The following is a 69425-nucleotide window of genomic DNA, read 5'->3' on the forward strand; positions in this document are numbered from 1 at the left end:
AGGGAGGGGTGTAGGGGCTGGAGGAGATTACAGAGATAGGGAGGGGTGTCGAGGCTGGAGGAGATTACAGAGATAGGGAGGGGTGTAGGGGCTGGAGGAGATTACAGAGATAGGGAGGGGTGTAGGGGCTGGAGGAGATTACAGAGATAGGGAGGGGTGTAGGGGCTGGAGGAGATTACAGAGATAGGGAGGGGTGTAGGGGCTGGAGGAGATTACAGAGATAGGGAGGGGTGTCGAGGCTGGAGGAGATTACAGAGATAGGGAGGGGTGTAGGGGCTGGAGGAGATTACAGAGATAGGGAGGGGTGTAGGGGCTGGAGGAGATTACAGAGATAGGGAGGGGTGTAGGGGCTGGAGGAGATTACAGAGATAGGGAGGGGTGTAGGGGCTGGAGGAGATTACAGAGATAGGGAGGGGTGTAGGGGCTGGAGGAGATTACAGAGATAGGGAGGGGTGTAGGGGCTGGAGGAGATTACAGAGATAGGGAGGGGTGTAGGGACTGGAGGAGATTACAGGGATAGGGAGGGGTGTAGGGGCTGGAGGAGATTACAGAGATAGGGAGGGGTGTAGGGGCTGGAGGAGATTACAGAGATAGGGAGGGGTGTAGGTGCTGGAGGGCATTACAGAGATAGGGAGGGGTGTAGGGGGTGGAGGAGATTACAGAGATAGGGAGGGGTGTAGGGGGTGGAGGAGATTACAGGGATAGGGAGGGGTGTAGGGGCTGGAGGAGATTACAGAGATAGGGAGGGGTGTAGGGGCTGGAGGAGATTACAGAGATAGGGAGGGGTGTAGGGACTGGAGGAGATTACAGAGATAGGGAGGGGTGTAGGGGCTGGAGGAGATTACACAGATAGGGAGGGGTGTAGGGACTGGAGGAGATTACAGAGATAGGGAGGGGTGTAGGGGGTGGAGGAGATTACAGAGATAGGGAGGGGTGTAGGGGGTGGAGGAGATTCCAGAGATAGGGAGGGGTGTAGGGACTGGAGGAGATTACAGAGATAGGGAGGGGTGTAGTGGGTGGAGGAGATTCCAGAGATAGGGAGGGGTGTAGGGGCTGGAGGAGATTACAGAGATAGGGAGGGGTGTAGGGACTGCAGGAGATTACAGAGATAGGGAGGGGTGTAGGGGCTGGAGGAGATTACAGAGATAGGGAGGGGTGTAGGGACTGGAGGAGATTACAGAGATAGGGAGGAGTGTAGGGGCTGGAGGAGATTACAGAGATAGGGAGGAGTGTAGGGACTGGAGGAGATTACAGAGATAGGGAGGAGTGTAGGGACTGGAGGAGATTACAGAGATAGGGAGGAGTGTAGGGACTGGAGGAGATTACAGAGATAGGGAGGAGTGTAGGGACTGGAGGAGATTACAGAGATAGGGAGGGGTGTAGGGGCTGGAGGAGATTACAGAGATAGGGAGGGGTGTAGGGACTGGAGGAGATTACAGAGATAGGGAGGGGTGTAGGGGCTGGAGGATATTACAGAGATAGGGAGGGGTGTAGGGACTGGAGGAGATTACAGAGATAGGGAGGGGTGTAGGGACTGGAGGAGATTACAGAGATAGGGAGGGGTGTAGGGACTGGAGGAGATTACAGAGATAGGGAGGAGTGTAGGGACTGGAGGAGATTACAGAGATAGGGAGGGGTGTAGGGGCTGCAGGAGATTACAGAGATAGGGAGGGGTGTAGGGGCTGGAGGAGATTACAGAGATAGGGAGGGGTGTAGGGGCTGGATGAGATTACAGAGATAGGGAGGAGTGTAGGGACTGGAGGAGATTACAGAGATAGGGAGTGGTGCAGGGACTGGAGGAGATTACAGAGATAGGGAGTGGTGTAGGGGCTGGAGGAGATTAGAGAGATAGGGAGGGGTGTAGGGACTGGAGGAGATTACAGAGATAGGGAGGGGTGTAGGGGCTGGATGAGATTACAGAGATAGGGAGGAGTGTAGGGACTGGAGGAGATTACAGAGATAGGGAGGGGTGTAGGGGGTGGAGGAGATTACTGTGATAGGGAGGGGTGTAGGCCTGGAGGAGATTACAGAGATAGGGAGGAGTGTAGGGACTGGAGGAGATTACAGAGATAGGGAGGAGTGTAGGGACTGGAGGAGATTATAGAGATAGGGAGGGGTGTTGGGCCTGGAGGAGATTACAGAGATAGGGAGGGGTGTAGGGGCTGGAGGAGATTACAGAGATAGGGAGGGGTGTAGGGGCTGGAGGAGATTACTGTGATAGGGAGGGGTGTAGGCCTGGAGGAGATTACAGAGATAGGGAGGAGTGTAGGGACTGGAGGAGATTACAGAGATAGGGAGGAGTGTAGGGACTGGAGGAGATTACAGAGATAGGGAGGAGTGTAGGGACTGGAGGAGATTACAGAGATAGGGAGCGGTGTTGGGGCTGGGGGAGATTACAGAGATAGGGAGGAGTGTAGGGACTGGAGGAGATTACTGTGATAGGGAGGGGTGTAGGGGCTGGAGGAGATTACTGTGATAGGGAGGGGTGTAGGGGCTGGAGGAGATTACTGTGATAGGGAGGGGTGTAGGGGCTGGAGGAGATTACAGAGATAGGGAGGGGTGTAGGGACTGGAGGAGACTACAGAGATAGGGACGGGTGTAGGGACTGGTGGAGATTACAGAGATAGGGTGGGGTGTAAGGGCTGGAGGAGATTACAGAGATAGGGAGGAGTGTAGCGGCTGGAGGAGATTACAGAGATAGGGAGGGGTGTAGGGGCTGGAGGAGATGACAGAGATAGGGAGGGGTGTCGGGGCTGGAGGAGATTACAGAGATAGGGTGGGGTATAAGGGCTGGAGGAGATTACAGAGATAGGGAGGAGTGTCGGGGCTGGAGGAGATTACAGAGATAGGGAGGGGTGTAGGGGCTGGAGGAGGTGACAGAGATAGGGAGGGGTGTAGGGACTGGAGGAGATTACAGAGATAGGCAGGAGTGTAGTGCCTGGAGGAGATTACAGAAATAGGGAGGAGTGTAGGGACTGGAGGAGATTCCAGAGATAGGGAGGGGTGTAGGGACTGGAGGAGATTACAGAGATAGGGAGGGGTGTAGGGGCTGGAGGAGATTAGAGAGATAGGGAGGGGTGTAGGGACTGGTGGAGATTACACAGATAGGGTGGGGTGTAAGGGCTGGAGGAGATTACAGAGATAGGGAGGAGTGTAGGGGCTGTAGGAGATTACAGAGATAGGGAGGGGTTTAGGGGCTGGAGGAGGTGACAGAGATAGGGAGGGGTGTAGGGGCTGGAGGAGATTACAGAGATAGGGAGGGGTGTAGGGACTGGCGGAGATTACAGAGATAGGCAGGAGTGTAGTGGCTGGAGGAGATTACAGAAATAGGGAGGAGTGTGGGGACTGGAGGAGATTACAGAGATAGGGAGGAGTGTAGGGGGTGGAGGAGATTACAGAGATAGGGAGGGGTGTAGGGACTGGAGGAGATTACAGAGATAGGGAGGAGTGTAGGGACTGGAGGAGATTACAGAGATAGGGAGGAGTGTAGGGACTGGAGGAGATTACAGAGATAGGGAGATGTGTAGGGACTGGAGGAGATTACAGAGATAGGGAGGGGTGTTGGGGCTGGAGGAGATTACAGAGATAGGGAGGGGTGTAGGGACTGGAGGAGATTACAGAGATAGGGAGGGTTGTAGGGACTGGAGGAGGTTACAGAGATAGGGAGGAGTGTAGGGACTGGAGGAGATTACAGAGATAGGGAGGAGTGTAGGGACTGGAGGAGATTACAGAGATAGGGAGGAGTGTAGGGACTGGAGGAGATTACAGAGATAGGGAGGGGTGCAGGCCTGGAGGAGATTACAGAGATAGGGAGGGGTGTAGGGACTGGAGGAGATTACAGAGATAGGGAGGAGTGTAGGGACTGGAGGAGATTACAGAGGTAGGGAGGAGTGTAGGGACTGGAGGAGATTACAGAGATAGCGAGGGGTGTAGGCCTGGAGGAGATTGCAGAGATAGGGAGGAGTGTAGGGACTGGAGGAGATTACAGAGATAGGGAGGGGTGTAGGGGCTGGAGGAGGTGACAGAGATAGGGAGGGGTGTAGGGACTGGAGGAGATTACAGAGATAGGCAGGAGTGTAGTGGCTGGAGGAGATTACAGAAATAGGGAGGGGTGTAGGGACTGGAGGAGATTACAGAGATAGGGAGGGGTGTAGGGACTGGAGGAGATTACAGAGATAGGCAGGAGTGTAGTGGCTGGAGGAGATTACAGAAATAGGGAGGATTGTGGGGACTGGAGGAGATTAGAGAGATAGGGTGGGGTGTAGGGACTGGAGGAGATTACAGAGATAGGGAGGGGTGTAGGGGGTGGAGGAGATTCCAGAGATAGGGAGGGGTGTAGTGACTGGAGGAGATTACAGAGATAGGGAGGGGTGTAGGGGCTGGAGGAGATTACAGAGATAGGGAGGGGTGTAGGGACTGGAGGAGATTACAGAGATAGGGAGGGGTGTAGGGGCTGGAGGAGATTACAGAGATAGGGAGGGGTGTAGGGGCTGGAGGAGATTACAGAGATAGGGAGGGGTGTAGGGACTGGAGGAGATTACAGAGATAGGGAGGAGTGTAGGGACTGGAGGAGATTGCTGTGATAGGGAGGGGTGTAGGGACTGGAGGAGATTACAGAGATAGGGAGGAGTGTAGGGACTGGAGGAGATTACAGAGATAGGGAGGAGTGTAGGGACTGGAGGAGATTACAGAGATAGGGAGGTGTGTAGGGACTGGAGGAGATTACAGAGATAGGGAGGGGTGTAGGGGCTGGAGGAGATTACAGAGATAGGGAGGGGTGTAGGGACTGGAGGAGATTACAGAGATAGGGAGGGTTGTAGGGACTGGAGGAGGTTACAGAGATAGGGAGGAGTGTAGGGGCTGGAGGAGATTACAGAGATAGGGAGGAGTGTAGGGACTGGAGGAGATTACAGAGATAGGGAGGAGTGTAGGGGCTGGAGGAGATTACAGAGATAGGGAGGGGTGTAGGGGCTGGAGGAGATTACAGAGATAGGGAGGAGTGTAGGGACTGGAGGAGATTACAGAGGTAGGGAGGAGTGTAGGGACTGGAGGAGATTACAGAGATAGCGAGGGGTGTAGGCCTGGAGGAGATTGCAGAGATAGGGAGGAGTGTAGGGACTGGAGGAGATTACAGAGATAGCGAGGGGTGTAGGGGCTGGAGGAGATTACAGAGATAGGGAGGGGTGTAGGGACTGGGGGAGATTACAGAGATAGGGAGGGGTGTAGGGGCTGGAGGAGATTACAGAGATAGGGAGGAGTGTCGGGACTGGAGGAGATTACAGAGATAGGGAGCTGTGTAGGGACTGGGGGAGATTACAGAGATAGGGAGGGGTGTAGGCCTGGAGGAGATTACAGAGATAGGGAGGAGTGTAGGGGCTGGAGGAGATTACAGAGATAGGGAGGGGTGTAGGGGCTGGAGGAGATTACAGAGATAGGGAGCGGTGTAGGGACTGGGGGAGATTACAGAGATAGGGAGCGGTGTAGGGACTGGGGGAGATTACAGAGATAGGGAGGGGTGTAGAGACTGGAGGAGTTTACTGTGATAGGGAGGGGTGTAGGGACTGGAGGAGGTTACAGAGATACGGAGGGGTGTAGGGACTGGAGGAGATTACTGTGATAGGGAGGGGTGTAGGGACTGGAGGAGATTACTGTGATAGGGAGGGGTGTAGGGACTGGAGGAGATTACTGTGATAGGGAGGGGTGTAGGGACTGGAGGAGATTACAGAGGTAGGGAGGGGTGTAGGTACTGGAGGAGATTACTGTGATAGGGAGGGATGAGGCCATGGAAGGATTTTATAACAAGGATGGGAATTAATTTAAATTTAAAATTTAAAATTTAAAATTAATTTAAATTTCAATTGTTTCCGGACTTGCTGGGGATTGTTAGGCCGTGTGGGGAGGAGAGTGAGTGGGCACGGGAAGGGGTCAGAGGGAAGGGGGGGCATTGGGGGAGGGGAGGGGGGAAATGGTGGGTGCTGTCAGTAGAGGGGGTGAGCGAGTTGGAGGGGGTCGGTTAAGGGGTGGGGTAGGGAGTCGGGGAGAGGTTGGGGAGGGGAGGGGGTGTCAGAGAGGTGAGCAGGGAGGATGGGGGTGAAGGTGTGGAGGAGGGGGAGGGGTGTGGGCGGGGAGAGCAGGTTAGGGAGGGGGTGAAGGAGGGAGGGTGTGGGCGTGGGGGTGGGGGAGGGGGTGAGGTGGCGGGGGTGTGGGTGGGGGGAGCAGGGTGGATGTGGGTGACGGGGTGGGGGATGGGGTGTGGGTGGGGGGTGGTTGTGGGTGACGGGGAGGGGGACGGCGTGTGGGTGGGGGGTGTAGGGTGGGGGTGGGTGACCGGGTGGGGTACGGGGTGTGGGTGACGGGTTGGGGGATGGAGTGTGGGTGGGGGGTGGGTGTGGGTGATGGGGAGGGGGACGGAGTGTGGGTGGGGGGTGTAGGGTGGGTGTGGGTGACGGGGAGGGGGGACGGGGTGTGGGTGGGGGGTGTAGGGTGGGTGGGTGGGGGGGTGTAGGGTGGGTGTGGGTGATGGGGTGGGGTTATGGGTGGGGGTTGTAGTGTGGGTGACGGGGTGGGGTTGTGGGTGGGGGGTGTAGGGTGGGTGTGGGTGATGGGGTGGGGTTGTGGGTGGGGGATTAGGGTGTGTGTGGGTGACGAGGTGGGGTTGTGGGTGGGGGGTGTAGGGTGGGTGAAGGTGACGGGGTGGGTTGTGGGTGTGGGTGACGGGGTGGGGTTGTGGGTGGGGGGTGTAGGGTGGGTGTGGGTGACGGGGTGGGGTTGTGGGTGGGGGGTATAGGGTGTGTGTGGGTGACGTGGTGGGGTTGTGGGTGGGGGGTGTAGGGTGGGTGTGGGTGACAGGGTGGGGTTGTGGGTGGGGGGTGTAGGGTGGGTGTGGGTGACGTGGTGGGGTTGTGGGTGGGGGGTGTAGGGTGGGTGTGGGTGACGTGGTGGGGTTGTGGGTGGGGGGTGTAGGGTGGGTGTGGGTGACGGGGTGGGGTTGTGGGTGGGGGGTATAGGGTGTGTGTGGGTGACGTGGTGGGGTTGTGGGTGGGGGGTGTAGGGTGGGTGTGGGTGACGGGGTGGGGTTGTGGGTGGGGGGTGTAGGGTGGGTGTGGGTGACGGGGTGAGGTTGTGGGTGGGGGGTATAGGGTGTGTGTGGGTGACGTGGTGGGGTTGTGGGTGGGGGGTGTAGGGTGGGTGTGGGTGACGGGGTGGGGTTGTGGGTGGGGGGTGTAGGGTGGGTGTGGGTGACGGGGTGGGGTTGTGGGTGGGGGGTGTAGGGTGGGTGTGGGTGACGGGGTGGGGTTGTGGGTGGGGGGTATAGGGTGTGTGTGGGTGACGTGGTGGGGTTGTGGGTGGGGGGTGTAGGGTGGGTGTGGGTGACGGGGTGGGGGTGTAGGGTGGGTGTGGGTGACGGGGTGGGGTTGTGGGTGGGGGTGTAGGGTGGGTGTGGGTGACGTGGTGGGGTTGTGGGTGGGGGGTGTAGGGTGGGTGAAGATGACGGGGTGGGGTTGTGGGTGGGGGTGTAGGGTGGGTGTGGGTGACGTGGTGGGGTTGTGGGTGGGGGGTGTAGGGTTGGTGTGGGTGACGGGGTGGGGTTGTGGGTGGGGGGTGTAGGGTGGGTGTGGGTGACGGGGTGGGGTTGTGGGTGGGGGGTGTAGGGTGGGTGTGGGTGACGGGGTGGGGTTGTGGGTGGGGGGTGTAGGGTGGGTGTGGGTGACGGGGTGGGGTTGTGGGTGGGGGGTGCAGGGTGGGTGTGGGTGACGGGGTGGGGTTGTGGGTGGGGGGTGTAGGGTGGGTGTGGGTGACGGGGTGGGGTTGTGGGTGGGGGGTGTAGGGTGGGTGTGGGTGACGGGGTGGGGGTGTAGAGTGGGTGTGGGTGACAGGGTGGGGTTGTGGGTGGAGGGTGTAGGGAGGGTGTGGGTGACGTGGTGGGGTTGTGGGTGGGGGTGTAGGGAGGGTGTGGGTGACGTGGTGGGGTTGTGGGTGGGGGGTGTAGGGTGGGTGTGGGTGACGGGGTGGGGTTGTGGGTGACGGGGTGGGGTTGTGGGTGGGGGGTGTAGGGTGGGTGTGGGTGACGGGGTGGGGTTGTGGCTGGGGGGTGTAGGGTGGGGGTGGGGTTGTGGGTGGTGGGTGCAGGGTGGGTGTGGGTGACGGGGTGGGGTTGTGGGTGGGGGGTGTAGGGTGGGTGTGGGTGACGGGGTGGGGTTGTGGGTGACGGGGTGGGGTTGTGGGTGGGGGGTGTAGGGTGGGTGTGGGTGACGGGGTGGGGTTGTGGGTGTGGGTGACGGGGTGGGGTTGTGGGTGGGGGGTGTAGGGTGGGTGTGGGTGACGGGGTGGGGTTGTGGGTGACGGGGTGGGGTTGTGGGTGGGGGGTGTAGGGTGGGTGTGGGTGACGGGGTGGGGTTGTGGGTGGGGGGTGTAGGGTGGGTGTAGGGTGGGTGTGGGTGACGGGGTGGGGTTGTGGGTGTGGGTGACGGGGTGGGGTTGTGGGTGTGGGTGACGGGGTGGGGTTGTGGGTGGGGGGTGTAGGGTGGGTGTAGGGTGGGTGTGGGTGACGGGGTGGGGTTGTGGGTGGGGGGTGTAGGGTGGGTGTAGGGTGGGTGTGGGTGACGGGGTGGGGTTGTGGGTGTGGGTGACGGGGTGGGGTTGTGGGTGGGGGGGGCTGATGTGGCGGGGGGCGGAGTTTGTTGCGTCATATTGCGGTTCGAACTGTGACGGGCCGGGCTGGTGAAGGGGGCGGGGTTTGTCCCTGTCTCCGCCTCCCTGTGAAGCCCCGCCCCTTCACTGGCTCTCGCGAGCTTCCGCTCTCTTGTGTGTTGCTCAGACGTGCCCGCGCCCGCTTGTTACGTTTCGCCGTCTGGTCTCGGGATCGCGCACGTCAAGGTGCGGAGGGAAGATGGCGGCTGGAACGACGCTGAACTCGGTCGCGACCTGGAGCCGGCGGCTGGTAACCGGGGGCAAATGAGGGAAGGGAGGGTAACCAGGGCTGAATTGCTTCCTCCTGTTCCCAATGATCCTACTAGGCTCGAGGGGCTGAATGGCTTCCTCCTGTTCCCAATGATCCTACTATACCCGAGGGGCTGAATGGCCTCCTGTTCCCAATGATCCTACTAGGCTCGAGGGGCTGAATGGCCTCCTGTTCCTGATGATCCAACTGGACTCGGGCTGAATGGCCTCCTGTTCCTGATGATCCTACTGGACTCGAGGGGCTGAATGGCCTCCTCCTGTTTCCAGTGATCCTACTAGACTCGAGGGGTTGAATGGTCACCTCCTGCTCCCAATGATCCTACTATACCCGAGGGGCTGAATGGCCTCCTGTTCCTAATGATCCTACTGGACTCGAGGGGCTGAATGGCCTCCTCCTGTTCCTATTGTTCCTACTAGACTCAAGGGGCTGAATGGCCTCCTGTTTCTATTGTTCTACTAGACTCAAGGGGCTGAATGGCCTCCTGTTTCTATTGTTCCTACTAGACTCGAGGGGCTGAATGGCCTCCTGTTCCTAATGATCTGACTAGACTCAGGCTGAATGGCCTCCTCCTGTGTGTTCTCTCGTGATCAGGAGCTGTTTAAATGCTCATTGTCACTCTCGGGACAATGGTGCAATTTTACAGCTGGCGCAGAGACTGAGGGATCTGGGGGCTGCATGCACACGTATCTTTGAAAGTAGCAGGACAGGTTGAGAAATCTGTTTCTTTTTTCAAAAAAAGCACATGGATTCATTAGTTTTATTAACTTTTTGTTTTATTTCCAAAATATACTTTATTCATAAAAATCTGTAAAAATTACATTCCCAACAGTTTAAAACAGCATCAAGTCAAAAAATACAAACAGTGCAAAGATGATCAGTTTCCTTCTATACAATCATGAGTTGCCTCACAACCCTTCCATTTCATTGTCAGGCCATATACATTTCGACATTTACAGCACACAACATTTTCTGGATACAGTTCGAGGGGTTTCCCATGGATCCAGCCCCTCAGTTCAGGTTGGTGGGGGGACCTTACACAGTGGTCTTTCCCCATTGAGCCTTTGCTGCGGCTGCCCCAAGCTTTAGTGCGTCCCTCAGCACGTAGTCCTGGACCTTGGAATGTGCCAGTCTGCAACATTCGGTGGTGGATAACTCTGAGCTGGAAGACCAGCAAGTTTCGGGCAGACCAAAGGGCGTCTTTCACTGAATTGATAGCCCTCCAGCAGCAGTTGGTGTTTGTCTCAGTGTGCGTCCCTGGGAACAGCCCGTACAGCACAGACTCCTGTGTTACAGAGCTGCTTGGGATGAACCTCGACAAAAACCACTGCATCTCTTTCCACACCTGCTTTGCAAAGACACATTCCAGGAGGAGGTGGGCAACCGTCTCTTCCCCACCACAGCCACCGCGGGGGCATTGTGCAGAGGGGGCGAGACTTCGGGTGTGCATGAAGGATCTGACGGGGTGGGCCCTTCTCACCACCAGCCAAGCTACATTTTGGTGCTTGTTTGAAAGTTCTGGTGATGAGGCATTCCGCCAAATGACTTTGACGGTCTGCTCGGGGAACCATCCAACAGGATCCACCATCTCCTTTTCCCGTCGGGCCTTGAGGACATTCCGTGCAGACCACTGCCTGATGGATCGGTGGTCAAAGGTGTTTTCCCGCAGGAACTGCTCCACGAAGGATAGGTGGTACAGCACAGTCCAACTGCATGGAGCGTTCCACGGCAATGTGACCAGGCCCATCCTTCGCAACACCGGGGACAGATAGAACCTCAGCACGTAGTGACACTTGGAGTTTGCGTACTGGGGATCTACACACAGCTTGATGCAGCCGCACACGAAGGTGGTCATCAGGATGAGGGCCACGTTGGGTACATTTTTCCCACCCTTGTCCAGAGATTTGAACATCGTGTCCCTCCGGACCCGGTCCATTTTAGATCCCCAGATGAAGAGGAAAATGGCTCGGGTGACTGCCACAGTGCAGGAGTGGGGTATGGGCCAGACCTGCACCACGTAGAGCAACAACGTGAGCGCCTCGCCCCTGATGACCAGGTTCTTACCCACAATGGAGAGAGATCGCTGCCCCCACATGCTCAACTTTTGTCGTACCTTGGCTACTCGCTCCTCCCAGGTTTTGGTGCATACCCCGGCCCTTCCGAACCATATCCCCAGCACCTTCAGGTAGTCTGACCTGACGGTGAAGGGGACAAAGGATCGGTCAGCCCAGTTCCCAAAGAACATGGCCTCACTCTTGCCGTGGTTAACTTTGGCTCCCGAGGCCAGTTCGAACTGGTCGCAGATGCTCATCAGTCTGCGCACGGACTGCGGATCCGAACAGAAGACAGCGACGTCATCCATGTACAGGGAGGTTTTAACCTGAGTGCCTGCACTGCCTGGGATTGTCACCCCTCTTATGCTAGCATCCTTCCTAATAGACTCAGCAAAGGGTTCAATGCAGCAAACAAACAAGACCGGGGACAGAGGACAGCCCTGTCTGACTCCAGATTGGATGGGGAAACTTTCCGATTCCCACCTGTTGATTGAGACTGCGCGACTGATGTTTGTGTAGAGCAGTTTGATCCAATTGCAGATTCCCTCCCCAAACCCCACTTTGGAAAGCACGTCCATCATGTAGGTGTGTGATATCCTGTCAAAAGCCTTCTCCTGGTCCAGGCTGATGAGGCAGGTGTCCACTCTCCTGTCCCGTACAGAGGCGATCGTATCCCTGAGTAGCGCGAGACTATCAGAGATCTTCCTGCCGGGTACAGTACAGATCTGATCGGGGTGAATCACCAACTCCAGAGCAGACTTGACTCGACTGGCTATGACTTTGGACATTAGTTTTATTTTTTTTTTCCAAAATATACTTTATTCATAAAAATCTGTAAAAATTACATTGCCAAACAGTTTCCAAACAGCACGAAAAAATACAAACATTGCAAAAGAGATCAGTTTCTTTCAATACTGTCATGACTTTCTTCCCAACCCTTCCGTTTCACAATTGTCATGTCAATTACAGTTTTACATTTACAGCAATTCAGAATATTAACGATACAGTTCGAGGGGTTTCCCATGGATCCAGCCCCTCAGTCCAGCTTGGTGGGGGAACCTTACACTGTGGTCTTTCCCCATTGAGCCTTTGCTGCGGCTGCCCCAAGCTTTAGTGCGTCCCTCAGCACGTAGTCCTGGACCTTGGAATGTGCCAGTCTGCAACATTCGGTGGTGGACAACTCTTTGCGCTGGAAGACCAGCAAGTTTCGGGCAGACCAAAGGGCGTCTTTCACCGAATTGATAGTCCTCCAGCAGCAGTTGATGTTTGTCTCGGTGTGCGTCCCTGGGAACAGCCCGTAGAGCACAGACTCCTGTGTTACAGAGCTGCTTGGGATGAACCTTGACAAAAACCACTGCATCTCTTTCCACACCTGCTTTGCAAAGGCACATTCCAGGAGGAGGTGGGCGACCGTCTCTTCCCCACCACAGCCAACGCGGGGGCACTGTGCGGAGAGGGCGAGACTTCGGGTGTGCATGAAGGATCTGACGGGGAGGGCCCTTCTCACCACCAGCCAAGCTACGTCTTGGTGCTTGTTTGAAAGTTCTGGTGATGAGGCATTCCGCCAAATGACTTTGACGGTCTGCTCGGGGAACCATCCGACAGGATCCACCGTTTCCTTTTCCCGTAGGGCCTTGAGGACATTCCGTGCAGACCACTGCCTGATGGACCGGTGGTCAAAGGTGTTTTTCCGCAGAAACTGCTCCACGAAGGATAGGTGGTACGGCGCCGCCCAACTTCACGGAGCGTTCCGCGGCAATGTGACCAGGCCCATCCTTCGCAACACCGGGGACAGATAGAACCTCAGCATGTAGTGACACTTGGAGTTTGCGTACTGGGGATCTACACATAGCTTGATGCAGCCGCACACGAAGGTGGTCATCAGGATGAGGGCCACGTTGGGTACATTTTTCCCGCCCATGTCCAGAGATTTGAACATCGTGTCCCTCCGGACCCGGTCCATTTTAGATCCCCAGCAACAACGTGAGCGCCTCGCCCCTGATGACCAGGTTCTTACCCACAATGGAGAGAGATCGCTGCCCCCACATGCCCAACTTTTGTCGTACCTTGGCTACTCGCTCCTCCCATGTTTTGGTGCACGCCCCGGCCCTTCCGAACCATATCCCCAGCACCTTCAGGTAATCTGACCTGACGGTGAAGGGGACAAAGGATCGGTCAGCCCAGTTCCCAAAGAACATGGCCTCGCTCTTGCCGTGGTTAACTTTGGCTCCCGAGGCCAGTTCGAACTGGTCGCAGATGCTCATCAGTCTGCGCACGGACAGCGGATCCGAGCAGAAGACGGCGACGTCATCCATGTACAGGGAGGTTTTGACCTGAGTGCCTCCGCTGCCTGGGATTGTCACCCCTCTTATGCTCGCATCCTTCCTAATAGACTCAGCAAAGGATTCCCTCCCCAAACCCCATTTTGGAAAGCACGTCCATCATGTAGGTGTGCGATATCCTGTCAAAAGCCTTCTCCTGGTCCAGGCTGATGAGGCAGGTGTCCACCCTCCTGTCCCGTACGTAGGCGATCGTATCCCTGAGTAGCGCGAGGCTAACAGAGATCTTCCTGCCGGGTACAGTACAGGTCTGATCGGGGTGAATCACCAGCTCCAGAGCAGACTTGACTCGACTGGCTATGACTTTGGACAGAATCTTGTAATCAACATTAAGCAGTGAGATGGGCCGCCAATTTCTGATTTCTACCCTCTCCCCCTTCTGCTTGTAAATGAGGGTGATGATGCCTTTTCTCATGGATTCTGACATGCTACCGGCCAGGAGCATACTCTCGTATACTTCCAGCAGGTCTGGGCCGACCCAGTCCCACAGGGCCGAGTACAACTCGACCGGTAAGCCGTCGCTCCCGGGAGTTTTACTCGCCTCGAAAGACTCGACGGCCTTTATTAACAGAGACATAGAGTAGAAAATCCAGTAAGTTACTGCCTCACCTTCGGGCTCAGCTGGAGTCTGGTGTGCAATTCTAGGTACCACATTTCAGGAATGGCGACAAGGCCTCCTCCATGTGAAAAAACCTTTTCATGCAGTGACTGTTTAGGATTTGGAATGCACTGCCTGAGAGTGTGGTGGAGGCAGATTCACAGAATTGTTATAGTGCAGAGGGAGGTCATTCGGCCCATCGTGTTTGCACCAGCTCTCCGATTGAGCAATTTCTTCAGTCCCATTACTCTGCCTTCTCCCCATAACCCTGCACATTTGTCATTTTCATATAACTGTCTAATTCCCTTTTGAATGCTTCAATTGAACCTGCCTCCATCACGTTCTCAGGCAGCGCATTCCAGACCTTAACCACTCGCTGTGTGAAAAAGTTTTTCCTCATGTCACTTTTGCTTCTCTTACTAAATACTTTCAATCTGTGCCCTCTCGTTCTCGATCCTTTCACGAGTGGGAACAGTTTCTCTCCATCTACTCTGGCCAGACCCCTCATGACTTTGAATACCTCTATTAAATCACCTCTCAGCCTTCTCTTCTCCAAGGAAAACAGTCCAAACTTCTCCAATCTATCTTCGTAACTGAAATTCCTCATCCCTGGAACCATTCTCGTTGAATCTTTTCTGTACTCTCTCCAGTGCCTTCACGTCTTTCCTAAAGTGTGGTGCCCAGAACTGGACACAATACTCCAGCTGAGGTCAAACTAGTGTTCTGTACAAGTTCAACATAACCTCCTTGCTCTTGTACTCTATGCCCCTATTAATAAAGCCCAGGATACTGTGTGCTTTATTAACTGCTCTCTCAACCTGTCCTGCCAGCTTCAATGACTTATGCACATATACACCCAGGTCCCTCTGCTCCTGCACCCCCTTTAGAATTGTACCCTTTATTCTATATTGTGTCTCCATGTTCTTCCTACCAAAATGAATCACCTGACATTTCTCTGCATTGAACTTCATCTGCCACCTGTTTGCCCAATTCACCAACTTGTCTCTGTCCTTTTGAAGTTCTACACTATCCTCCTCACAGTTCACAGTACTTCCAAGTTTCATATCAAACTTTGAAATTGTGCCCTGTACACCAAGGTCTAGATCATTAATATATATCAGGAAAAGCAAGTGTCCTAACACTGATCCCTGGGGAATTCCACTACAAACCTTCCTCCAGCCCGAAACACATCCATTAACCAGACAACCCATGTCTCTTATTCTTTCCCTTGCAGATGCAGAGGTCCTGGAGCTACACAGTTAACACACGGAGGGCCTCCTGCGGCCCATGTGCCCGTGCCCTCCTGGGCAGTGTCCGGCGTGGGCATGGCCAGTTCCTGCTGGCAGCCACTGTGGTACGGCACAGCAGCACAGAGACACCATCTCAGGTATGGGCCTGTGTCTGACTTCTCTTTCTTTAAAAGAGGAACACACGTGGCAGGAGGAGAGTGGGGAAGGCTTGATTCGGAAGTAGCTTGGGGTTTTTTTTTAAAGCTCGTCGACCCGTACGGGAGGGAAAGGAAGGGGCGTCTGAGGGAGGTGAGGTGAGGCTGGGTTTGGTGAGTTAGAACCGGACAGCACCAGTTTGTAATAAAAACAAGAAATACTGGAAATACTCAGCAGGTCTGGCAGCATCTGTGGAGAAAGAAGCAGAGTTAACGTTTCAGGTCAGTGGCCCTTCATCAGAACTGGCAAAGGTTAGAAATGTAATAGGTTTTAAGCAAATAAAGCGGGGGTGGGGCAATCAGTAACAAAAGAGAAGGTGTTGATAGGACAAGGTCACAGAGAATAATTGACCAGAAGGTCACGGAACAAAGGCAAGCGGTATGTTAATGCTGTGCTGAAAGACAAAGCGTTAGTACAGAGAGGGTGTTAATGGACAGCAAAATGAACAGCCCTGACCCAAAGCACAAGTATGAAAAAAACAGTGGGTGGGCACATGTTAAAAATGAATGATGAAACAAACTAAAATAAAATTTAAAAAAAAAATGAAAATAAAGCGGGGGGGCGTCTGTCATGCTCAAATTATTGAACTCAATATTCAGTCCGGTAGGCTGTAGCGTGCTGTAGTGTAAATGAGATGCTGTTCCTCGAGCTTGCGTTGATGTTCACTGGAACACTGCAGCAATCCCAGGACAGAAATGTGAGCATGAGAGCAGGGGGGAGTGTTGAAATGGCAAACAACCGGAAGCTCAGGGTCCTGCTTGCGGACTGAGCGGAGATGTTCCACAAAGCGGTCACCCAGTCTGTGTTTGGTCTCCCCAATGTAGAGGAGACCACACTGTGAGCAGCGAATACAGTATACTACATTGAAAGAAGTACAAGTAAATCGCTGCTTCACCTGAAAGGAGTATTTGGGGCCTTGGGTAGTGAGGAGAGAGGAGGTAAATGGGCAGGTATTACACCACCTGCGATTGCACGGGAAGGGGATGAGCTGGTGGGGGTAATGGAGGAGTGGACCAGGGTGTCGCGGAGGGAACAATCCCTTCAGAATGCTGACAGTGGAGGGGAGAGGAAGAAGCGACTGGTAGTGGCATCACGCTGGAGGTGGCGGAAATGGCAGAGGATGATCCTTTGGATATGGAGGCTAGTGGGGTGGAAAGTGAGGACAAGGGGAACCCTGTCACGGTTCTGGGAGGGAGGGGAAGGGGTGAGGGTGGAGGTGCAGGAAATGGGCCGGACACAGTTGAGGGCCCTGTCAACCACAGTGGAGGGGAATCCTCGGTTGAGGAAAAAGGAAGACATATCAGAAGCGCTGTCATGGAAGGTGGCATCATCAGAGCAGATGCGTCGGAGACGGAGAAATTGGGAGAATGGAATGGAGTCCTTACAAGAGGCAGGGTGTGAAGAAGTGTAGTCGAGGTAGCTGTGGGAGTCGGTGGGCTTATAATGGATATTAGTAGACAGCCTATCCCCAGAGATGGAGACAGAGAAGTCGAGGAGGGGAAGGGATGTTCGGAGATGGACCATGTAAAGGTGAGAGAAGGGTGGAAATTGACAGCAAGGTTGATGCAGTTTTCCAGTTGGGGGCAGTAGCAGGAAACGGCACCGATACAATGTGGAAAAAGAGTTGGGGGTGGGGGCCTGAGTAGGACTGGAACAAGGAATGTTCGACATATCCCACAAAAAGACAGGCGCTAGTTTGTTTTTATGTAAAGGCTTTAACACAGTAAAACCTTCCCCAAGGCATGGCACAGGAGCGTAAATCAGACAGAAAATTGACAATGACCCACGTACGAAGATATTAGGGCACCTGAGCAAAAACTCGGTCAAAGAGGCAAGTTTGAGGGGGCGTCTTGAAGGAACAAAGAGAGGCAGAGAGATTTAGAGCTTAGGATCTCAGCAGCTGATGGAACAGCTGCCAGTGGCAGAGCAGTTAAATGGGGGATACGCACGCAAGAGGTCAGAATTGGAGGAGTTCCAACCTCTCTGATGGTTGTCGACCTGGAGGAAGTTACAGAGAGTAGGAGGGAGTGAGGTCATGGTGGGGTTTGAAAACAGGGATGAGGATTTGAAAATTGAGGAGTTGCCAGACCGGGACCCAGTGTAGGTCAATGAGCACAGACGTGAAGATGGGTGAACAGGACTTGGTATGAGTGAGGGTACAGGGACAACAAGGATAGTGCGATGATTCCCGCAGGGGCAAGGGAATTGCTGGGGAGGGGAATCACAGGGAGGAGGGGAACAGGAAATACAGGAACGGGCTGACAAATCTCTATATTTGAGAGTTCATTTTCTGCCTCTCCAGGTCCATTCATCCCTTGGCCCAGTCCCCTCTCCAGAGATCGTCCAATCAGCCGGGGACCCCGTCCTCTCTGCGGAGATCGTGCAATCGGCCCTGGACCCCTCCCTCTCCACGGAGATCGTCCAATCAGCTGGGGACCCCGCCCTCTCTGCGGACATCGTGCAATCGTCCCTGGACCCCTCCCTCTCCACGGAGATCGTCCAATCAGCTGGGGATCTTCTGCAGGAGGTGGGTCTGGTGGAGTTGGGCCTGGGCGGATACACGCCTGTAGGTTTGATTCAGAACCTTCTGGAGTTCATGCACGTGGATATCGGGCTGCCTTGGTGGGGTGCGATCGTGGCCGGTAAGTGCATTTAATTCACTGGCGAGAATCATCTTCTGACCTGTTTTCCCCTGGTTCCCCGTCTCAGTCACTGAGACTTCTTGTCTATACCTCATCTACATGCTGCCTCTCACTGCCATCATGCAAAGACACACGTCAGTTTTCACATGTACGCTGACAACACCCAGCTCGACCTCACTACCAAGCCTTTCAACCCCCACCCCTCCTCTGCCTCTGATTTGTGATGCTACTTGTCTGACATCCACTCTTCAGTTTTCTCCAATTAAATATTAGGAAGACTGAAGTATTGAAGCCATTGTCTTCAGTCTCTGCAACATGCTCTGTTCCCTAGCTCCCAACTCCAGCCCTCTCCCCAGTTAACTCTCTGAGGCTGCAACAGACTGTTTGCAACCTTGGTGTCATATTTGATCCCGAGATGGACTTTTGAGCACATATCCATCACATCGCTAAGACCGTCTATTTCCTCCTCCGTCTCTCCCTGCTTCAACTCATCTGCTGTTGAAACCCTCATCCGCACCTTTGTTGCAAAAATAACAAGTTTATATAGCACCAGTTACGACCGAGGTGGGAGGACTGTAATGTCTTTTCTCGTTCCACTTCTCCACAGGTTCCAACGTATAGTTAAATATTTTCCTACTTACCGATACGTTCAATCATAGACTCTATTTGTATCCCGGAATAAAATGCACCAACCAGGTCTCTCTACTAGACAAAATTATCAGTTTATCATAAAACAAGACAGAACCAGTATCGAAGCAAAGCATTAACACACAGATTGAAATATGAAAGTTCCCTTTTACCTTTGCCCCTCACACACACACACATGTTATTTGGAAAAAAATAGAGATTTTCTTTTCGGAGCTCTGTTACAAAGAAAGAATACTTTGGCCAAGTATTTGCTAATCCTTGAAGAAAAAAAGAGAAGATATGGCAACATGTCAATTGTCCCTTTTTTTTGGTTTGGCTGTCACGAGGATCCTTCTCTGGAGCAATTCGTTCAGGTGGCTTCGAGTATTTCTCCAGCAGGTTTTTCCAGTGTCTCAGGAGAAATGCAGCAACCGGGGTTTCAGGCAGGCCTCTCGGGAGGAATGCATTGTCAATTTCTTTCTTAAACTCGCTTCTAAGAGCTGCTCAAAGAGATGGAATAGGCTGAGCTGGGGTGACTGCTGTCCTGGCTGTTTTTTTAAAACTCCACCTCTGCCCAAAGCGAAACCAAAAACAATCTCGGGTCAAGCCTCCTGACCCCTATAAATCTTGACCTGTCACTTCTCTGTAAACATCTCCCCCCCCCCCCCCCCCCCCCCCCCGCTGGGTAATTATCTTGAGACAGGTGACTTCCAGTAAGGGCTGTTTACAAACCAAGTCCAAAAAACCTTACGACGACCTCTTTTTAAAAAAAAACAAAGTCCATCATCTTTGGAATCCTTTTTTCAGTTTTAAAACACAAGTCCTCGCAATTTAACAAAATGTGGAAGTACTTTCGTAACACTCCTTTAACGTAATAAAAAGTCCCAAGGCGCTTCACGGTCATTGGACAACAAAATATAACACCGAGCCACATAAGGAGATATTAGGTCAGATGACCAAAAGCTTGGTCCAAGAGGTAGGTTTTTAAGAAGTAAAAACAGAAAGTGCTGGAAATACTCAGCAGGTCTGGCAGCATCTGTGCAGAGAGAAGCAGAGTTAACAGGGTAGCTCTAGACTCAACAATTCCAACTCCTGGCTAGCCTCTCCTGTTCTACCCTCCCTAAACCCGAGCTCATCCCAAACTCTGCTGCCCTTGTCTTAACTTACACCAAGTCCTGCTGTCCCGTCACCCCCGTGCTCCCTGACTTACACTGGCTCCCGGTAAGCAAAATCCGATTTCAAAATTCTCATCCCTGTTTTTAAATTGCTCCACGGCCTCACTCCTCCCTCTCTCTGTCATCTCCCAAGATCTCTCTGCTCCGCTAATTCTGGGCTCTTGCTTCCCTGATGTTCATTGCTGCACCGTTGGCACAAAAATGCAAGAACTAGGAGCAGATGTAGACCATTCGGCCCATCAAGCCTGCTCCACCATTCAATACAATCATGGCTGATCATGGGCTTCAATTCCACTTTCCTGCTGCTCCCCATATCCTTTGATTCCCTGCAAGACCAGAAATCTATCTATCCCAGCCTTAAATGTATTCAATGATGGAGCATCCACAATCCTCTGGGGGAGAGAATTCCAAAGATTCACAACCCTTTGAGTGCAGTAATTTCTCCTCATCTCAGTCCTGAATGATTGACCCCTTATCCTGAGACTGTGTCCCCGTGTTCTAGATTCCCCAAACAGTGGGAACAATCTCTCAGCTTCTACCCTATCAAACCCTTTCACAATCTTGTATGTCTCAATTAGATCACATCTCATTCTTCTAAACTCCAGAGAATATCGGCCCAATTTACTCAGCCTCTCATCATAGGACAACGCTCCTCATCCCAGGGACCAATTTAGTAAATCTTCACTGCACTGCCTCCAGTGCAAGTATATCCTTTCTTAAATGTGGCACAGTGGCGCAGTGGTTAGCACCGCAGCCTCACAGCTCCAGGGACCCGGGTTCGATTCCGGGCACTGCCTGTGTGGAGTTTGCAAGTTCTCCCTGTGTCTGCGTGGGTTTTCTCCAGGTGCTCCGGTTTCCTCCCACAAGCCAAAAGACTTGCAGGTTGGTAGGTAAATTGGCCATTATAAATTGTCACTAGTATAGGTAGGTGGTAGAGAAATATAGGGACAGGTGGGGATGTTTGGTAGGAATATGGGATTAGTGTAGGATTAGTATAAATGGGTGGTTGATGGTCGGCACAGACTCGGTGGGCCGAAGGGCCTGTTTCAGTGCTGTATCTCTAATCTAATCTAATCTAAAACTGCACACAGTATTCCAGGTGCAGTCTCACCAAAGCCCTGTACAATTTTAGTAAGACTGCTTTATTCCTGTACTCCAATCCCCTTGCAATAAAAGGCAACATGCCATTTGCCTTTCTAATAGCCTGCTGCACCTGCATGTTAACTTTGTGCGTTCCTTGTACGAGTTCCCCCAAGTCTCTCTCAACATCAACAATTACCAGTTTCACATCTTGTAAAAAATATTCTGCTGTTCTATTTTTAATGACCTAAGTGAACAACTTCACACTCCCCTACATTATACTCTGTACCTTTCAGAGTGCGGGGCCCCAAGTTCTGGAATTCCCTCTCTAAACCTCCTCTGCCTCGCTCTCCTCCATTAAGATGCTCCTTAATGCAACATACCTCTTTGACCAGGCTTTTGGACATCAGCCCTGGTGTCTCCTTGTGTGGCTCCAGGTCAATTCTTGACTAATACTGCTCGACGGGGGCTGGAGTGAGCAGGAGTGCAGATGATATCTGTGACCCTGGTGTAGAGTCAGCCAGGTTTTCTGACTGTGGATTTATATAGCACCTCTCACGACCTCCTGATGTCTCAAACTGCTTCACGGCCAATGATGTTGTCTTTGAAGTGTGGTTGTTTTTGTAATGTTGGAAACGCAGCAACCAGTTTGCGCACAGCAAGCTCCCACAAGCCGCAATGTGATAATGACCAGATAGTCTGTTCTGGCGTTGGTGACTGAGGGATAAATATTGGCCCTGTTAAAAGGAGCGGGAGTCGACCATTCAGCCCCGTGAGCCTGCTCTGCCTTTCAGTAAGATCGTGGCTGATCATCTGCCTCAGCTCCACTTTCCTGCTTGATTTCCCCATGATCCTTGATTCCGCTCCCAAAATCTATTCGGCCTTGAATCTACTCAATGACTGAGCATCCTCAACCCTCTGGGGTAGAGAATTCCAAAGGGTCACAGCCCTCTGAGTGAAGACATTCCTCCTCATCTCAGTCTTAAATGGCTGATCACTTGTCCTGAGACTGTGCACCCACCCCCCCCCCCCCCCCACCTCCTGCCTCCCCAGTTGAGGCTCTCCAGCGAGGGGGGAAATACCATCCCGGCATCGGCCCTGTTATACCCTCAACAGTGGCTGCAGGATCTTTTACTTCTGACAGTGCAGCAGTCCCTCAGTACTGGCACCAAGGATGGGGCCCAGTTTGTTTGGGGTGGGAGTGGTGGTGGTGGGATAGTGTCAGCCCTGGAGATTGGGAGGTCCTCGTGAGTCTGAGCAGTGTGTTTGTGTCCCATCACATCAGCCAGGGTTCCTGCTCCTAATGGCCATCAGTGACTCCAAGCTTGTGTCTGTGTGTACCTCCCTCCCCCTTTCTGTCCCTCCCTCCCCCTTTCTGTCCCTCCCTCCCCCTTGCTGTCCCTCCCTCCCCCTTGCTGTCCCTCCCTCCCCCTTGCTGTCCCTCCCTCCCCCTTGCTGTCCCTCCCTCCCCCTTGCTGTCCCTCCCTCCCCCTTGCTGTCCCTCCCTCCCCCTTGCTGTCCCTCCCTCCCCCTTGCTGTCCCTCCCTCCCCCTTTCTGTCCCTCCCTCCCCCTTTCTGTCCCTCCCTCCCCCTTTCTGTCCCTCTCTCTCCTTCATTTCTGTTTTCCTCTCTCCCACTTTTTTTAATCTCCCCCCGCCCCTCTTTTTTCCCTCTCTTTCTCTGACTCGCCATTCTTCCTCTCCCTCCCTTCTCTCCCTGTCTTTTATTTTCACTCTTTTTCCTGCACTCTCTCCCTTGCAGGCACCGTACTCGCTCGTACTCTGGTCTTCCCCGTCATTGTTAAGGGACAGCGAGAAGCAGCAAAACTCAACAACCACCTCCCTGCGATGACACAACTGACCAACAAGATGAACGAGGCGAAAACAAGTGGAAATAAATTTGAGTGTAAGTGTTGATCTCTGTTTCTCTGTCTCTGGGTGCAGGGTGATGGGTGTTCCGCCTGTCTCTGGGTGCAGGGTCACTGGATGACGGGTATTTCACCTGTCTCTGGGTGTAGGGTCACTGGGGGACGGGTGTTCCGCCTGTCTCTGTGTGCAGAGTCAGTGGTTGACGAGTGTTCTGCCTGTCTGTGGTGCGGGGACACTAGTGGAGGGAGGGGCAGGGACTGAGGGAGGGAGGAGGGTTGCAGTACAGGACTGAGTGAGAAGGGTCAGAGCACAGGCATGAAGGTAGGATAAAAGCAAAATACTGCGGATGCTGAAGGTAGGATGGTTGGGAATTGAGGGAGGGAGCCTTGGGAACTGGGTTTGTGGGAGTGGTGCAGACTGAGGGATGGTTGGGGATTGAGGGAGGGAGGGAGCCTTGGGAACTGGGACTGTGGGAGTGGTGCGGACTGAGGGATGGTTGGGAATTGAGGGAGGGAGCCTTGGGAACTGGGTTTGTGGGAGTGGTGCAGACTGAGGGATGGTTGGGGATTGAGGGAGGGAGGGAGCCTTGGGAACTGGGACTGTGGGAGTGGTGCGGACTGAGGGATGGTTGGGAATTGAGGGAGGGAGCCTTGGGAACTGGGTTTGTGGGAGTGGTGCAGACTGAGGGATGGTTGGGGATTGAGGGAGGGAGGGAGCCTTGGGAACTGGGACTGTGGGAGTGGTGCGGACTGAAGGATGGTTGGGAATTGAGGGAGGGAGCCTTGGGAACTGGGTTTGTGGGAGTGGTGCAGACTGAGGGATGGTTGGGGATTGAGGGAGGGAGGGAGCCTTGGGAACTGGGACTGTGGGAGTGGTGCGGACTGAGGGATGGTTGGGGATTGAGGGAGGGAGCCTTGGGAACTGGGTTTGTGGGAGTGGTGCAGACTAAGAGATGGTTGGGGATTGAGGGGCAAAGGATCAGGGACCCTGTGTTGAGTGAGTAATGATCACTCTCTGTCTTCCTCCCTCTTTTCCACTCTCTACCCCTCTTGTCATTCCCCTCTCCCCCTTCCCCCCATTCTCAGTTGCGAAAGCGTACTCGGATCTGGTGCTCTTTCAGAAGAAACACGATGTAAATCCACTTCGTGGATTCCTGGTGCCCCTAATTCAGGTCTGTGTTTGTCACGTCTGTTATCTGTTTGTTAGCCATGACTCACGGGTTTCCAGCCTTCGCGGGTTACTCTGGACTCTCCTGGGTAGGGTAGCTCATCTCCAACAAAACCCAGGAGAACATTCAGTCAGGCATTTCATGCTGCTTCCTTTGAACTCTTGTGATGGCTGCTTTTAGAATGAGATCGCCATGGGGACAAGAAGGCTGTTTGATGGGCAGTCCAGAATCATCCTGTCAGCTACTGAAGAGTCTTGTTTGTTTTCCGATTGGCCGAGGGAAGGAGGGGTGCCTCGAGGTTGGGCGTGTCGGGTACCAATGGCTGGAGCACTGGGTGGGTAGCTGGGCAGCGGGGGGTGTTGGGGGTTAAAGGTCACCTGATGAAACCTCCAGGAATACATCCAAGCAGAATTGAATAGAACAGCAGGGAGTGGGGTGGGTGGGGGGGGGGGCTTGGGAGGGGCTGGAGAGCACGGGACAGGGATTTGTTAGAATCCGACGGGAAGGGGAGAGAATCCCAGATCCTGTGGAAAGGAGGAGTAATCGGTTCAATGAGTAGCAAATCCAAGGCGGGTTGGGGAATGGGTAGTGGGGTGGGTGAGCAGAGAGAGTGTCGGACCTGAGATCGATCAAGAGTGGGAATGTTTGGAGGCGCACAGAGCACACAGTCTGGTCCATTTGAACAGCGAGAGAGAGAGCGACAAAGAATGAATGAGTGGAAAGTGAGCAGCTGCTGTGACAGTGAGAGACTCCTCGCTGTGGTGAGTGACTAATAACAATTCCTTGCTGCTGCTCCCCACCCCCCCCCCCCCACCCGCTCCCGGTGTGAAGCTCTCAATAGGTTGAATGCTGTTTACTGAATTCTCTAACTCTCACTGTCTCTCAGGCCCCCATCTTCATCTCATTCTTCGTTGCACTGCGCCAGATGGCCTACCTGCCCGTGCCCAGCTTGCAGACTGGAGGCCTCTGGTGGTTCACAGACCTGACGGCATCCGACCCCTTCTACCTGCTGCCAATTATCGTCACCAGCAGCATGTGGGGCATCCTCGAGGTAACAAAACACTCCCAATCTCTCACACATTCTTCTTCCCTCCCTCACTTTCTCTTTATTTCTCAGTCAGCTCCTCCTCCCTTTTCTGTGTTTTTCTGGACAAGTTGTGCATTATGTTGTGATGTTTTTCCCTGTCTGTGTCTTTGTTTTTCTGAACGAGTTGTAGTGATGTTGTTTCTCTCTCTGTCTCTGTGTTTTTCTGAATGAGTTGTGGATTATGTTGTAGTGATGTTGTTTCTCTCTGTCTCTGTTTTATTGAATGAGTTGTGGATTATGTTGTAGTGATGTTGTTTCTCTCTCTGTGTTTTTCTGAATGAATAGTGGATTATGTTGTAGTGATGTTGTTTCTCTCTGTCTCTGTGTTTCTGAACGAGTTGTGGATTATGTTGTAGTGATATTGTTTCTCTCTGTCTCTGTGTTTTTCTGAATGAATTGTGGATTATGTTGTAGTGATGTTGTTTCTCTCCCTGTCTCTGTTTTTCTGAATGAATTGCGGATTATGTTGTAGTGTTGTTGTTTCTCTCTCTGTCTTTGTGTTTTTCTGAACGAGTTGTGGATTATGTTGTAGTGATGATGTTTCTCTCTGTCTCTGTGTTTTCTCAATGAATTGTGGATTATGTTGCAGTGATGTTGTTTCTCTCTCTGTCTCTGTGTTTTTCTGAATGAATTGTGGATTATGTTGTCGTGATGTTGTTTCACTCTCTCTCTTTTTCTGAATGAATTGTGGATTATGTTGCAGTGATGTTGTTTCTGTCTGTGTCTCTGTGTTTTTCTGAATGAGTTGTGGATTATGTTGTAGTGATGTTGTTTCTCTCTGTCTCTTTTTCTGAATGAGTTGTGGATTATGTTGTAGTGATGTTCTTTCTCTCTGTCTCTTTTTCTGAACGAGTTGTGGATTATGTTGTAGTGATGTTCTTTCTCTCTCTGTCTCTGTGTTTTTCTGAACGAGTTGTGGATTATGTTGTCGTGATGTTGTTTCTCTCTCTGTCTCTGTTTTTCTGAACGAGTTGTGGATTATGTTGTAGTGATGTTGTTTCTCTCTCTGTCTCTCTGTTTTTCTGAATGTATTGCGGATTATGTTGTAGTGATGTTTCTCTCTCTGCTTTTCTGAACGAGTTGTGGATTATGCTGTAGTGATGTTGTTTCTCTCTCAGTGTCTCTGTTTTTCTGAACGAGTTGTGGATTATGTTGTAGTGATGTTTCTCTCTCTGTCTCTGTTTTTCTGAACGGGTTGTGGATTATGTTGTAGTGTTGTTGTTTCTCTCTCTGTCTCTCTGTTTTTCTGAATGAATTGCGGATTATGTTGTAGTGATGTTTCTCTCTCTGTCTCTCTTTTTCTGAACGAGTTGTGGATTATGTTGTAGTGTTGTTGTTTCTCTCTCTGTCTCTCTGTTTTTCTGAACGAGTTGTGGATTATGTTATAGTGATGTTGTTTCTCTCTCTGTCTCTGTTTTTCTGAACGAGTTGTGGATTATGTTGTAGTGTTGTTGTTTCTCTCTCTGTCTCTCTGTTTTTCTGAACGAGTTGTGGATTATGTTGTAGTGATGTTGTTTCTCTCTCTGTCTCTCTGTTTTTCTGAATGAATTGTGGATTATGTTGTAGTGATGTTTCTCTCTCTGTCTCTCTTTTTCTGAACGAGTTGTGGATTATGTTGTAGTGTTGTTGTTTCTCTCTCTGTCTCTCTGTTTTTCTGAACGAGTTGTGGATTATGTTATAGTGATGTTGTTTCTCTCTCTGTCTCTGTTTTTCTGAACGAGTTGTGGATTATGTTGTAGTGTTGTTGTTTCTCTCTCTGTCTCTCTGTTTTTCTGAACGAGTTGTGGATTATGTTGTAGTGTTGTTGTTTCTCTCTCTGTCTCTCTGTTTTTCTGAACGAGTTGTGGATTATGTTGTAGTGATGTTGTTTCTCTCTCTGTCTCTCTGTTTTTCTGAATGAATTGCGGATTATGTTGTCGTGATGTTTCTCTCTCTGTCTCTCTTTTTCTGAACGAGTTGTGGATTATGCTGTTGTGATGTTTCTGTCTCTCTCTCTCTGTCCAGCTGGGCGCAGAGTCAGGTGTCGACAATCCCAATCTTCGCACCATGAAAGTGGTCTTCAGGATAATGCCACTTGTGATTCTCCCCTTCACCATGTCCTTCCCCACGGTGAGTGGTATGCTGTTGGAGCTGCCAATATGTCAGGGCAATTTCCTCTGATTCAGTCTGGTGGTGCTCGCATTATTGGCAAGGCCCTGGCATCTATTGCCCATCTCCTAGATGCTGCTTGAGGTGGTGTTGATTGGCTGTTTTCTTGGGCCATTGCAGTCCTGTATGGAAGATGCTCTGACAGTGCTTTTAAGTGGGGAATTCCACAGGATTTTCAAATCCTCCCTGGCCCTGTCCCTTCCCTATGTCTCGAACCTGCTGCTCCAGTTTTGGCCTATTACGCATCCCCGGTTTTCATCGCTGCACCATTTGCGGCCCTGACCTCAGCCATCTGGGCCCTAAGCTCTGGAATTCTCTCCCGGACCCCCTCTCACCTCCTTTAAGACTCCTTAAAACTGACCTTTCTGACCAAGCTTTTTATCATCTGGCCTAATACCTTATGCGACTTGTTGTCAAATTTTGTTTGTTAATCGCCCCTATTTGCTCCCTGTCCCTGTATACCTTTGCCAAATAGAAATCTGTCAATCTGAGCCTTGTAAGCTCCAAGTGAGGCCCAGATTTCCACTCCCCTTTGTGTGAAGAAGTGTTTCCTGACATCACCCTGAACGGCTTGGCTCTAATTTTTCGGTTACGATGCCTTGTCCTGGGCTCCCGCAACCACCAGAGAAAAGAGTTTCTCTCTTTCTACCCTATCAACTCTTTTAATTGTAAACGCCTCGATTAGATCACACCTTTAATCAGGCGAGACCACCCATCAATATGAGATAGTCACCAATAAACCCACTCGGGTATTCAGGACAATCGTCTTTGCCCAGAGAGTGGTGAGAATGTGGAACTTGCTACCACAGGGAGAGGCTGAGGTAAATATTTCAAGGGAGGCATGTGAGGGAGAAGAGAATTCAGAGATGTTCTGATAGCACTCGCACAGTATCAACAGCATAGAAATAGACCGTTTGGACCAGCCAGTCTATTCCGGTGTTTATCTCCTACATCAGCCTTCCTCCTACCCTTCCTCATCCTACCCCAAAGTATATCTTTCCATACCTTTCTGCCTCATGTGTTTATCTAGCTTCCCCTTCAACACATCTCTGATGTAGAGATGGGAAGAAGCCCGTGTGGACAACGCAAACGTAGTCCAGTTTTCCGAATTTAACCCTTTCAGTTCCAGTACTCTTAAATCTGTACTGCACCCCCTATCCAAGGCGAATCTATCCTTGCTGAGGTACGATGGCCAGACTGATGGCAGTTACTCCAGTTGTGGGGTAAGGGGAAGTGGTGGCTTTAAACAACATGTTACATAAGTGAGGCAATGATTTCATCACCTGAATCTTCTCCCCCTCTCTCTCTCTCGCACTCTCCCGTGACCCAGGCCGTCTTCACGTACTGGTTCACCTCCAACATCATCTCGCTGGTCCAAGTGGGGTTCCTGCGCATCCCTGCCGTCCGCAGGAAGCTGAAGATACCGGAACGAATCAAACATGACCCCTCCCTGCTGCCTCAAAATGAGGGCTTCTTCAAGAGCATGAAGTCAGGTAGGCGTGGGCCACAGTGGGAGGCAGAGTATGGGAGAATGCTGGGTAGGTGGGGTTTGGGAAAATGGTGGGTAGGTGGGGTATGGGGAAATGGTTGGTGGGTGGGGTATGGAGAAATGGTGGGTAGGTGGGGTTTGGGGAAATGGTGGGTAGGTGGGGTATGGGGAAATGGTGGGTAGGTGGGGTATGGGGAAATGGTGGGTAGGTGGGGGTATGGGGAAATGGTGGGTAGGTGGGGAAATGGTGGGTAGGTGGGGGTATGGGGAAATGGTGGGTAGGTGGGGGTATGGGGAAATGGTGGGTAGGTGGGGGTATGGGGAAATGGTGGGTAGGTGGGGGTATGGGGAAATGGTGGGTAGGTGGGGTATGGAGAAATGGTGGGTAGGTAGGGTATGGGGAAATGGTGGGTAGGTGGGGGTATGGGGAAATGGTGGGTAGGTGGGGGTATGGGGAAATGGTGGGTAGGTGGGGGTATGGGGAAATGGTGGGTAGGTGGGGGTATGGGGAAATGGTGGGTAGGTGGGGGTATGGTGAAATGGTGGGTAGGTGGGGGTATGGGGAAATGGTGGGTAGGTGGGGTATGGAGAAATGGTGGGTAGGTAGGGTATGGGGAAATGGTGGGTAGGTGGGGGTATGGGGAAATGGTGGGTAGGTGGGGGTATGGGGAAATGGTGGGTAGGTGGGGGTATGGGGAAATGGTGGGTAGGTGGGGGTATGGGGAAATGGTGGGTAGGTGGGGGTATGGGGAAATGGTGGGTAGGTGGGGGTATGGGGAAATGGTGGGTAGGTGGGGGTATGGGGAAATGGTGGGTAGGTGGGGGTATGGGGAAATGGTGGGTAGGTGGGGGTATGGGAGATGGTGGGTAGGTGGGGTATGGAGAAATGGGTAGGTGGGGTATGGAGAAATGGGTAGGTAGGGGATGGGGAAATGGTGGGTAGGTGGGGGGATGGGGAAATGGTGGGTAGGTGGGGGTATGGGGAAATGGTGGGTAGGCGGGGTATGGGGAAATGGTGGGTAGGCGGGGTATGGGGAAATGGTGGGTATGTGGGGTATGGGGAGATGGTGGGTATGTGGGGTATGGGGAAATGGTGGGTAGGTGGGGGTATGGTGAAATGGTGGGCAGGTGGGGGTATGGGGAAATGGGTAGGTGGGGGTATGGGGAAATGGTCAGGTAGGTGGGGAAATGGTGGGTAGGTGGGGTATGGGGAAATGGTGGGTAGGTGGGGGTATGGGGAAATGGTGGGTAGGTGGGGGTATGGGGAAATGGTGGGTAGGTGGGGGTATGGGGAAATGGTGGGTAGGTGGGGTATGGAGAAATGGTGGGTAGGTAGGGTATGGGGAAATGGTGGGTAGGTGGGGGTATGGGGAAATGGTGGGTAGGTGGGGGTATGGGGAAATGGTGGGTAGGTGGGGGTATGGGGAAATGGTGGGTAGGTGGGGGTATGGGGAAATGGTGGGTAGGTGGGGGTATGGTGAAATGGTGGGTAGGTGGGGGTATGGGGAAATGGTGGGTAGGTGGGGTATGGAGAAATGGTGGGTAGGTAGGGTATGGGGAAATGGTGGGTAGGTGGGGGTATGGGGAAATGGTGGGTAGGTGGGGGTATGGGGAAATGGTGGGTAGGTGGGGGTATGGGGAAATGGTGGGTAGGTGGGGGTATGGGGAAATGGTGGGTAGGTGGGGGTATGGGGAAATGGTGGGTAGGTGGGGGTATGGGGAAATGGTGGGTAGGTGGGGGTATGGGGAAATGGTGGGTAGGTGGGGGTATGGGGAAATGGTGGGTAGGTGGGGGTATGGGGAAATGGTGGGTAGGTGGGGGTATGGGAGATGGTGGGTAGGTGGGGTATGGAGAAATGGGTAGGTGGGGTATGGAGAAATGGGTAGGTAGGGGATGGGGAAATGGTGGGTAGGTGGGGGGATGGGGAAATGGTGGGTAGGTGGGGGTATGGGGAAATGGTGGGTAGGCGGGGTATGGGGAAATGGTGGGTAGGCGGGGTATGGGGAAATGGTGGGTATGTGGGGTATGGGGAGATGGTGGGTATGTGGGGTATGGGGAAATGGTGGGTAGGTGGGGGTATGGTGAAATGGTGGGCAGGTGGGGGTATGGGGAAATGGGTAGGTGGGGGTATGGGGAAATGGTCAGGTAGGTGGGGAAATGGTGGGTAGGTGGGGTATGGGGAAATGGTGGGTCGGTGGGGATATGGAGAAATGGTGGGTAGGTGGGGGTATGGGGAAATGGTGAGTAGGTGGGGTATGGGGAAATGTTGGGTAGGTGGGGTATGGGGAAATGCTTGGTAGGTGGGGCTATGGGGAAATGGTGGGTATGTGGGGGTATGGAGAAATGGTGGGTAGGTAGGGTATGGGGAAATGGTGGGTAGGTGGGGGTATGGGGAAATGGTGGGTAGGTGGGGGTATGGGGAAATGGTGGGTAGGTGGGGGTATGGGGAAATGGTGAGTAGGTGTGGAAATGGTGGGTAGGTGGGGGTATGGGGAAATGGTGAGTAGGTGGGGGTATGGGGAAATGGTGGGGTAGGTGGGGGTATGGGGAAATGGTGGGGTAGGTGGGGGTATGGGGAAATGGTGAGTAGGTGTGGAAATGGTGGGTAGGTGGGGGTATGGGGAAATGGTGGGTAGGTGGGGGCTTGGGGAAATGGTGGGGTAGGTGGGGGTATGGGGAAATGGTGGGTAGGTGGGGGTATGGGGAAATGGTGAGTAGGTGGGGGTATGTGGAAATGGTCGGGTGGGTGGGGGTATGGGGAAATGGTGGGTAGGTGGGGGTATGGGGAAATGGTGAGTAGGTGGGGGTATGTGGAAATGGTGGGTAGGTGGGGTATGGGGAAATGGTGGGTAGGTGGGGAAATGGTGGGTAGGTGGGGGTATGGGGAAATGGTGGGTAGGTGGGGGTATGGGGAAATGGTGGGTAGGTGGGGGTATGGGGAAATGGTGGGTAGGTGGGGGTATGGGGAAATGGTGAGTAGGTGGGGGTATGTGGAAATGGTCGGGTGGGTGGGGGTATGGGGAAATGGTGGGTAGGTGGGGGTATGGGGAAATGGTGGGTAGGTGGGGTATGGAGAAATGGTGGGTAGGTGGGGTATGGGGAAATGGTGGGTAGGTGGGGAAATGGTGGGTAGGTGGGGGTATGGGGAAATGGTGGGTAGGTGGGGGTATGGGGAAATGGTGGGGAGGTGGGGTATGGACAAATGGTGGGTAGGTGGTATATGGACAAATGGTGGGTAGGTGGGGCATGGGGAAATGGTGGATAGGTGGGCTATGGGGAAATGGGTATGTGGGGGTATGGGGAAATGGTGGGTAGGTGGGGTATGGGGAAATGGTGGGTCGGTGGGGATATGGAGAAATGGTGGGTAGGTGGGGTATGGGAAATGGTGGGCAGGTGGGGGAATGGGGAAATGGTGGGTAGGTGGGGGTATGGGGAAATGGTGGGTAGGTGGGGGTATGGGGAAATGGTGGGTAGGTGGGGGTATGGGGAAATGGTGGGTATGTGGGGTATGGGGAAATGGTGGGTAGGTGGGGAAATGGTGGGTAGGTGGGGGTATGGGGAAATGGTGGGTCGGTGGGGGTATGGGGAAATGGTGGGTAGGTGGGGGTATGGGGAAATGGTGGGTATGTGGGGTATGGGGAAATTGTGTGGGTATGGGGAAATGGTGGGTAGGTGGGGTTTGGGGAAATGGTGGGTAGGTGGGGGTATGGGGAAATGGTGGGTAGGTGGGGGTATGGGGAAATGGTGGGTAGGTGGGGGTATGGGGAAATGGTGGGTATGTGGGGTATGGGGAAATGGTGGGTAGGTGGGGAAATGGTGGGTAGGTGGGGGTATGGGGAAATGGTGGGTCGGTGGGGGTATGGGGAAATGGTGGGTAGGTGGGGTATGGAGAAATGGTGGGTAGGTGGGGGTATGGGGAAATGGTGGGTATGTGGGGTATGGGGAAATTGTGTGGGTATGGGGAAATGGTGGGTAGGTGGGGTTTGGGGAAATGGTGGGTAGGTGGGGGTATGGGGAAATGGTGGGTAGGTGGGGGTATGGGGAAATGGTGGGTAGGTGGGGGTATGGGGAAATGGTGGGTATGTGGGGTATGGGGAAATGGTGGGTAGGTGGGGTATGGGGAAATGGTGGGTGGGTGGGGATATGGAGAAATGGTGGGTAGGTGGGGTTTGGGGAAATGGTGGGTAGTAGGGGTATGGGAAAATGGTGGGCAGGTGGGGGTATGGGGAAATGATGGGTAGGTGGGGGTATGGGGAAATGATGGGTAGGTGGGGGTATGGGGAAATGGTGGGTAGGTCGGGTATTTGGAAATGGTGGGTAGGTGGGGGTATGGGGAAATGGTGGGTAGGTGGGGAATGGGGAAATGGTGGGTGGGTGAAGTATGGGGAAATGGTGAATTGATGGGGGTTGGTGAAATGGTGGGTAGGTGGGGTATGGGTAAATGGTGGGTAGGTGGGGGTATGGAGAAATTGTGGGTAGGTGGGGTGTGGGGAAATGGTGGGGAGGTGGTGTAATGATGTAGGGGTAATTTTGGGGTATGGGGAAAGGGTGGGTAGGTGGTGTGATGGGGTAGGTGTAATTGTGGGGTAATAGGGTGTGGGGAAATGGTTAGCCTGTTCTCCCAGTCCTGATGTCAGGTATCAGTTGGCAGGTTACAGTGTGAGGTCTATTGACCCCGTGCTGCTATTGCCGGGTATCAGTCAGAGGGATTTGGTGAGAAGCCTGTTGTCTCAATCCAGCAGTTGCCGTGTAACAATCGGAGGAATACGCTGAGTAGCCTGTTGTCACAGTGCCGTTGTTTTCCGGTATCAGTTGGGGGGATACAGTGAGTAGCCTGTTGTCCCAGTGCCGTTGTTTTCCGGTATCAGTTGGGGGGATACAGTGAGTAGCCTGTTGTCCCAGTACCGTTGTTTTCCGGTATCAGTTGGGGGGATACAGTGAGTAGCCTGTTGTCCCAGTGCCGTTGTTTTCTGGTATCAGTTGCGGGGATACAGTGAGTAGCCTGTTGTCCCAGTGCCGTTGTTTTCTGGTATCAGTTGGGGGGATACAGTGAGTAGCCTGTTGTCCCAGTGCCGTTGTTTTCCGGTATCAGTTGGGGGGATACAGTGAGTAGCCTGTTGTCCCAGTGCCGTTGTTTTCCGGTATCAGTTGGGGGGATACAGTGAGTAGCCTGTTGTCCCAGTGCCGTTGTTTTCCGGTATCAGTTGGGGGGATACAGTGAGTAGCCTGTTGTCCCAGTGCCGTTGTTTTCCGGTATCAGTTGGGGGATACAGTGAGTAGCCTGTTGTCCCAGTGCCGTTGTTTTCCGGTATCAGTTGGGGGGATACAGTGAGTAGCCTGTTGACCCAGTGCCGTTGTTTTCCGGTATCAGTTGGGGGGATACAGTGAGTAGCCTGTTGTCCCAGTGCCGTTGTTTTCAGGTATCAGTTGGGGGGATACAGTGAGTAGCCTGTTGTCCCGGTGCCGTTGTTTTCCGGTATCATTTGGGGGGATACAGTGAGTAGCCTGTTGTCCCAGTGCCGTTGTTTTCTGGTATCAGTTGGGGGGATACAGTGAGTAGCCTGTTGTCCCAGTGCCGTTGTTTTCCGGTATCAGTTGGGGGGATACAGTGAGTAGCCTGTTGTCCCAGTGCCGTTGTTTTCTGGTATCAGTTGCGGGGATACAGTGAGTAGCCTGTTGTCCCGGTGCCATTGTTTTCCGGTATCAGTTGGGGGGATACAGTGAGTAGCCTGTTGTCCCGGTGCCATTGTTTTCTGGTATCAGTTGGGGGGATACAGTGAGTAGCCTGTTGTCCCAGTGCCGTTGTTTTCCGGTATCAGTTGGGGGGATACAGTGAGTAGCCTGTTGTCCCGGTGCCATTGTTTTCCGGTATCAGTTGGGGGGATACAGTGAGTAGCCTGTTGTCCCAGTGCCGTTGTTTTCCGGTATCAGTTGGGGGGATACAGTGAGTAGCCTGTTGTCCCGGTGCCATTGTTTTCCGGTATCAGTTGGGGGATACAGTGAGTAGCCTCTTGTCCCAGTGCCGTTGTTTTCCGGTATCAGTTGGGGGGATACAGTGAGTAGCCTGTTGACCCAGTGCGGTTGTTTTCCGGTATCAGTTGCGGGGATACAGTGAGTAGCCTGTTGTCCCAGTGCCGTTGTTTTCCGATATCAGTTGGGGGGATACAGTGAGTAGCCTGTTGTCCCAGTGCCGTTGTTTTCCGGTATCAGTTGGGGGGATACAGTGAGTAGCCTGTTGTCCCAGTGCCGTTGTTTTCCGGTATCAGTTGGGGGGATACAGTGAGTAGCCCGTTGTCCCAGTGCCATTGTTTTCCGATATCAGTTGGGGGGATACAGTGAGTAGCCTGTTGTCCCAGTGCCGTTGTTTTCCGGTATCAGTTGGGGGGATACAGTGAGTAGTACCCTGTTGTCCCAGTGCCGTTGTTTTCCGGTATCAGTTGGGGGGATACAGTGAGTAGCCCGTTGTCCCAGTGCCATTGTTTTCCGGTATCAGTTGGGGGGATACAGTGAGTAGCCCGTTGTCCCAGTGCCATTGTTTTCCGATATCAGTTGGGGGGATACAGTGAGTAGCCTGTTGTCCCAGTGCCGTTGTTTTCCGGTATCAGTTGGGGGGATACAGTGAGTAGCCCGTTGTCCCAGTGCCGTTGTTTTCCGGTATCAGTTGGGGGGATACAGTGAGTAGCCCGTTGTCCCAGTGCCATTGTTTTCCGATATCAGTTGGGGGGATACAGTGAGTAGCCTGTTGTCCCAGTGCCGTTGTTTTCCGGTATCAGTTGGGGGGATACAGTGAGTAGTACCCTGTTGTCCCAGTGCCGTTGTTTTCCGGTATCAGTTGGGGGGATACAGTGAGTAGCCCGTTGTCCCAGTGCCATTGTTTTCCGATATCAGTTGGGGGGATACAGTGAGTAGCCTGTTGTCCCAGTGCCGTTGTTTTCCGGTATCAGTTGGGGGGATACAGTGAGTAGCCTGTTGTCCCGGTGCCATTGTTTTCCGGTATCAGTTGGGGGATACAGTGAGTAGCCTCTTGTCCCAGTGCCGTTGTTTTCCGGTATCAGTTGGGGGGATACCGTGAGTAGCCTGTTGTCCCAGTGCCGTTGTTTTCTGGTATCAGTTGGGGGGATACAGTGAGTAGCCTGTTGACCCAGTGCGGTTGTTTTCCGGTATCAGTTGCGGGGATACAGTGAGTAGTACCCTGTTGTCCCAGTGCCGTTGTTTTCCGGTATCAGTTGCGGGGATACAGTGAGTAGCCCGTTGTCCCAGTGCCATTGTTTTCCGATATCAGTTGGGGGGATACAGTGAGTAGCCTGTTGTCCCAGTGCCGTTGTTTTCCGGTATCAGTTGCGGGGATACAGTGAGTAGCCTGTTGACCCAGTGCCGTTGTTTTCCGGTATCAGTTGGGGGGATACAGTGAGTAGCCTGTTGTCCCAGTACCGTTGTTTTCCGGTATCAGTTGGGGGGATACAGTGAGTAGCCTGTTGTCCCAGTGCCGTTGTTTTCTGGTATCAGTTGCGGGGATACAGTGAGTAGCCTGTTGTCCCGGTGCCATTGTTTTCTGGTATCAGTTGGGGGGATACAGTGAGTAGCCTGTTGACCCAGTGCCGTTGTTTTCCGGTATCAGTTGGGGGGATACAGTGAGTAGCCTGTTGACCCAGTGCCGTTGTTTTCCGGTATCAGTTGCGGGGATACAGTGAGTAGCCTGTTGACCCAGTGCCGTTGTTTTCCGGTATCAGTTGCGGGGATACAGTGAGTAGCCTGTTGTCCCAGTGCCGTTGTTTTCCGGTATCAGTTGGGGGGATACAGTGAGTAGCCTGTTGACCCAGTGCCGTTGTTTTCCGGTATCAGTTGCGGGGATACAGTGAGTAGCCTGTTGTCCCAGTGCCGTTGTTTTCTGGTATCAGTTGCGGGGATACAGTGAGTAGCCTGTTGTCCCGGTGCCGTTGTTTTCCGGTATCAGTTGGGGGGATACAGTGAGTAGCCTGTTGTCCCAGTGCCGTTGTTTTCCGGTATCAGTAGGGGGGATACAGTGAGTAGCCTGTTGTCCCAGTGCGGTTGTTTTCCGGTATCAGTTGCGGGGATACAGTGAGTAGTACCCTGTTGTCCCAGTGCCGTTGTTTTCCGGTATCAGTTGGGCGGATACAGTGAGTAGCCTGTTGTACCAGTGCCGTTGTTTTCCGGTATCAGTTGGGGGGATACAGTGAGTAGCCTGTTGACCCAGTGCCGTTGTTTTCCGGTATCAGTTGGGGGGATACAGTGAGTAGCCTGTTGTCCCAGTGCCATTGTTTTCTGGTATCAGTTGCGGGGATACAGTGAGTAGCCTGTTGTCCCAGTGCCGTTGTTTTCCGGTATCAGTTGGGCTGATACCGTGAGTAGCCTGTTGTCCCAGTGCCGTTGTTTTCCGGTATCAGTTGGGGGGATACAGTGAGTAGCCTGTTGACCCAGTGCCGTTGTTTTCCGGTATCAGTTGGGGGATACCGTGAGTAGCCCGTTGTCCCAGTGCCGTTGTTTTCCGGTATCAGTTGGGGGGATACAGTGAGTAGCCTCTTGTCCCAGTGCCGTTGTTTTCCGGTATCAGTTGGGGGGATACAGTGAGTAGCCTGTTGACCCAGTGCCGTTGTTTTCCGGTATCAGTTGGGGGGATACCGTGAGTAGCCCGTTGTCCCAGTGCCGTTGTTTTCCGGTATCAGTTGGGCTGATACCGTGAGTAGCCTGTTGTCCCAGTGCCGTTGTTTTCTGGTATCAGTTGGGGGATACCGTGAGTAGCCTGTTGTCCCAGTGCCGTTGTTTTCCGGTATCAGTTGGGGGGATACAGTGAGTAGCCTGTTGTCCCAGTGCCGTTGTTTTCTGGTATCAGTTGGGGGGATACAGTGAGTAGCCTCTTGTCCCAGTGCCGTTGTTTTCCGGTATCAGTTGTGGGGATACAGTGAGTAGCCTGTTGTCCCAGTGCCGTTGTTTTCCGGTATCTGTTGGGGGGGATACAGTGAGTAGCCTGTTGTCCCAGTGCCGTTGTTGTCCGGTATCAGTTGGGGGGATACAGTGAGTAGCCTGTTGTCCCAGTGCCGTTGTTTTCCGGTATCAGTTGCGGGGATACAGTGAGTAGCCTGTTGTCCCAGTGCCGTTGTTTTCCGGTATCAGTTGGGGGGATACAGTGAGTAGCCTGTTGTCCCAGTGCCGTTGTTTTCAGGTATCAGTTGGGGGGATACAGTGAGTAGCCTGTTGTCCCAGTGCCGTTGTTTTCCGGTATCAGTTGGGGGGATACAGTGAGTAGCCTGTTGTCCCGGTGCCATTGTTTTCTGGTATCAGTTGGGGGGAAACAGTGAGTAGCCTGTTGTCCCAGTGCCGTTGTTTTCTGGTATCAGTTGGGGGGATACAGTGAGTAGCCTGTTGTCCCAGTGCCGTTGTTTTCCGGTATCAGTTGGGGGATACAGTGAGTAGCCCGTTGTCCATGTGCCGTTGTTTTCTGGTATCAGTTGGGGGGATACAGTCAGTAGCCTGTTGTCCCAGTGCCATTGTTTTCCGGTCTCAGTTGGGGGGATACAGTGAGTAGCCTCTTGTCCCGGTGCCGTTGTTTTCCGGTATCAGTTGGGGGGATACAGTGAGTAGCCTGTTGGCCCTGTGCCGTGGTTTTCCGGTATCAGTTGGGGGGATACCGTGAGTAGCCTGTTGTCCCAGTGCCGTTGTTTTCTGGTATCAGTTGGGGGGATACAGTGAGTAGCCTGTTGTCCCAGTGCCGTTGTTTTCCGGTATCAGTTGGGGGGATACAGTGAGTAGCCTGTTGTCCCAGTGCCATTGTTTTCTGGTATCGGTTGGGGGGATACAGTGAGTAGCCTGTTGTCCCAGTGCCATTGTTTTCCGGTATCAGTTGTGGGGATACAGTGAGTAGCCTGTTGTCCCAGTGCCGTTGTTTTCTGGTATCAGTTGGGGGGATACAGTGAGTAGCCTGTTGTCCCAGTGCCATTGTTTTCCGGTATCAGTTGGGGGGAGACAGTGAGTAGCCTGTTCTCCCAGTGCCGTTGTTTTCCGGTATCAGTTGGGGGGATACAGTGAGTAGCCTCTTGTCCCGGTGCCGTTGTTTTCCGGTATCAGTTGGGGGGATACAGTGAGTAGCCTGTTGGCCCTGTGCCGTGGTTTTCCGGTATCAGTTGGGGGGATACCGTGAGTAGCCTGTTGTCCCAGTGCCGTTGTTTTCTGGTATCAGTTGGGGGGATACAGTGAGTAGCCTGTTGTCCCAGTGCCGTTGTTTTCCGGTATCAGTTGGGGGGATACAGTGAGTAGCCTGTTGTCCCAGTGCCATTGTTTTCTGGTATCGGTTGGGGGGATACAGTGAGTAGCCTGTTGTCCCAGTGCCATTGTTTTCCGGTATCAGTTGTGGGGATACAGTGAGTAGCCTGTTGTCCCAGTGCCGTTGTTTACTGGTATCAGTTGGGGGGATACAGTGAGTAGCCTGTTGTCCCAGTGCCATTGTTTTCTGGTATCAGTTGGGGGGTACAGTGCGTAGCCTGTTGTCCCAGTGCCATTGTTTTCTGGTATCAGTTGTGGGGATACAGTGAGTAGCCTGTTGTCCCAGTGCCGTTGTTTTCCGGTATCAGTTGTGGGGATACAGTGAGTAGCCTGTTGTCCCAGTGCCGTTGTTTTCTGGTATCAGTTGGGGGGATACAGTGAGTAGCCTGTTGTCCCAGTGCCATTGTTTTCCGGTATCAGTTGTGGGGATCCAGTGAGTAGCCTGTTGTCCCAGTGCCATTGTTTTCTGGTATCGGTTGTGGGGATACAGTGAGTAGCCTGTTGTCCCAGTGCCATTGTTTTCCGGTATCAGTTGTGGGGATACAGTGATTAGCCTCTTGTCCCAGTGCCGTTGTTTTCCGGTATCAGTTACGGGGATAAAGTGAGTAGCCTGTTGTCCCGGTGTTGTTGTTTTCCGGTTTCATTCGGAGGGAGATGGGACATTGAAACATTATGAGCAGGATTTGGCTATTTCACCAGAAAGATGGGAGTGGGTGAACAGAGGCTGCCGTGAATATGCAGAGGCACCACCTTGGTTCAGTCAGTTTAACTCTCATACTGAAGATCTTCATTCCTGTCCCTGGTGGTTTACCACTCCTTTGTGTGCCAGACTGTTTGACCACATGGGGCATCGTGGTGCTCATTGTCAGGATGTCCCCATGCCTCTCCGCCCCCTTTTGCTTTCGAAGTTCAGCTCCCTTCCTTCTGCAGAGCCGAGGCAATGGAAAGGTTTGCGCAGAGCAAGATCCCGAAAGTGGCGAAACTGTGCAGATTCTGATCTTTTATTTTCTTTGGCAGTGTTGAGTTGGGACTGGGAGAAGAATGCCCCACACTTCCTGATGTTGCCTCACAGGGTGGGGGAGCCATGCACATTTCTTGGGTGAGACAAGTGGACCAAGTGTCTGTGGGGGAGCACTTGGGTAAGAGCGATCATCATATCATAAGGTTTAGACTAGTAAAGCAGTAAAGCAAGGAACAAAATAATGTAGAACGTCTAGATTGGAGGAGGGCTAATTTCAATGTAATGAGAAGGGTTCTCGCCAGGGTAGGAAGTTACTAAAGAGTGGCAGGAAGAGCTGTATCGGAACAATGGGTTTGTTTTAAGGAAGAGATGCTTCAGATACAGGCCAGGAACATTACAACAAGGATGAAAGGTAGGGGAACCAAAAACAGGGCTCCTTGGTTGACGAGGGAGATCGAGATGATGGTGAAACAAACAAACAAGAGGGTGTATGATGCATGTCAGGTGAATTCAGTAAGTGAGAACCAGGCCAGGTCCAATCAGCTGAGAGGGGAGGTGAAGAGGAAAATAAGACTGGCAAAGAGAGAATGTGAAAGTAGAACAGCAGTCGGCATAAAAGGGAACCCAAAGATCTTCTACCACATGGAAATAGTAAGCGGGTAGTAAGGGGAGGAGCGGGGCCTGTTAGGGACAGAGAGGGTAATATATGCTTAGAGACACAGAGCAAGGGTGTAGAGGAGATTTAGCAGAATGGTTCCAGGGATGGGGGATTTTAGTTAGCAGGCTCGGTTGGAAAAGCTGTGTTGTTCTCCTTCGAGCAAAGGAGATTGAGGGGAGATTTGATCCAAGTGTTCAAGATTCTGCTAGGCCTTAGATAAGTTAGACGAGGACACACTGTTCCCATTAACTAATGACACAAGGACTGGGGGACACAGATTTAAGATTTTGGGCAAGAGATGCAGGGGAAATGTGAGGAAGAATGTTTACACAGCGAGTGGTAATGACCTTGAACTCGCTGCCCATGAGGGTGTTGGAAGCGGAGACAATCACTGACTTCAGGAGCAAATTGGATGGCCACCTGAGAGAAATAGACTCGCAGGGCTACGGGTGATCGAGCTGGGATGTGGGACTGACTGGAATTCTCCGCGGAGAGCTAGCATAGTCTGGAAGGGCTGAATGACCTCCTTCTGTGCCGTAAATGACGCTATGACTTCTACTGTGTACAGCTTTGCTCTCCTAACCCAAGGAAAGATTTACTTGCCTTAGTTGGAGTGCAACAAAGGTTCACTGGACTGATTCCTGGAGTGAGAGTTCCTATGAGGAGAGAGTGAGTGAAATGGACCAATATTCCCTCGAGTTTAGAAGAATGAGAGGTGATCTGACTGAACTGTAGAAAGAGGGTTTGACAGGGGAGATGCTGAGCGGATGTTTCCACCTGACTGGAGAGTCTAAAACCTGGGGTCACAGTCTCAGGATAAGGGATCGGCCATTTCCGACTGAGATGAGGAGAAATTTCTCATTTCTTCACTCAGATAGTTGTGAATCTTTGGAATCCTCCACCCTCGAGGGCAGGGGATGCTCCGTCATTGAATATATTCAAGACGGAGATTGGTAGACTGTTGAGGACTCAGGGAATTGAGGGGTACGGGGATAGGGAACGATGTAGCTGAGGTAGAAGATCAGCCAGGATCGTATTGAATGGTGGAGAAAGACTCGAGGGGCTGAATGGCCTCCTCCTGTGTACGGCAAGAAATGTAGTCACTGTAATGTAGGAAACACGGCAGGCAATTTGCATGCAGCAATGAGATAATGATCTGTTTTCATGTTTTTTGTGGGGTAATTATTGACACTGGACCGAGGAGTGGGGGAGAATTCCCTTGCTCTTCATGTTTTACTGCCACCTGAGGAGGGCAGGTGGTCCCTCGGTTTAATATCTCCTCCCAAAGGAGGGCACTTCTGACAGTGCGGTCACTCCCTCAGCTCCGACACTGAGATTATGGGCTCGAGTCTCTGGAGTGGGATTTCAATTCACACCTTCTGGCTGAGAAGCCAGACTGACAGCACGGATCTGTCTGCAGCCTTTGTCTTGGTTGACTACAATGTCCTCCTCCTGCACACTGCACACTCCACCCTCTCCTGGCTGGGTGGAACTGCATCTGCCTGGTTACATTCTTAACGGTCTCATTGTAGTCTAACAGTCACCTGCAATGGCTTCTCTTCCCAATCCCGACCATTACCACCGGTGTCCCACAGTCCCTTCCTATTCCTCATCGACATGCTGCCCCTCGGCGACATCATCTCAAAACACAGCATCAGTTTACACATGGACACTGAAGACACCCAGCTCTACCTTAACCACCACCTCTCTAGTACCCTACACCCCTCACTATCTGTGTAACCTCCTCCAGCCCTACACCCCTCCCTATCTGCGTAACCTCCTCCAGCCCTACACCCCTCCCTATCTGTGTAACCTCCTCCAGCCCTACACCCCTCCCTATCTGTGTAATCTCCTCCAGCCCTACACCCCTCCCTATCTCTGTAATCTCCTCCAGCCCCTACACCACTCCCTATCTCTGTAACCTCCTCCAGCCCCTACACCACTCCCTATCTCTGTAACCTCCTCCAGCCCCTACACCACTCCCTATCTCTGTAACCTCCTCCAGCACCTACACCCCTCCCTATCTCTGCAATCTCCTCCAGGCCTACACACCTCCCTATCTCTGTAATCTCCTGCTGCCCCTACACCCCTCCCTATCTCTGTAATCTCCTCCAGCCCCTACACCCCTCCCTATCTCTGTAATCTCCTCCAGGCCTACACCCCTCCCTATCTCTGTAACCTCCTCCAGCCCCTACACCCCTCCCTATCTCTGTAACCTCCTCCAGCCCCTACACCCCTCCCTATCTCTGTAATCTCCTCCAGGCCTACACCCCTCCCTATCTCTGTAACCTCCTACAGCCCCTACACTCCTCCCTATCTCTGTAACCTCCTCCAGCCCCTACACCTCTCCCTATCTCTGTAATCTCCTCCAGGCCTACACCCCTCCCTATCTCTGTAACCTCCTCCAGCCCCTACACCCCTCCCTATCTCTGTAACCTCCTCCAGCCCCTACACCCCTCCCTATCTCTGTAATCTCCTCCAGGCCTACACCCCTCCCTATCTCTGTAACCTCCTCCAGCCCCTACACCTCTCCCTATCTCTGTAATCTCCTCCAGGCCTACACCCCTCCCTATCTCTGTAACCTCCTCCAGCCCCTACACCCCTCCCTATCTCTGTAATCTCCTCCAGTCCTACACCCCTCCCTATCTCTGTAACCTCCTCCAGCCCCTACACCCCCCCCTATCTCTGTAATCTCCTCCAGGCCTACACCCCTCCCTATCTCTGTAACCTCCTCCAGCCCCTACAACCCTCCCTATCTCTGTAACCTCCTCCAGCCCCTACACCCCTCCCTATCTCTGTAATCTCCTCCAGGCCTACACCCCTCCCTATCTCTGTAACCTCCTCCAGCCCCTACACCCCTCCCTATCTCTGTAATCTCCTCCAGGCCTACACCCCTCCCTATCTCTGTAACATCCTCCAGCCCCTACACCCCTCCCTATCTCTGTAACCTCCTCCAGCCCCTACACCCCTCCCTATCTCTGTAATCTCCTCCAGGCCTACACCCCTCCCTATCTCTGTAACCTCCTCCAGCCCCTACACCCCTCCCTATCTCTGAAATCCCCAGCCCTACACCCCTCCCTATCTCTGAAATCCCCAGCCCTACACCCCTCCCTATCTCTGAAATCCCCAGCCCCTACACCCCTCCCTATCTCTGTAATCTCCTCCAGGCCTACACCCCTCCCTATCTCTGTAACCTCCTCCAGCCCCTACACCCCTCCCTATCTCTGTAACCTCCTCCAGCCCCTACACCCCCCCCCCATCTCTGAAATCCCCAGTCCCTACACCCCTCCCTATCTCTGTAACCTCCTCCAGCCCCTACACCCCTCCCTATCTCTGTAATCTCCTCCAGGCCTACACCCCTCCCTACCTCTGTAACCTCCTCCAGCCCCTACACCCCTCCCTATCTCTGTAACCTCCTCCAGCCCCTACACCCCTCCCTATCTCTGTATTCTCCTCCAGGCCTACACCCCTCCCTACCTCTGTAACCTCCTCCAGCCCCTACACCCCTCCCTATCTCTGTAATCTCCTCCAGGCCTACACCCCTCCCTATCTCTGTAACCTCCTCCAGCCCCTACACCCCCCCCTATCTCTGAAATCCCAAGTCCCACAACACTCCGGGATCTCTGTGCTCCTCTTATTTCGGCCTCTTGAGCATTCCCTGATTTTAATCGCTCCACCATTGGCGGCCGTTCCTTCAGCTGCCGAGCCTCGAAGCTGTGGAATTCCCTCCCTAAACCTCTCCGTCTCTCTACCTCACTTTTCTGTTTTAAGACACTCCTTAATATCTCTCTCTCTCTCTGAACACGCTTTGGTCACCTGACCTCATATTTCTTTTTGTGGCTCGGTGTCAAATTTTTTTCCTGTAAAGCATCTTGGGATGCTTTATTATGTTAAAAGCGCTATGTAATTGTAAGTTGTTGATGTTAGAGCAGCAGACTCTGCACTTCAGACTAGTTTGGGAGCTATGAATGACATTGTGAACTGTAGGATTGTTTCATCTCTAGGTTGGAAAAATGCCCAGACAGCACAGCAGTTAGAGGAGAGGGAACGCAGGATTAAACAGCACCTGGACATCGCAGCTAAAGGTTTGTCACATCACAGCATGTACTGGGTGCAGGACAGGTACAGCACGCGGTTAGATACAGAGTAAAGCTCCCTCTACACTGTCCCATCAAACACTCCCCAGGACAGGTACAGTACGGGGTTAGATACAGAGTAAAGCTCCCTCTACACTGTCCCCATTAAACACTCCCAGGAAATAAAAGGAAAAAGAAAATGGGTTCGATACAGGGAAAAAGAAAGAAAGAAAAAAAGCGGGGTTAGATACAGAGTAAAGCTCCCTCTACACTGTCCCATCAAACACACCCAGGACAGGTACAGCTCGGGGTTAAATACAGAGTAAAGCTCCCTCTACACTGTCCCATCAAACACTCCCAGGACAGGTACAGTACAGGGTTAGATACAGAGTAAAGTTCCCTCTACACTGTCCCATCAAGCACGCCCAGGACAGGTACAGTACAGGGTTAGATACAGAGTAAAGTTCCCTCTGCACTGTCCCAGCAAACACACCCAGGACAGGTACAGTACAGGGTTAGATACAGAGTAAAGCTCCCTCTACACTGTCCCATCAAACACTCCCCAGGACAGGTACAGCTCGGGGTTAGATACAGAGTAAAGCTCCCTCTACACTGTCCCATCAAACATTCCCAGAACAGGTACAGCTCGGGGTTAGATACAGAGTAAAGCTTCCTCTACACTGTCCCCATCAAACACTCCCAGGACAGGTACAGCTCGGGGTTAGATACAGAGTAAAGCTCCCTCTACACTGTCCCATCAAACACTCCCAGGACAGGTACAGCTCGGGGTTAGATACAGAGTAAAGCTTCCTCTACACTGTCCCCATCAAACACTCCCAGGACAGGTACAGCTCGGGGTAGATACAGAGAGAAGGGAACTTGTGTGAGTTAGTGTGGGCTGCTAAATAGTGCAGCAACAAATGTGATCAGAACGGTCTGACTGGATTTTCCCTTTGACCCTAGGGCCCCTGAGGCAGACGTTTGCCCAAAACCCCCTACAACAGAAGGAGACCTCATCGGGGACTCTGGGGGATAGTAGCCAGCACAAGAAACGCCCCTGGCAGGACACGATCGGATAGCAGCCACCCTGTGAATGGGAACTGTTTAGTAAACCGTTCAGAGATGGACTTTAATTAAAAGTTGATTACGTAATCGATTGGCTGGTGCCTCTGAATGGGGTCAGATCAGAGACAGAAACACTGTGGTTACCAATCGTCCAATAGCGCATCGGAACGGACAGCAAGGGGAGCACCCTCATGGCTCTGAGGGAATGGTCTTCATCCAATGAATAACTTAACACGCACACGGACATGTACACACGGAGAGACACACGCGCACACACAGTGTTACAACCAAGAGGAGTGGGAGGAGTGCACTGTTAATTCAGTCCCACTTCTCCATAGATCGCAACATATCAATACATTTTCCCACTTACCGAAACAGCCAATCAGATACCCTGTTTGTCCCCAGAATAAAGCACACCAACCAGGTTTCTTTAATAAACAACAAAATTATCCATTTATTATAAACCAAGTCTTAACCAATAATGAAGTAAATATATCGACAAGAATTGAAATATTAAAGCCCCCTATTATTATCCTAGCCCTCACACACACGCACATACATCCAAAAACTGGTTAATTGGGGCGAAAAAAAGGATTTTTGTTTACAGCTGTTAGAAAGAAATAGAAGGAATAAAAAAAACATATGGAATATGGAAGGAAGTCCTTTAGTTTGGCGAGGTCCCAAAGTCAAATAGTTGGCGGCCACCTGGAGTCTTTGCAGCGCGGTGTATGTCTGTTTTTGGTAGGTGTTAAGGTGTCAGTTGTTACACATTTGATGTAAAGTCCATTTTTTAAGATGCAAGGTTTCTGCAAGCATTCAAGATGTCTTCAAAAATACAGGAAGCAACAGTACAACTTCATACAGGCGTTTGCATTTCAAAAGCAAGGATTCTTCAAAGAGAGGTAACAGTTTTCTTCTGAACTCCTGACAGGTCCATAAACAAATTCCAGCTGCCTGTTTTTGGTCCAAAAACCAGCATATTTTAACAGTTCAATACGAAACTAAATTTTTTCCAAGCAAGTCTCATGCTAATCATAAATTATCTCTTGTCACAGCAAAGAATCGCTCAAGTCAAACCCCCTGTGGTCTACTTGATATCAGCTGGTTTCCAGTATTTGTTCACTTGTCAAAACCAGGAACCTCTTGTTGACCTGCCTCTTTTTTAAAAAAGCATCCATAAAGTTCAGCTGTCTCCAGATGTTTCAATGTCCATGAAACCCTTTGTAGTTTTTAAAAATAGATTCCCAAGTTTTAAAACACAAAATGGAAATTCCATAATACCTCCGCCCTTGGGGAAATGAAACCCCATTTTTGAATTTGTTTCATTACAATGTATAAAACAGAAGTTGAAAACATTTTAAAAAGCATTTTCCACACTCATGCCCCCCATTCACTCTATACTTGTAATTAATACAATTTTGCTTTGTACCATCTTTACTGATTCGCACTAAAGCATCTGCGATAACATTACTTTTTCCCGAAATGTGGACAATCTTTAAGGCTGCAACAGTAAACTCCATCGCAATATTCTGACATTCTGAGTTGAAAAGTTTTCCACAAAGGTTAGAGGGTTATGATCAGTATATATCAGTGTTTCTCTGTAGTCATGGCGGACATAGAGCCAATGTTTAAGAGCCAATAATAGACCTAATGTTTCTTTTTCCACAGCGGAATATCTTTTTGGTGGCAATTTGATTTTTTTTTTGAAAAGTATCCCACAGGCTTGTCTATGCCTGATTCATCATCTTGTAACAGGACTGCACCAACCCCAAGGTCACTAGCATCAATTGCTCCCTTGAAGGTCTTAGTGAAATTTGGAGCAGCCAACACTTGTTCATTGGTCAAAGTGGCCTTCAGCTTTTCAAAAAAACATGCCTGGCCCTCCCCTGACCACACTATCTTGGTTTTATTTTTCTGTAGTGACGATCGGTTAGTGAAGCAGCTATTGTACTAAAATTTGGTGCAAACTTGCTGTAGCACCCACACATCCCCAAAAGCGTCATGATTTCTCATTGAGTCTTAGGGGTAGGGAATTCCACCAGAGCTTGTACTTTCGCCGTTCTTAGCAACACTTGTCCATGCCCTACTGTATACCCGAGGTAGGTCACTCTCGGCTTTGCGAATTTGCTTTTGGCCAGGTTTACCACTAAATCAGCTGCGTGTAATTTTTTTAAACAGTTTCTAACTGTTTTAACTGTTCCTTTCAAGTGTTACTGTATGCTAGCACATCATCAAGATAAACTACACAGTTGGGAACACTGGCTACCACTTGATTCATTAGTCTTTGAAAGGTTGCGGGGGCATTTTTTAGCCTGAATGGCATCTCTTGGCATTGGAAAAGACTGTCTGGTGTGACGAAGGCTGATATTTCTTTAGCTCGGAGCGTTAAAGAAACTTGCCAGTATCCCGTTAACAAATCTATCTTTGTAAGAAACATGGCACTGCCCACTTAGTCAATACAGTCTTCCAAGCGAGGAGTTGGGTCGGAGTCTGCCTTTGTTACTGCGTTAACTTTTCTGTAGTCTATGCAAAGTCTAGTTGAACTGTCAGGTTTAGGCACTAATACTATTGGTGAGCTGCAGCTGCTTTGACTAAGTTCAATTAGGTGGTTTTCCAGCACGTATTGGATTTCTGCTTTTACCTGGGCCTGTTTGTCTGAACGTAAGCAGTAAGGATGCTGTTTTGTAGGAACGGATTCCTCTACATCCACATCATGAGTGGCTGAGGTTGTACATCCTGGCTTATCCCTACAGACTTTTAAATGCTGTGAGTACACTTGTTAGGTCTCCTTGTTGTTCTGCACCTAAACATGAAGGCATGGTGTCCAACCTTCCTAGTAATTCAGTATTAGCTAACCAGATAGTAGGAGGTTCAATTTGAGAATTGTCTAGGCCTCCTTCTGCCTCATCCTCACTATCCCATTCATCCTTCACTGTCCCTGCTACCTGACATACCTGTGCTTGCTTATCCTCCTCCGGTGATAATATTGTTTCAACATATTGATGGGACACATTCGACTCGTTTTCTAACGATCTGGGGTGTCAATCAAATAATTTACTTTACCAATTCTTTTGATCACTTTATATGGACCACTGAACCCTGCTTTTAATGGTTCACCCTGTAAAGGTGATAAAACTAACACTTCATCCACTGGTTGAAATGTTCGGGTCTTTGCATGCTTGTCTGCCCATTTTTCCATTGTGGTTTGGGAAGCTTTAAGGTGTCCCTGAGCCACATTGCAAGCTTTTGTGAGCTGTTCCCGGAACACAGATCAATAGTCTCGTACCGAAGATTCATTCCTGGGTTCTCAGAACCTGTCTTTGATTAGTTTTTGAGGACCTCTTATTTCATGTCCGTAAACCAATTCAAAAGGACTAAAACCTGTAGACTCATTAGGTGAATCCCTAGTGACCAATAAAAGAAATTCGAGCCCTTTATCCCGATCATGGGGATATTTGTGGTACCTTTCTAAAGCTCCCTCTGTCTGTGGGTGGTAGGCTGAAGACTTTAACTGTGTTATACCCAAATTACCCATAACTTCTTGAAATATTTTAGATATAAACTTGGAATCTTGATCCGATTGAACATCAATCGGCATTCCGTATCTAGTAAAGAATTGGGTTAACCTCTGTACCACTACATTAGCAGTAATGTCCTCAAGGGAATGGCCTCTGCGAACTGAGTAGCCATATCCATGATAGTGTGTATATATTGGTGTCTCGCTTTTGTTTTCAGTAAAGGTCCTACACAGTCTACCAACACCCTCCTAAATGGTTCCCCAATAACTGGTGTGGGAATTAGAGGTGCCGTTTTTATGGCAGGTTGCGGTTTTCCCACAATCTGGCACGTTTTACAAAACTGCACCATGTCCTTGGCAAGACCCAGCCAGTAATAATGTTGGCTTACACGTGATTTGCTCTCCCGGATCCCCATGTCCTGCTATAGGAATTTCATGTGCTAACCTGAACAATTCCCAGCAATAATTAGGCAGTACCACTATCTGATGAACTACCGTCCATTCTTCATCTGCAGGTCTGTGACAAGGTCTCCACTTTCTCATCAGAACCCCAATTTTAATATAATTGCAAAAGAACAAAGAAAATTACAGCACAATAACAGGCCCTTCGGCCCTCCAAGCCTGCGCCGATCCAGATCCTCTATCTAAACATGTTGCCTATTTTCTAAGGGTCTGTATCTCTTTGCTTCCTGCCCATTCATGTATCTGTCTAGATACATCTTAAAAGACGCTATCGTGCCCGCGTCTACCACCTCCACTGGCAACGCATTCCAGGCACCCACCACCCTCTGCGTAAAGAACTTTCCACGCATATCCCCCCTAAACTTTTCCCCTCTCACTTTGAACTCGTGACCCCTAGTAATTGAATACCCCACTCTGGGAAAAAGCTTCTTGCTATCCACCCTGTCTATACCTCTCATGATTTTGTACACCTCAATCAGGTCCCCCCTCAACCTCCGTCTTTCTAATGAAAATAATCCTAATCTACTCAACCTCTCTTCATAGCTAGCGCCCTCCATACCAGGCAACATCCTGGTGAACCTCCTCTGCACCCTCTCCAAAGCATCTACATCCTTTTGGTAATGTGGCGACCAGAACTGCACGCAGTATTCCAAATGTGGCCGAATCAAAGTCCTATACAACTGTAACATGACCTGCCAACTCTTGTACTCAATACCCCGTCCGATGAAGGAAAGCATGCCGTATGCCTTCTTGACCACTCTATTGACCTGCGTTGCCACCTTCAGGGAACAATGGACCTGAACACCCAAATCTCTCTGTACATCAATTTTCCCCAAGACTTTTCCATTTACTGTATAGTTCACTCTTGAATTGGATCTTCCAAAATGCATCACCTCGCATTTGCCCTGATTGAACTCCATCTGCCATTTCTCTGCCCAACTCTCCAATCTATCTATATTCTGCTGTATTCTCTGACAGTCCCCTTCACTATCTGCTACTCCACCAATCTTAGTGTCGTCTGCAAACTTGCTAATCAGACCACCTATACTTTCCTCCAAATCATTTATGTATATCACAAACAACAGTGGTCCCAGCAGGGATCCCTGTGGAACACCACTGGTCACACGTCTCAATTTTGAGAAACTCCCTTCCACTACTACTCTCTGTCTCCTGTTGCCCAGCCAGTTCTTTATCCATCTAGCTAGTACACCCTGGACCCCATGCGACTTCACTTTTCCCATCAGCCTACCTTGGGGAACCTTATCAAACGCCTTACTGAAGTCCATGTATATGACATCTACAGCCCTTCCCTCATCAATCAACTTTGTCACTTCCTCAAAGAATTCTATTAAGTTGGTAAGACATGACCTTCCCTGCACAAAACCATGTTTCCTATCACTGATAAGCTCATTTTCTTCCAAATGGGAATAGATCGTATCCCTCAGTATCTTCTCCAGCAGCTTCCCTACCACTGACGTCAGACTCACCGGTCTATAATTACCTGGATTTTCCCTGCTACCCTTCTTAAACAAGGGGACAACATTAGCAATTCTCCAGTCCTCCGGGACCTCACCCGTGTTTAAGGATGCTGCAAAGATATCTGTTAAGGCCCCAGCTATTTCCACTCTCGCTTCCCTCAGTAACCTGGGATAGATCCCATCCAGACCTGGGGACTTGTCCACCTTAGTGCCTTTTAGAATACCCAACACTTCCTCCCTCCTTATGCCGACTTGACCTAGAGTAATCAAACATCTGTCCCTAACCTCAACATCCGTCATGTCCCTCTCCTCGGTGAATACCGATGCAAAGTACTCGTTTAAAATCTCACCCATTTTCTCTGACTCCACGCATAACTTTCCTCCTTTGTCCTTGAGTGGGCCAATCCTTTCTCTAGTTACCCTCTTGCTCCTTATGTATGAATAAAAGGATTTGGGATTTTCCTTAACCCTGTTTACTAAAGATATTTCATGACCCCTTTTAGCCCTCTTAATTCCTCATTTCAGATTGGTCCTACATTCCCGATATTCTTTCAAAGCTTCGTCTTTCATCAGCCGCCTAGACCTTATGTATGCTTCAAATTTCCTCTTAGCTAGTCTCACAATTTCACCTGTCATCCATGGTTCCCTAATCTTGCCATTTCTTTCCCTCATTTTCACAGGAACATGTCTCTCCTGCACGCTAATCAACCTCTCTTCAAAAGCCTCCCACATATCACATGTGGATTTACCTTCAAACAGCTGCTCCCAATCTACATTCCCCAGCTCCTGCCGAATTTTGGTATAGTTGGCCTTTCCCCAATTTAGCACTCTTCCTTTAGGACCACTCTCGTCTTTGTCCATGAGTATTCAAAACTTACGGAATTGTGATCACTATTCCCAAAGTAGTCCCCTACTGAAACTTCAACCACCTGGCCGGGCTCATTCCCCAACACCAGGTCCAGTATGGCCCTTCCCGAGTTGGACTATTTACATACTGCTCTAGAAAACCCTCCTGGATGCTCCTTACAAATTCTGCTCCATCTAGACCTCTAACACTAAGTGAATCCCAGTCAATGTTAGGAAAATTAAAATCTCCTATCACCACCACCCTGTTGCTCCTACATCTTTCCATAATCTGTTTACATATTTGTACCTCTATCTCACGCTCGCTGTTGGGAGGCCTGTAGTACAGCCCCAACATTGTTACCGCACCCTTCCTATTTCTGAGTTCTGCCCATATTGCCTCACTGCTCGAGTCCTCCATAGTGCCCTCCTTCAGCACAGCTGTGATATCCTCTTTGACCAGTAATGCAACTCCTCCACCCCTCTTACCTCCCTCTCTATCCCGCCTGAAGCATCGATATCCTGGGATATTTAGTTGCCAATCATGCCCTTCCCTCAACCAAGTCTCAGTAATAGCAATAACATCATACTCCCAGGTACTAATCCAAGCCCTAAGTTCATCTGCCTTACCTACTACACTTCTTGCATTAAAACAAATGCACCTCAGACCACCAGTCCCTTTGCGTACATCATCTGCTCCCTGCCTACTCTTTCCCTTAGTCACGCTGACTTCATTATCTAGTTCCTTACAGGATTTAGTTACTACCTCCTTACTGTCCACTGACCTCCTCATTTGGTTCCCATCCCCCTGCCACATTAGTTTAAACCCTCCCCAACAGCGTTAGCAAAAGCACCCCCAAGGACATTGGTTCCAGTCCAGCCCAGGTGTAGACCGTCCAATTTGTAATAGTCCCACCTCCCCCAGAACCGGTCCCAATGTCCCAAAAATCTGAACCCCTCCCTCCTGCACCATCTCTCAAGCCACGCATTCATCCTGACTATTCTTTCATTTCTACTCTGACTATCATGTGGCACTGGTAGCAATCCTGAGATTACTACCTCTGAGGTCCTACTTTTTAACTTGGCTCCTAACTCCCTAAATTCTGCTTGTAGGACCTCATCCCATTTTTTACCTATATCATTGGTGCCGATGTGCACAACGACAACTGGCTGTTCACCCTCCCCCTTTAGAATGCTCTGCAGCCGATCTGAGACATCCCAGACCCGTGCACCTGGGAGGCAACATACCATTTGGGAGTCTCGTTTTCGACCACAGAACTGCCTTCTACTCCCCTTACAATCGAATCCCCTATGACTATAGCCCTTCCACTCTTTTTCCCGCCCTTCCGAACAGCAGAGCCAGCCACGGTGCCATGAACCTGGCGACTGCTGCCTTCCCCTGGTGAGCCATCTCCCTCAACAGTATCCAAAACGGTATACCTGTTTTGGAGGGAGATGACTGCAGGGGACTCCTGCGTTGCCTTCCTGCTCTTTCTCTGCCTTTTGGTCACCCATTCCCTTTCTCCCTCAGCAATCCTAATCTGCGGTGTGACCAATTCGCTAAACGTGCTATCCACGACCTCCTCAGCATCGCGCATGCTCCAAAGTGAGTCCATCCGCAGCTCCAGAGCCGTCATGCGGTCTAACAAGAGCTGCAGCTGGACGCACTTCCTGCACGTGAAGGAGTCAGGGACATCAGTCGTGTCCCTGAACTCCCACATTGAGCAAGAGGAGCATAGCACGGGTCTGAGACCTCCTGCCATTTTTAATCTTAAGCTTAACTTAGTCTTAACTTGGATAAATGAAAAATGAACGAAAAGTTTTTACCAATCACATGAAAAAATAAATAGAAGAAGCCTTACCTTATCTGCACACCCAAATACTTACCCAGCTGCCACCTCGCTCTCCCTGTCGTCGCTGCCTTCTGGAACTCCTTTTGCCTCAGCTTCTGTGAGAGCTGATTGTACCACTTTATTTAACTCTGGATCAGCTTGTTGAGCCTTGATCAGAGAAGACTTATTAAACATTTATTTTAGATCATTCAAATCCCCAAAGAAAGTTTCAGATATTCAGCTGTCTGTGGTGCCAGTTTAACCTCCAACAATGGAACTTGTTTAGCCATTGCTCGGGTGAAGGAAAAATTCCTGGAACCTTTTCCTGCAACTGTTCTGTCTCTTTAACTTCACTTTGCTTTTCCGTGACCACTGGAGAAGCGACTACTTTCTGTCCGGCCAAATCATTCCCCAGGTGTAGGTCACCTTGTTTACTGGCAAACTATGGACAACTCCTACAGTTACCATTCCTGACACTCTCGGTGGACCCACGGGGTACGGGGATATACTCTCCGCCAATACCATTCACTAAGGTCAGTGTGACGTCTGGTGGAAAAGTTATGCCTTTCCCCAGCAAAAGAGTTTGGGTGGCTCCTGTATCCCTAAGTGTAACAATAGGTTTACCTGCCTCACTTGAGGGATAAGGAGTTACTTTTCCTCTCAACAAGAATTCCCTATAACTTTCAGGTATCTTATTCTCAACCCCTCCACTCACATTGGATTTGGTATTTGAACTTACAGCTGCCATCAAAGCTACAGCCTGATTTACTGTACTCTCAGTCAGAGACACTTTCTCTGCATTGACTTTGTGTAACCCAACAAGACCCATGTGTTTACCTCGCAACTTCCAGCATTCTGAATAAAGATGTTCCACCTTGTGACAATGATAACACTTCAGCTTACAGCTCTCACTTCCACCCTCAGCACCTTCCCTTTTGGCCTGAGGAGGGATCCTGGGGCGTTCCCAGCTGTCCCGTTTTGTTCCTGGCCACTTGCCTTCCTTTCACTCTCCCACCTTCAATCCTTCCCAGGTTTGTTGGGTGACGGACAAAGGGTTTGGGCTTATACACAAGCTCGTAATCATCAGCCAGCTCCGTTGCTTGTCTGGCCCTTGAAACATTCTGGTTCTCTACATGAGTTCTCATGACTGGAGGGAGTGAATTTTTAAATTCTTCCAGGAGAATCAGTTCTCTGAGGTTCTCATACATGGCTTCTATCTTTAATGCCTGCATCCAATGATCAAAATTAATTTGCTTTACCCTCGCAAATTCTATATAAGTCTGTCCCCAGCCCCCCAACCTCTGGAGGTTTCAAACCTTCAGTCAGTAAGCTTCAGGGACTAACTCATGTGCAGCGAGAATAGCCTTTTTTGCCATCTCATATACTGCAGAAACCTCTTCAGGAAACATGGCATAAACTTCATGAGCTCTGCCCAACAACCTGCTTTCCCTAAGCAGTGTCCAGCTTTCCTTTGGCCACTTCATTTGTTAGGCTATCTCTTCAAAGAAATGAAAAATGCCTCCACGTCCCTTTCCTCAAACTTAGGGAGAGCTTGTGTAAATTTTGACAGCTTTTCACTGGGTCCTGGGCTGGACTCGGATTCTTCCTGACCAGGACCTTAACTGGAATCAAGACCACCCTGTAGTTTTAGTTCCAGCTTTTTAAATTCGAATTCCCTTCCTTTTTCTTTTTCTCTTTTTTCCTTTTCAAGTTTGTTTTTTCATTGTCGATTCTTTCTCAGCCTCAAGTTTTTTTTTTCCAATCTATTTCTTTTTCTTTTTCCTGTTAAACTCCAGTTGCTTCATCTGTAACTGAATTTTACCTAATTCAACTGCATTACCTTCTGGTTTGCTTTCGCCTTCCAATTTCAAATGTTGGGCTATTATGTCAATTATCCCTGCTTTCTTAGCTTCTGCTTTAACTCTAAACCCAATTTTGCTGCCAATGCTGTTAGCTTAACCTTAGTTAAGAAGATATTTCCTCCTTGTCCAGAAAAGTCGTAGCAAATGTTAAAGACATGCTGGTGGTCTTTTATTTTCCTTTTTCAATTATTATTCCCCCAAATACATTTAAACATTGTCGGCGTTGGGTTTAATCCTAACAAGAGCCCCCAATTAATATGTTATGAACGAGGCGGGTGGGATGCACTGTTAATTCAGTCCCACTTCTCCACAGGTCACAACATATCAATAAATGTTCCCACTTACTGAAACAGCCAATTACATACTCTTTTGGCGCCCTGAATAAAACACACCAACCAGGTTTCTTTAATAAACAACAAAATTATCCGTTTATTATAAAACGAAGTCTTAACCAATAATGAAGTAAATTATATATACACGAATTGAGATATTAAAGCCCCGTATTATCCTAGCCCTCACACACATACACATACATCCAAAAACTGGTTCACTGGGGGGGGGGGGGGGGAAAGGATTTTTGTTTACAGCTGTTAGAAAGGAATAGAAGGAATTAAAAAAAACATACTGGTTTGGTGATGTGTCCCAGAATCGAATAGTTGGCTGTTATGATCCTGTTGTTTCTTTTTTGGGAAGAATGCAGTGTGCCTTTAAGGCTGGGAACAGGAACCGTACTGCTTTAAGGCAGCAGGCCTCAGAAGCTGAGTCAAACAATGCGTTTTCATTGCCCCGGGATGCTGCCATTCGGAGACTGCGATTCAAAGGATGCATTCTCGTTGCCTTGGATACAGCCACTTGGACTGAGCATCGAGAGATACATTTGTTACAATTTAATTTTGAACTGGTTTATAGTGAAAAACAGACTGTTCTAACAGAACAGACAGGCAGCTGTGCATTAGCACCTGAAAGGAGAGCTCTCAGATCATTTAAACTGACGGAAGAGAATTTAGTCTGTTTATTTATTATTTTCTCTCAAAATCCTAAAACGTCATGCCAAATCAGAGATCTCTGAGAATTTAAACTGAAGAAAGGGAAGTTAGACTATGACAATCTTTTATCCCGCAAAAATTCGAAAGCCAAATTGATTCATTAAAAAGTGCTTGCAGGTTGTTAATCATAGAAATTCATCGCTTGAGAAGGAAAGCAACAATTTCGACTTCTGGATTAGACTACAGACTGTTCTACTGTTGAAGAACTTTTTTTTGCCCATCGGACAGCTATGAGGACTTCAAGCAACCTTGGCCTGTTTCACAACCGACAGGATTATAAATTTGCAAGGACTCTAATTTTTTCTATTTTAAATGTTGTTTATGTCTTAGTAGTATTTAAGAATTTAGTTTTTCTAATTGAACAGTTAATTTGTTGATTTAAAGACACCTGGTTTGGTTAGCCTCATTCGGGGGTTAATTTTGCTGAGTCTTTAATTTGGAAAGTTTAAAATGATATGTTAGGTGATCTGTGGCGGGACGGGATTGAATTAACGTTTCACCCACCACAATCCGAATCGTATATTTTGATTGGGGGCTTTGTTTGGAGCGGTTGGCCGTATCAAGCTGTTAGAAAAAAAATAGAAGCAATAAAAAAAACTTATACTGAATGTGGAAAGAAGTCCATTAGTTTGGTGAGGTGTCCCAAAGTTGAATAGTTGGCGGCCACTAGGAGAATTTCCAGGCGAGGTTGATGAACAGTATGCTTTTGGTAAGTGTGCAAAGAAATTCACCTGCAGAAGGCTTCACATTGGTCTTCCATCAGGTATCAGCAACAAAGGGGTCAGTTATTACACATTCAATGCAAAGTCCATTTTTTAAGCTGTAAGGTTTCTGCAAGTATTCAGGATGTCTTCAAAAATACAGGAGGCAACAGTACAACTTCATACAGGCTTTTGCTTTTCAAGAGCAAGGATTCATCAAAGAGAGATAACAGTTTTCTTCTGAACTCCTGACAGGTCCATAAACAAATTCCAGATGCCTGCTTGTTGCCCAAAAACTAGCATATTTTACAGTTCAAAGTGAAACTAAACTTTTTCCAAGCAAGTCTCATGCTAATCATAAATTCTCTCGTCACAGCAAAGAATCGCTCTTAAGTCAAACCCCCTGTGGTCTACTTGATATCACCTGGTTTCCAGTATTTGTTTACTGGTCAAAACCAGGAACCTCTTGTTGACCTTCCTCTTTTACAAAACATCCATAAAGCTCAGCTATCTCCAGATGGTTCAATGTCATTGAAATCTTTTTTTTTATTTTAAAAAAATATAGATTCGCAAGTTTTAACACAAAAAATAGAAATTCCGTAATAACAGAGACATAAACAAAGACACACACGCGTACACATCCCAACCAGTATAGTCGTTAGTCCCAACACTGCCTCGCCTGGTGTATAGCTGAGCCCCACACACTGACGAGGAGGGTGATGGATCCTATCACTGCCCCACCCAGTCTCTTACTACGACTTACACACTGACCCACAGGCAACAGGGAGATCCCATGGTCCATCCAGTTTGACACTAAAGCAAACCAAGCAGGATCCACCTGGTCTGACACTGACCTACGCGGAGTGGGGTCCACCAGGTCTGACACTGACCTACATTGAGTGGGATCCACCTGGTCTGATACTGACCTACATGGAGTGGGATCCACCTGGCCTGACACTGACCTACACGGAGTGGGATCCACCTGGTCTGACACTGACCTACATGGAGCGGGATTCACCAGGTCTGACACTGACCTATACGGAGCGGGATTCACCAGGTCTGACACTGACCTACATGGAGTGGGATCCACCAGGTCTGACACTGACCTACACGGAGCGGGATTCACCAGGTCTGACACTGACCTACATGGAGTGAGATCCACCCGGTCTGACACTGCCCTACATGGAGCGGGATCCACCCGATCTGACACTGACCCACACGGAGCGGGATCCGCCCAACCTGACACTGACCCACGTGGAGCAGTATCCGCCCGGTCCGACACTGACCCACGCGGAGTGGGATTCTCCTGGTCTGACTGACCCACACAGAGCGGGATCCACCCGGTCTGACACTGACCCACATGGAGCGGGATCCACCCGGTCTGACACTGACCCACATGGAGCGGGATCCACCCGGTCTGACACTGACCCACACAGAGTGGGATCCACCCGGTCTGATACTGACCCACACGGAGCGGGATCCACCCGGTCTGACACTGACCCACATGGAGCGGGATCCACCCGGTCTGACACTGACCCACACAGAGTGGGATCCACCCGGTCTGATACTGACCCACACGGAGCGGGATCCACCCGGTCTGATACTGACCCACACGGAGCGGGATCCACCCGGTCTGACACTGACCCACATGGAGCGGGATCCACCCGGTCTGACACTGACCCACACAGAGTGGGATCCACCCGGTCTGATACTGACCCACACGGAGCGGGATCCACCCGGTCTGACACTGACCCACATGGAGCGGGATCCACCCGGTCTGACACTGACCCACATGGAGCGGGATCCACCCAGAATGACACTGCCCCACACAGAGCAGGATCCACCCGGTCTGACACTGACCCACATGGAGAGGGATCCACCCGGTCTGACACTGACCCACACAGAGCGGGATCCACCCGGAATGACACTGCCCCACACAGAGCAGGATCCACCCGGTCTGATACTGACCCACACGGAGAGGGATCCACCCGATCTGACACTGACCCACCGGGAGCGGGATCTACCTGACTGGATTGTACAATATTCCACAGCCACTGATTGGTTGATAAGCAGGGCAGTGTTCCTCATTGTCCTGATCTGACTGTGTCACTAACACAGCTTAAAGAGTTATATATTTGATTAAATTAAAAGCAAAATACTGCGGATGCTGGAAATCTGAAACAAAAACAAGAAATGCTGGAATCACTCAGCAGGTCTGGCAGCATCTGTGGAAAGAGAAGCAGAGTTAACGTTTCGGGTCAGTGACCCTTCTTCGGAACTGGGTGGATCCTGCTCTGTGTGGGTCAGTGTCATATATTTGATTGTTGTGTGTGGGATTACGCTGTGTATAAATTGGTTGCTACAAAGGAAAAAAGATTTAAGTCACTGGCAGTGAAGCACTTTAGAATATCCTGAGTTGGTGCAAGGTGCACGTTTTTCCTTACTCATTTTCATTGAATTTTTCCTCTTTTCCAGATCGACTGGCATTGACACATTGAATCCTTTTCAGCGTCTGCACTGATTGCCTGATCTACATTAATGCAGTGCCAATCTCTGTACTGATTGACTGAGACACGTTGAAACCTGCTAAATCTCTGCACTGATTGGTTGACGGTGACTTATTTCCAATTCGCTGTACTGATTGTCTGAGACATATTGGGACATTTCTGATCTCGGTACTGTCTCTGGTTGGGCGACATTTTCCTAGTGACAGGTAGCGTTTGTTGAAGTTCATAAGGCTGGACCCCTTCCCCTCCCTCAACCACCAAGAGCTTCAGAATCAATCCATGTAAAAGTGAAATAAGTACTATGTGTTTAAAAGTCGTGTATTTGTACGAACAAGGTGGGAGGAGTGCACTGTTAATTCAGCCCCATTTCTCCATAGGGTTACAGTAGATCAGTAAGTTTTCCCACTTACCGAAACAGCCAATTAGATGCTCTGTTTGTCCCCAGAATAAAGCACACCAACCAGGTTTCTTTAATAAACAAAAGTAACTGTTTATTATTGGTTAAGACTTGGTTTTATAACGAAGTAAATCTATATGTGAATTGACATATTAAAGCTCCTTATTTTTCCCCGAGCCCTCACGCACATGCACATACATTCAAAAACGGGTTAACTGGGAAAAAAGGGAATTTTGTTTACAGCTGTTTCACAGGAATAAAAGGAACAAAAAAAAAACTTAGACTACCAAGATCTGGAAAGAAGTTCTTTGGTTTGGCGAGGTGTCCCAAAGTCGATTAGTTGGATGCCACTTGAAGTCTTTCCAGGGGAGGTTGATGAACAGTCTGCGATGTGTAGGCATTCAAAGCAATTCAACTGTAGAAGGATTCCCATAGGTCTTCCATCAGGGTGCAGCAACAGGTGTCAGTTCTCACATTCGGTGCAAAAGTCCTTTTTTAAAAAGATTTCTGCAAATTTAAGGTTTTCTTCGAAAATCCAGGAGGCAACAGTACCATTTCATACCAGCTTTGGCTTTTCCAGAGCAAGGATTCTTTACAGATCTCCAGACAGATCCAAACCAGATTCCAGTTGCCTGCTTTAGTTCAAACCCACTGGCTTTTAAACAGTTCAAACTGAAACCAAAAACCTTCCCGGAACAAGTCCACATGCCAAGTCAGAAATTCTCTCATCACACAAAGGGTAGCTCTGAGGTCAAACCCCCTGATAGTTTCCTGGAAATTACCGGGTTTCTGGTGCTTGTACAAAAAAAAATGGAAATCCTCACAACCTATATCACATCGTATTTACATAAAAACGTAGGAAATAGGAGGAGTAGGCCATTCGTCCCCTCGAGCCTGTTACAGTGGAACAGGAGAAGGCCATTCGTCCCCTCGAGCCTGTTACAGTGGAACAGGAGAAGGCCATTCGTCCCCTCAAGCCTGCTGTACCATTCAATAAGATCATGGCTGATTTTCTGTCTTAATTCCACGTTCCTGCACTATCCTCATATCCCTCAATTCTCTGAGTAACCAAAAACCCATTGAGTCTTTATTATACTCAATGACTGAGCAACCAGAGCTCTCTGGAGTAGAGAATTCCAGAGATTCACAAGCCTCCGAGTGAAGAAATTTCTCCTCATCTCGGTCCGAAATGGCCAAACTCCTTTTCTGAGACTGTGCCCCCGTGTTCTGGATTCCGGGGGGGCGGGGGGGGGGGGGGGGGTGGGGAACAGCCTCTCTAAACTCGAGGGAATCTAGGCCTAGTCTACTCAATCTCTTCCAGGATAATTCCCTCATCCCCGGAATCAGTCATAAACCTTCGGAGCACCTTCTCTAAGGCAAGTATCTCATTCCTTAGGTAAGGGAACTAGAAACACACCATTCAGCCCAACTGATCCATGCTGGGTATTCATTCCCTACACAAGTCCCACCCTTCTTCAACTCACCCCATCAACATCTATCCTTTTCTTCCTCATCTGTTCATCCAGCTGCCCCTTCAGTGCACCAATGGAATTTGCCTTAACTGCACCTTGTGGTAGCGAGTTCCACATTCTGGCCACTCTCTGGGTGAAGAAGCTTCTCCTGAATTACCGACTATATATATTAGTGACGATCATATTGGTGACCCCTAGTTCTGGTGTGCTCCACGTCTACCCTATCGAAACCCTTTCATAATTGGCAGGGACCTCAATCAGGTCCCCACTGTAATTGTACGATACCATCCTTTGACAGAGAGACTTCTCCCAGGATGAACCCCAGCAGCTATGAAATGAGAAAACTGCAACCCACCCTATGTACAATCATCAGTTGGTTCAGGGCTGTGAACGTTGGATTGGGTACGAGTGTGGGGCAAACGGAGAGGGGGGGGGAAGAAAAACATGGGTTCGGACAGTGCCTTTCACCCCCTTGAGATGTTGCAGAGCACATCAAACTTTGGGGAAGATTGGCGACTGTTGTGAATTGGGCAAAACCCGCCAGTCAACTGGCGCACAGCAGGATCCGAAGAGCAATGGTGCGATCCAACAGAAAATGCATACTCAGCGGAGAGAGAGAAAGTGGGTTAACATTTCTGGCAGAAGACTTTTTTGCCAGATTGATGTGAGAATGAGCAGGTCGTCTGTGTTTTGTGATGTTGGGTTTGAGGGATAAATATTGGCCCCCAGGACATCGGAGGGAATGTCCTAACGTCCCCCACCCCCCCACCCCGCCCCGGAATTGCCGCTTGCGGGATCTTCCACACCCCACCAGAGAGGTCAGATGTGACATTAAACCCATGTCCCCATCTGAGGAATGGAAGGGGGAATGGAATCAGTAGGTGGTGGGGGAGAAAGGATTAAGAGAAACAGGGAGTAGTCGCAGAAGAAATCCCAAATTGTCAAAGTGGGAATTCCAGCAGCTGAATGATAAAAGATTTGACAAGTGATGTTCCCCTTTCCCCTCAGGATCCATCACCTTGAAAGGATTGGGACAATATGAGAGAGTGTGTGTGGCCCTGTTCGCATGTCTACCAAGGCAACGCTTTGGCAGCATTTTTAAAAAGTTGTTGCACACTCTTTTTGATTTTAAGTCTGTTTTTAGTGCCTATTCTGCCATGGAATTTCTATCACTGAATTAAAATCTACCGTTCTTATTGGCAGTTTGATTTTCAGCCAGTCACCGCTCTCTGCCTACTTCGTCTTCCTGACGGTGCCCACTTCTCCACTCTTTGAAAACACCGACTCGGTTATGGTGCAGAGGCAGGTTATCTCCGACAACGCTGACATGGTTATGGTGCAGAGGCCATACGGACCACCCGGCATCGACCTAGGCACCGGAAACGACAACGGCAAACCCAGCCCTGTCAACCCTGCAAAGTCCTCCTTACTAACATCTGGGGGCTTGTGCCAAAGTTGGGAGAGCTGTCCCACAGGCTAGTCAAGCAACAGCCTGACATAGTCATACTCACGGAATCATACCTTACAGACAATGTCCGAGACACTGCCATCACCATCCCTGGTTATATCCTGTCCCACCGGCAGGACAGACCCAGCAGAGCTGGTGGGACAGTGGTATACAGTAGGGAGGGAACAAAAACAAGAAATGCTGGAATCACTCAGCAGGTCTGGCAGCATCTGTGGAAAGAGAAGCAGAGTTAACGTTTCAGGTCAGTGACCCTTCTTCAGAACTGTTCCAAAGAAGGGTCACTGACCCGAAACGTTAACTCTGCTTCTCTTTCCACAGATGCTGCCAGACCTGCTGAGTGATTCCAGCATTTTTTGTTTTTGTTTCAGATTTCCAACATCCGCAGTATTTTGCTTTTATTACAGTCGGGAGGGAGTTGCCCTGGGAGTCCTCAACATCGACTCTGGACCCCATGAAGTCTCATGGCATCAGGTCAAACATGGGCAAGGTAACCTCCTACTGATTACCAGCTACCGTCCTCCCTCAGCTGATGACTCAGTGCTCCTCCATGCTGAACACCATTTGGAGGAAGCACTGAGGGTGGCAAGGGCACAAAATATACTCTGGGTGGGGGACTTCAACGTCCATCACCAAGAGTGGCTGGGTAGCACCACTACTGACCGAGCTGGCCGAGTCCTAAAGGACATAGCTGCTAGACTGGGTCTGCGGCAGGTGGTGGGGGAACCAACATGAGGGAAGAACATACTTGACCTTGTCCTCACCAATCTGCCTGCTGCAGATGCTTCTGTCCATGACTGTATTGGTAGGAGTGACCACCGCACAGTGCTTTTGGAGACGAAGTCCAGCCTTCACATTGAGGATACCTTCCAGCGTGTTGTGTGGCACTATCACCGTGCTAAACAGGATAGATTTCGAACAGATCTATCAGTGCAAAACTGGGCATCCATGAGGCACTGTGGGCCATCAGCAGTAGCAGAATTGTACTCAACCACAATCTGTAACCTCATGGCCCGACATATCCCCCACTCTACCATTACCATCAAGCCAGGAGACCAACCCTGGTTCAAGGAAGAGTGCAGGAGGGCATTCCAGGAGCAGTACCAGGCATACCTCAAACTGAGGTGTCAACCTGGTGAAGCTACAACCCAGGACTATCTGCGTGCCAAACTGCGTAAGCAGCGTCTGATAGACAGAGCGAAGCGATCCCATAACCAACGGATCAGATCTAAGCTCTGCAGTCCTGCCACATCCAGCATGAATGGTGGTGGACAATTAAACAACTAACTGGAGGAGGTGGCTCCACAAATATCCCCATCCTCAATGATGGGGGAGCCCAGCACATCAGTGTGAAAGATAAGGCTGAAGCATTTGCAACAATCTTCAGCCAGAAGTGCCGAGTTGATGATCCATCTCAGCCTCCTCCTGAAGTCCCCAGCATCACAGATGCCAGACATCAGCCAATTCGATTCACTCCGCGTGATATCAAGAAACAACTGAAGGTACTGGATACTGCAAAAGCTATGTACCGTGACAATATTCTGGCAATAGTACTGAAGACCTGTGCTCCAGAACTTGCCGCGCCCCTAGCCAAGCTGTTCCAGTACAGCTACAACACTGGCATCTACCCTGCAATGTGGAAAATTGCCCAGGTATGTCCTGTACACAAAAGGCAGGACAAATCCAAACCGGCCAACTACCGCCCCATCAGCCTACTCTCAATCATCAGTAAAGTGATGGAAGGTGTCACCGGTAGTGCCATCAAGCAGCACTTGCTTAGCAATAACCTGCTCAGTGACGCTCAGTTTGGGTACCTCCAGGGTCACTCAGCTCCTGACCTCATTACAGCCTTGGTTCAAACATGGACAAAAGAGTTGAACTCAAGAGGTGAGGTGAAAGTGACTGCCCTTGACATCAAGGCAGCATTTGACCGAGTATGGCATCAAGGAGCCCTAGCAAAACTGGAGGTCAATGGGAATCAGGAGGAATACCCTCCGCTGGCTGGAGTCATACCTAGCGCAAAGGAAGATGGTTGTGGTTGTTGGAGGTCAATCATCTGAGCTCCAGGACATCACTGCAGGAGTTCCTCAGGTTAGTATCCTAGGCCCAAGGATCTTCAGCTGCTTCATCAATGACCTTCCTTCAGTCATAAGGTCAGAAGTGGGGATGTTCGCTGATGATTGCACAATGTTCAGCACCATTCGTGACTCCTCAGATACTGAAGCAGTCCGTGTAGAAATGCAGCAAGACCTGGACAATATCCAGGCTTTGGCTGATAAGTGGCAAGTAACATTCACACCACACAAGTGCCAGGCAATGACCATCTCCAACAAGAACATAGAACATAGAACAGTACAGCACAGTCCAGGCCCTTTGGCCCACGATGTTGTGCCGACCCTTTAACCTACTCTAAGATCAAACTACCTACATACCCTTTGTTCTAATAGAACAGAGAGAATCTAACCATCTCCCCTTAACATTCAACGGCATTACCATTGCTGAATCAACATCCTAGGGGCTACCATTGACCAGAAACTGAACTGGAGTAGCCATATAAATACCATGGCTACAAGAGCAGGTCAGAGGCTAGGAATCCTGAGGCGAGTAACTCACCTCCTGACTCCCCAAAGCCAGTCCACCATCTACAAGGCTCAAGTCAGGAGTATGATGGAATACTCTCCACTTGCCTGGATGGGTGCAGCTCCAACAACACTCAAGGAGCTCGACACCATCCAGGACAAAGCAGCCCGCTTGATTGGCACCCCATCCACAAACATTCTCTCCCTCCACCATCGACGGACAGCGGCAGCAGTGTGTACCATCTACAAGATGCACTGCAGCAACGCACCAAGGCTCCTTAGATAGCACCTTCCAAACCCACAACCTCTACCAACTAGAAGGACAAGGGCAGCAAATGCATGGGAACACCACCACCTGCAAGTTCCCCTCCAAGTCACACACCATCCTGACTTGGAACTATATCACCGTTGCTTCACTGTCACTGGGTCAAAATCCTGGAACTCCCTTCCTAACAGCAATGTGGGTGTACCTACCCCACATGGACTGCAGCTGTTCAAGAAGGCAGCTCACCACCACCTTCTCAAGGGCAATTAGGGATGGGGAATAAATGCTGGCCTGGCCAGTGACACCCACATCCCATGAATGAAAAAAAGGCAGCTTATCTCCGAAAATACCAACTCGGTTATGGTGCAGAGGCAGGTTATCTCTGACAACACCGACTCGGATACGATGCGGAGACTGGGTATCTCCGAAAACACCGACTTGGTTAAGATGCGGAGACTGGTTATCGCCAACAACTCGGTTACGGTGCAGAGGCAGGGTATCTCCGACAACGCCGACTCGGCTACGGTGCAGAGGCAGGGTATCTCCGACAACGCCGACTCGGTTACGGTGCAGAGGCAGGGTATCTCCGACAACGCCGACTCGGTTACGGTGCAGAGGCAGGATTACTCGGACAACGCAGACTCGGTTACGGTGCAGAGGCAGGGTATCTCCGACAACGCCGACTCGGTTACGGTGCAGAGGCAGGATTACTCTGACAACGCAGACTCAGTTATGGTGCAGAGGCAGGGTATCTCCGACAGCTCCGACTCGGCTACGGTGCAGAGGCAGGGTATCGCCGACAATGACTCGGCTACGGTGCAGAGGCAGAGTATCTCCAACAGCTCCGACTCGGTTATGGTGCAGAGGCAGGGTATCTCCGACAGCTCTGACTCGGCTACGGTGCAGAGGCAGGGTATCGCCGACAATGACTCGGCTACGGTGCAGAGGCAGGGTATCTTCGACAGCTCCGACTCGGCTACGGTGCAGAGGCAGGGTATCTCCGACAATGACTTGGCTACGGTGCAGAGGCAGGGTATCTTCGACAACGCCGACTCGGTTACGGTGCAGAGGCAGGGTATCTTCGACAACGCCAGCTCGGCTACGGTGCAAAGGCAGGGTATCTTCGACAGCTCCGACTCGGCTACGGTGCAGAGGCAGGGTATCGCCGACAATGACTTGGTTATGGTGCAGAGGCAGGGTATCTTCGACAACGCCGACTCGGTTACGGTGCAGAGGCAGGGTATCGCCGACAACGCCAGCTCAGCTACGGTGCAGAGGCAGGGTATCTCCGACAACGCCGGCTCGGCTACAGTGCAGAGGCAGGGTATCTCCGACAACGCCGACACGGCTATGGTGCAGAGGCAGGGCACCGCCGACAACGCCAACTCAGCTACGGTGCAGAGACAGGGTATCTCTGACAACGCCGACTCGGCTACGGTGCAGAGACAGGGTATTGCTTACAACGCCGACTCGGCTACGGTGCAGAGACAGGGTATCTCTAACAACGCCGACTCGGCTACGGTGCAGAGACAGGGTATCTCTGACAACGCCGACTCGGCTACGGTGCAGAGACAGGGTATCTCTGACAACGCCGACTCGGCTACGGTGCAGAGACAGGGTATCTCTGACAACGCCGAATCGGCTACGGTGCAGAGACAGGGTATCGCCGACAACGCCGACTCGGTTATGGTGCAGAGACAGGGTATCTCTGACAACGCCGACTCGGTTATGGTGCAGAGACAGGGTATCTCTGACAACGCCGAATCGGCTACGGTGCAGAGGCAGGGTATCACCGACAATGACTTGGCTACGGTGCAGAGGCAGGGTATCGCCGACAACGCCGACTCGGTTACGGTGCAGAGGCAGGGTATCGCCGACAACGCCAGCTCGGCTACGGTGCAGAGGCAGGGTATCTCTGACAACGCCGACTCGGCTACGGTGTGGAGACAGGGTATCGCCGACAACGCCGACTCGGCTACGGTGCGGAGACAGGGTATCGCCGACAACGCCGACTCGGCTACAGTGCGGAGACAGGGTATCGCCGACAACGCCGACTCGGCTACGGTGCGGAGACAGGGTATCGCCGACAACGCCGACTCGGCTACGGTGCGGAGACAGGGTATCGCCGACAACGCCGACTCGGCTACGGTGCGGAGACAGGGTATCGCCGACAACGCCGACTCGGCTACGGTGCGGAGACAGGGTATCGCCGACAACGCCGACTCGGTTACGGTGCAGAGACAGGGCATCTTTGCCCAGGGTCAACGACAGCTCGTCCTCGCTCATCTGATGCTGGGTTTGACCCCCAGTTGCCCAGAGGGCCAAATAATCAGCTTCTGACCCACTGTCCCACCCAAACCCCGTCATGAATACCACAGTGTTCAGAATCCTGGTCTGCGGAGATCAATATCTACAGACTGGGGAAGGGAAGTAACTTGTAATGCTTGGCGACACATTGAGCTGGGTGGTTGGGGGGAGGGGGGCTGGGGTATGGTGTAGCGAGCGCAATGTAGCCTCTCCTTCCTGCATAACCAGACAGGACATTTTGAAACTCGCCTCGCAACCATAGCACAACACCTGGATATCTTTCCAAAAAAATCTTTATTGTTCTCTTATAAATATTTACAGTGGTCTGGAAGATGTCAGTGCAACCAATTGGATCCAGTAGGATACTCCACTTTGTGTAATAGTAGAAACAGATTACAAAACTGGCTCAGAACAGACGTTTTATATATATATATATATATATATATATATATATATATATATATATAAATAAAAGTGACCCTGTACAAAACAAAGCCATCTGAAACACAGCTCTGGTTGTGTGCTTGTTAGTTGCTAAGGTATTAATTCTACATTTCAGGGTAGATTTGTTCAGTGCTGTTGTGTACCAGAGCTGGGCTCAGCATGGACTTTAGTGCTGAGGAAGAAGATCAACCAGTGTTAGTATTTTGATACAGTTTGTACCTGCTGTTCCTTCACCTTAGTATTTAAATATTCACTATTGTAAATGCAGTAAAACCTAACAACCATATTGTGCCCAGAAAGTCCCACAAACAGCAAACTAGTCAATGAACAGATAATGTTGCTTTCCAGTGACGTTGAGGGACAAATATTAGCCCTGGTTGGGGATCCTCTCCACTGATCCTCTTCGAAATAGTGGTCATGGGATCTTTTACATCCGCCCGAGAGGGCAGATGGGGGAGGGGTGGCTCCTGGGTTTAATGTCTCGCCCCCGAAAGACGGCACTGCCAACAGTGCAGCACTCCCTCCACTGC

At 50.8% G+C, this 69425-nt stretch overlaps 1 protein-coding gene across 2 annotated transcripts; it reads left to right on the forward strand.

Annotated features, from left to right (window-relative positions):
• Positions 1-8835: 8835 nt before the first annotated feature.
• Positions 8836-45805, forward strand: oxa1l (OXA1L mitochondrial inner membrane protein). 2 transcript variants are annotated; one of them, XM_068014148.1, is made up of 10 exons: positions 8836-8941; positions 15185-15337; positions 17698-18037; positions 22681-22824; positions 23873-23958; positions 24842-25006; positions 27047-27151; positions 28521-28683; positions 44582-44662; positions 45617-45805. In XM_068014148.1, exons 1-10 carry the CDS (start codon positions 8891-8893, stop codon positions 45730-45732), a joined length of 1404 nt encoding a protein of 467 aa, XP_067870249.1. In that variant the 5' UTR covers positions 8836-8890; the 3' UTR covers positions 45733-45805. The 2 variants fall into 2 exon arrangements, with proteins under 2 accessions (XP_067870249.1, XP_067870250.1); XM_068014149.1 differs by lacking the exon at positions 27047-27151.
• The last annotated feature ends 23620 nt before the right edge of the window (positions 45806-69425 follow it).

The sequence above is a fragment of the Heterodontus francisci genome, chromosome 34 (assembly GCF_036365525.1).
Source record: "Heterodontus francisci isolate sHetFra1 chromosome 34, sHetFra1.hap1, whole genome shotgun sequence".
NCBI lineage: Eukaryota > Metazoa > Chordata > Chondrichthyes > Heterodontiformes > Heterodontidae > Heterodontus > Heterodontus francisci.

Excerpts from the sequence above, each read along its gene's own strand:
- oxa1l (XM_068014148.1), top strand. The coding sequence starts at position 8,891 with ATGGCGGCTGGAACGACGCTGAACTCGGTCGCGACCTGGAGCCGGCGG. Across the intron at positions 8,942-15,184 it reads CGACCTGGAGCCGGCGGCTG|ATGCAGAGGTCCTGGAGCTA; the intron begins GTAACCGGGGGC and ends TTTCCCTTGCAG. Across the intron at positions 27,152-28,520 it reads TCACCATGTCCTTCCCCACG|GCCGTCTTCACGTACTGGTT; the intron begins GTGAGTGGTATG and ends CCCGTGACCCAG.